The 71,626-nt window shown below is 36.3% G+C and overlaps 1 long non-coding RNA gene across 1 annotated transcript; it reads right to left on the bottom strand.

Moving 5' to 3' along the window:
• Nucleotides 1-11,260: 11,260 nt before the first annotated feature.
• Nucleotides 11,261-34,144, bottom strand: LOC148936440 (uncharacterized). The gene is made up of 5 exons (XR_016139566.1): nt 33,804-34,144; nt 21,138-27,406; nt 14,091-14,198; nt 13,754-13,920; nt 11,261-11,751 (listed from the first exon to the last, which is right to left on the bottom strand). It is a non-coding gene; the product is annotated as an uncharacterized LOC148936440 (long non-coding RNA).
• Nucleotides 34,145-71,626: the final 37,482 nt, after the last annotated feature.

Below are 71,626 nucleotides of genomic sequence, written 5' to 3'. Positions count from 1 at the left end.
ATATATAGAAGATGTTTAAAGTCTGGGGAAATTTTAATGATTTTATATCAGAGAAATATAGAAATAGTTAAAAATTTATTGGACAAATAAATCGAATAAAAATCCAAAATGCAAATGGGGAAAATTATCTCTCGGAAGTTAAATTGTTCTATTATGCAAAAGGTCCCACATTCGCTATCATAATCCAACCACAAATCTTATGACCAATTTAAAAAACTTTTCTTAATAAAAATTTAGTTAGATTATTTGTTATTTAAGTATTAAATAACTGGTAACTCGGTTATTTAATACCTGAAAATAATATCTATACAGATAAATAATAATTTAGAGAAAATATACAGAGTAAAAGATTCGCAATTGCCGTGCGAATGCATATGTAATAATTTAATAGTGTGTAACAATTTACTCAAAGCAGTTTGCTTTTTGTCTTCAACTGTCAGCCGCCTAGTTAGCACGTTTTACTATAACACAACATATAGCACAACAATAACTTCTATTAACTTCGCACGACATCTTAAACTTTTATACGCATGATACTACTTGCATGTTTTCGCTACTCACAACGAATCTCCGTAGAGCCTTAAATATCTTAACAACTTTAATACTTTGGCTAGTATGGTAATTTTAGCAAAGATGGCCCGAGGGACATGAATTATTTTCAGCTGCGCTGGTTACTTCGAGATAAGTACATTCCACGTGCCTCACGTATTTTTTTTATTGTTTCGACGCAAAGAAAGGTAGAGTAAACAAATTTAAATAGTAAATAAATTGTTATTGTATAACGACAATATATAATATAAAAATTGTATATTTAATAAATTAGATAAGTATATAGATGAAAATAAAAACAGATTAGAAAAAAAAGATCGGGCAATTAAAGTGAAAAAAAGCAAAACGGCGAAAATTCTATTAAAACAATTTTTCATTAGAACAGATTAAAAAAATATTTTTGCGTTGTTTACAGACTTTATTTATAAGTCTTTATTTATACAGTTTTTATTTATAAGATAGATATTATTTTGCTGAGCATCTGAATTGCGATGACGCAAATGTCAGTGTAATTCGCTCTTGAATATTTGTAGTCTGTATGGTAGGCGATATTTCTATCTCTCTCTCTCATGATAAGAAAGATATCATTATTTACGCGAATTTTATGATTTACGCTGTTATAAATCTCAGTCTGCTCGACTCGATTTCCTTTTGCGCCATTAATTTTTGTACGTATATCACACATTAAACCCATTCCGTGATGCATCGCTTTTAACGGATTAGGAGGATATCGATCATGATATTAAGTAGCTTTCACAGTAGAACGACCATTAGATTTGGACACATGTGCGTAACGAATCGCCGCAGTTTAGTGATGCGAATCAGTGACATTAGAATGGGAAGGACACTTGTAGGGGCATCGATAAAAGTTGCAGAGGGGTAGGCATCCTTCGTAACGTACGTTAACGGGACACACGCGGGTTCTCCTCCTGATTTATTCGTTCCAGTCATCCGATATGATAATGTGACAAAGTACACAGAACTGTCAGCAATTACCGCATCCGGGAGGAAATTGTTTGCGCATAGACAAGCGCAAAGATTACTATCTGCAAAGACGACTTCTGAAAGCTACGTGCTGTGTGCATATCGCATGTCGAGAGAATGTGATAAGGCACAGGTTTTGCAAAAGCATGACGTAATGGCGCGCATGACATAACGATAACAGTCTACTCACTCATTGCGCAATTAATAGGCGGTATTCATTAGTTAGTTTACGTTTGATATTGCAGATGTTCATGCAGCGTTTGAGGTTGCGCACAATCCGCACCGTGGTATGCCGTTAACAAAGGATTTATGGTACTGTGCTTATGCCGACTAAGAGCGCTGCACTTGGCATAATACCATGACCTGTCTAGATTTACTCAGTCTAGAGTAAATACGCACGTGGGTTCGCGGGCACGCGAAATGAAATCGGCAGCGAGAATGATTTTCCCAGTAATGCCCGTGGCATAATTCATTACAAGTTCGCAGTTAAATGCGCGCTCCAGTATTCCTCGATTATAATAATAATGATACACGAAGTCATGCAAATGGATGAGCGTAAAAAAAAAAAAAGAGGAAAAAAAATATACGCGCGTGTGTGCACAAACACATCGTATCACGTTAATTCGATAAAGCCGAAACGGCGAATTTATTCGTGTCCCGGCAAAAAAGGCGGTTAATGAAGACTAATTAAGCGTACGCACGAAAAAACGTTGGGGGAACGGGATATCCTTTCCGTTTCGTACATTTGTGGAATTATGTCCCGTGTACATGTGCGATGTTGCTTTAATAGGTTTCTAAATTATTAAAGGGACAGCCCTTTTGAGGCACGTAAAAATAGGGGGAGTTTATAGGACGAGAGTAAAAAGGGCCGAAAATTGAATTGTTAATTTCTAAAAATGATTCTCTGGGAATTATTTTTAATAATTTTGCGTTCTCTTTCAGCAGCATTTATATAATCTCTCAAATTGAGCCTCCACTTGATTGAAGTCTATTTGAAATTGAGTGAAAAATAAACTTCGTTATTTGTGTATTCCTAAAAATTAATTTGTCAATTTGTATTTGTCAGTCATTTATAATTTAGAAAATATTTATATAATATATCTTAATGTTATTGTCAAAGAAAAATATTATCTAAAAATATATTCTATATCTATTTTTTTAATATAATATTTTTAATATACATTTCTTTTCTGATATAACTATCTGAAAGTAAAAATAAAATCATCATAGTTGTTTTACAAATTAAAGTCTACCAAAAATAAAACAGTATCTTCATTTCTTATGATAATATTCAATTGCTAATCTTTAACCATACTCTTAATTAATCGATCGATTTGAAAAAAAATGCTAGAATGTTATTAACAAAGACATGCGAATTTGATATCATCAGATAATGTTTGTTCTTGTAAAGTTTAAAATATTTTTCAATATTTAATGTATTGTATAATGTATGTTGAAATATTTATGAGAATGTGAGGAGGTAGTTTTTTTTTAGAAAAAAACTTAATGGAAGAGCTGAATAGATAAATTAATACCGTATATTATATATTATATATTGCTATTAATAATATAAACATATTATGCGTAATAAGCGGAGTTGTTATTTCGCATTTATTATTCATATTTAAGTCTATCTCGCGATTGAATCAATGGTTTATCATCGCGATATAATATGTGCGTGTATTTCCTCTTATTAAATCTGCATTACGAGAAATGGACCTTGCCGCAGTACGATTATAATTTAAATATTCAAACATTACTCAGTGCTTTAATTGATCGATACTCGTTTGCTCAGACGTCATCCCGCAATTCACGGAGTAACTACACATTAGTACTGTCGATACGTTAGTTCGATTCGCCCAAAAATACACGAGATACGAGTCATTTCGGATTTAACGCCGCAAGAGGATTATAATTAAAACGAAGCATGCGATAAGTACAAATATACCGATGATATAAACTGTATGACGAAGAGAACATCATCGACTCGATGTTTGTCATTAACATAAATAATCACTCTCGCAAAAAGTGTGTGTCCGTGTGTATTTTATCTTCATCCGTCGATTTGCGGTGCACTCCGATGCGCGCACTTTTCTCTTGAGGCGAGAACAGCGATATAAAGAATAATCGGCTTACATTTTAATCGCTGCGCAAACGGACATGGCTGTCACAGCGGTCACGTGTCGGTCCCAGCGGCGCCGAATGCAAGTGGTTCCGCTTAATTAAGCTCGCCGATCCTTCCGAAAGCGTGAATCATTTGGCCTGTAAACGCGCCGATGTATCGGACGTAACATTTAACCATCTGTGGCCACTTCACCAACCGGCGAGCGTATACGAGGGTAACCAACCGATTCGGATTATTATACCTGTAGCGGCGTGCCGTTTTGTTGCCGGGAGGGGGGGAGTCAGACAATTCTCGTCGCGCTTACGAGCCATTGTGCGCGTTCATCGGACCCCCATCCTCCCCCCCTCTCGGCAGGTTGGCTTCCGTTTAGTCCCGGTCGATGCCATTCGCGGCTGTCATGCCTTATGACTTTTTATTACGTGTGCGTACCCCATCGTCTCTAGACACCTAATAATCCAGAACCGATGAACGCGACAGACCGCGCGCGTGGCGAAGAAGCCCGGATTTTTCCCGCTCAAACGTTTATTTCCCTTATTTCCGTCTCGTATTTTCTCTGATGCTTCCACCTCCGCATTTCACTTCCACATCGCCGTCTTCGCGGCACCCTCTCCCGTGACACGTGTGCACGTACGTCCGCAGCGGATGTGCAACATCCGCGTTCCGTCGGGTGACGGTGAATCTCTTTACAGTGCTCGGGAGCAGTATCGCGTTATCAGACGAATTATTCATCAAGGCTCGATTAAATAATTCTTTCTATGTTTCTTTTATTAAAATTACTCATCGCCATATTTATATGTTATAATACGCACAAAATATGCCGTATTATTTTGAGCGTAGACGATTTACGTTTAAAATTATTTTGACATTTTTTTTTTTTTTTTAAATATGCACGTTGCACAAAAAAATAGCGCTGCGAATTTACATACGAGAGATATATCACGATACACGTACGATAAATATCAGATTGATAAATATAATTGCAAGACAGAAATCGGTCAAATCGTGCGCATTAAATTATTATTAAACTATGAATGCAACTTTCCCGTTAATAAACGTCACTTCTGCGCTCGTAAAGTCAAATTATATTTAAAAGCAGGATTTCTCTACGCATGGTTTAAAAAAAAAATGACGTGGTAATGTAAAAAAATATTTGCTGTGCGTGCTCGGATCCACGGATGGAGAGTCGGGCAGGAAAATCGCGGCGAGAGAGCGCGATGCCGGAGAAGATAAGTATGTGCTGACATAGATATTTGAATAAAAATTTTGGAAGCAAACCGTGCGCACCGAATGCGCCAGCAGTTCGCCAGTACTTTTTAAATTCGTTCTACGACCGCCGTTCCTTTCTCTCTTTCTCTATGATCGTACCACCTGGGGTGTGTGCACGCGACGGGAAACTACCTCGACGGCAGTCGATGGCAGTCCGGCTTTTCTGCGCGCTTTTATCGCGGGAATTTATCGCGACGTTCGAATCCGAGAGCACGAGAACGATGAGATGAGAGGATACCTCACCGCTCCATTCTATAATTACGTCATCCCGTACAAGCGTCGCGACATTTGAAAAATCGATGATGCAACGTGCCGTACCTCTCGGTTGCGTTTTCCTCGTGATTTCTTTTCGCGTGCAACTATTCTTCTCGCCGATACTGTCGATAGCTGTACTTTTATTTGCATTCATCGTTATTGTATGTGTAAAAAAAGCGTGCGGTACGATGATCTTTTACCGCGAGGTTGCTGTTGTCATCCGCAGTAATTCTAGCGACGACGAGCGTTAACGTTTGGGGGCACCGGTTTTCAATTTCCTCTTTCCTTCTCTATCAAAGATACGAAGGAAATCTTAAGTCACGGGAATGTGAGAATACGGTAACGTTCACGAGTTTCTTCTCACCTCGTATGCTCAATCTTACGGCAAATATGGTTAGCCACATCAAACGAGTGGCTCGTAGTAACAAACTCTTCCGGATAGCATCAAAGTAATCAGACGAGGTAAGCTCCTCTTCTCGTCGTCATCGCGTGCGGGATATATATACGCTCTTTCACTACCCCCTAAGGGGGTACACGAGGACCTCGGGCAACGTGTGTGGAGTCCCATTGAGGCGACCACATCAAAAGCGCGCACTCGAGCTTTAGCGGCGATGTCGACCATTACCGAAGCTCGTTTTACGCAACTTTCTACCGAGGTAATCTTCGTGTCTCGGCTTCCGCCTTTTCCCGCCGTTACCATCGACCGAAGCGAAAATTGTCATCGTAGATCGTCGCTCTCTACACGTGGAAAAGTCACGTGCTGCCTGGTAGCCGTCTACGGAATTCTTTAGACACGACGACGACGACGACGACAACGACAACGATCTCGCGGTGCCTTTTCGTTTAGTCTGTTGAGAAAATATACCGCGCGTTTTCCGACTAGATTTTTCTACCTTCACAATCGAGAGCGCGAGGGGTGTTTACTTTGCTTTCTATTTACTTGAATTTCCATTATTTCTGCAGGAAATAAAAGAACTCCTTTCAAACTCCCTTTCCTAAATATTGTATAATACCATAGAGACATTAATAATTAAGTCATGATAAACTCTATATAAATAGATGTCCAAAAAAATATTCAAAATCTTTATTATAGTCTAATGATATTGATGCAAAGATATATCGCAAAAAAAAAAATATATATATATATATATATGTGTATACTTCACATATTTGTGAAAATGTATATTTACAGATGAGTCTGCCGTAACGACTCAGAGAATTCGTTTGGGTTATGCCGAAAAGTCCCTCGATAATTGCACCCGGTATTACGCAATGTTGCGCTCTGAAGCAGAAATATTGAAACAGAATTAATTGGATGGCGGCAGACCAATTAAAATTCTATACGTACGTCCCATGTGTGTATGTCTGTCGCCGAGTCTTCGAACGAATGGCATATAAATAAAGTATTTAAAATACAAAATGCCACTTTTGAATTATATAATAATTGTTGTATAAAGCGCATATATAAAGTATACCGACAACTTTTTATGGATGCACTTTGCTTCTGTACACGCCGCAGATTTTTAAATGCAGAGCCGTCGTTGTGCGCCGATGGCAGTGCCGTCAGTCTTTACATTTTTTTACGTATTTCGCAATGAAATATTCAAAAACTTTGAATATTCGCAATATTCAAACAGTCAAATATTTTATTGAAATATTTCTATCGTCGCTTCTGCACCCCCATTAAATATCTAAACGAAATTGAATCCCGAATCACTTTGGTCTCTCGCGCTCTTGGAGAAACAAACATTTCATTGTAAAGACAAATTTTAATATAAAAAAATATATTAAAATTATCCCGATCCTGAACGCTTATAACGCGTTCTCGACTATATAGCTGATCATATTGCGAAAACAAGTGGAGAACGTGGAGAAATCGGACCGATTAATCAAACCTTAATCGGCGATGTCGATTCTTCTTAAATATCCTATAAATTGTTAAACAATTATCGATTTTATTAGCCATCGCCCGAGTGATTTGTGGACGAGCGTGTACGCGCAATGCGAATTCGGCAAACATCAGAGCGTGCGAATGATTAACTAAGCTCGGCGAAGCGGCGGCGGCTGCGGCGCGGGGGTGTCATGCAAATAGGCATTATGTATTCCTAGTTCATTGGGGACCGATCATTAATATTTGCATCCTCGTATCCCCCCCCCCCCTCTCGCAACGCACCGCTTTCGCAAGCACGTATGTTGGAGCGGCGACGCGTGTGTGCGCGTAGGCGTAGGGTACACGCGCGCATACGTATGCTAGACAAACCCGTCCGAGAGGTCGGATGTAGATAATGGCCGGGCTCTCGGAAAACCCGTACCGAACTTCCGTATTCCGCTACGTAGCCGTACGAACCGCGATACGTGTGTTCATTTGCGAATATTTTCGGACCGGGCGAAAGCCGGGCGACCGACGCCGATGTTTCCGAGGGGATGGCGGGGTCGCCAAACGGCCGTTCGACCCTCTGTCTACTTGCATCTGCATGACGACACTGTGCACGGTTGCGGACACGATATCGGCACTTTCTACCCTCCCGTCCCTTCCCGCGTTCACGCGCGGAAGATTCTAGCCAGATTCGATTGGACGTCCATAGAAAGATAGCCGTCCGTGCACGTCGACTATCGGGCCACTCGAAAAATTTACCCCCCCGCCCACGCCGACAAATCGGAATCTCGCCCTTCGCCCGCGATAAATTTCGAAAAATCTCGGGATTCTACAGCACGTGGAACTTTCGAGTCTTCCTCCATCGAGAGAAGTTTTCAAGTCCAATCGCAATCTTTTCAGGAAATAGACGGCAGTGGGGAAACATTGTTAAAATAAACAGCGCTCGTTTACTTTGGTTTGGTCGTTGGATTTTTGTTGTTGCAATTTTGTTATTTTTCGAATAATTTGGCCCGGCGCTCTCGCAACGACCGGTGTCTATCGGCGCCGGTTTAAAACCGTTAGTTTTTCCAGCCGCAAGTTACAGATCGTCGAACGTTCACTGGACCGTGTGACTCTCCATTCGACTGCATCGATGATATTGGCTTTATCTTTCTTCTCTTCCACTCGAAGTCAATAATTGTCAGCGGAGTACCGATAGATATCCTCGGCTATACGACGAACGCATTTTATTCTGGCTTTTCTTTCTACCGTACAAGAGCGTTTTCTGTTACACACCCGTTCCACACTCGTTTGGCAAACGTTGCACAACCGGTATAATGGATTTTGATTGTAAATTGAAAACCCGACGATGCAAAAGATTATCATGCTGTTTCATTCATAGGCATGGGATACACACGGCATTGCGTGCGTTTACGAAAAAATGGCAATCAGTTATATTTTCATTTTGATTCATTTTGACAGGTACGATATGCCCTCGCGTTATTCGCATCAACACGGAAAGATAGACATAGATAGAAAGGGGGAGAGAGAGAGAGAGAGATAGAGAGCGAGAGATTTTTTAAAATTAATATTATATGCATAGTAATGGAATAGCGTGTAATTTGTGGCAGCATGTGGGAGTTCCGTGTGCAACTGCAAATGTTTGGGCTAATCCGCATATTATACAAAGTATTGCAAATCCGATTACGCGCGACGTAATGTTGCTGGTCGGCGTCACACATAACGAGAACGTCAGTTGCATTGGCAACGACCTCATTTCCAGATCTAATTCGGCATTTGCGACCACATGCATCATTCGCAAATCGGTTCGCATGCCTTTCAACGTGATCGAAAGCAAACGACAAACACTGCTGTCATTAAATCACTGTTGATAGCCCGGGTACATCTAATCGCGCCTGTTGTAATGAGCATGGGCACTTTTACTCTATTTTATGGAGAATAAAATATATATGATTAGGAATAAAGCAACCAATAAGTAAAAGGATTGCGAGCTATTGGAAGATAAAATAATTGTTTGGAAGAAATAAAATAAAGTTACAATTTTTGTTATCAAGACACATTACAAAGTAGTGCGATAAGTATAGAATCCCATTATAATTATAGATCCCATTATACTTATAATTTTAATATCTCTTTTTTATCTCTTAATTCCAGGCTTTTGTCATTGATATCAAAGATATTTCTATTCTTACCGAATTCATTAATTTATCTTCTTATATTCGCAATATTCTATAAACGCACATTTATCATTAAATGTGTGATAGGTAGAGGCCCATCCCACGACAAAATTCTCGAACTCGTTCATCGGTTACTACACCGGGAGGGGGGAGGAGACTGTATCGCGCTTCGTCATCGAGCAATTAACGTGCTCGCGCTTTTATTCGCGTTTATAACAAAAGCGGCGGGGCACGCATTTTTCAGACGCCGCCGTTGAAATCGTTAGCTGATCATTATCCGGCATCGGTATCGATTTCATTAATACTTGAACCGGAGAGTATCCGTAGCCGCGCGCTTCGAAACAACCGGCTGTCTCATTAAGCCCGCCGCCCCTTTTAATCTTTCCACTTTCATCCTATTTCCGCTCTCGAGGGTGGAGGACGGTAGCCGTGAATGCTATTGGCAAGGACGACGCGTCTACCCGAGTTACATACAGCGGGTTCACGACGACTTTAATCTCATCCGGCGCGAGCTCATTGCGGGGATGTGATCGTGAAACCACGCCGCGCGCTGCGTAGACCACCCCGCTTTTTATATCAGCCTTTTTATGGGATACTTGAATGACACGTTATGACCGCCGCGCGCTTTTCACAGTCGCACGGATATATACATTGCCGCAGCGGCCTTTGAAAAAGAAAGCCCGTAATACGTGACATATCGCACATGCACCGCATACATTTTAAATTACGCGTAACAGTGTTAATTTCAGCCCGAGCTATGCATTTTGCTTATGCAAAGCGTTCTTTGACGAGTTCTTTCCCGATATCGTTATTAATGCTACGCGCAGGATAGGTCCACGTTCGTGGTATAATTGAAAAGAATAAGGATGCAAAATATTATGATGCGCGGTAAAAAATTAAGTATATATATATATATATATATATATATATATATATATATTCTTAATGCAATTCTATCTAGTATTTAATTAAAATACATCGTTTCCTATGAAATATTCTCTGATTTATGTATTTACCTATAGATTCATAATTTTTTTCTAATTAAAATCCACTTTTAAATGATGCATATCGGAAAAAATATAATTATCCAAGAAAATAATTTGGATCCCATTATTCGCTTTATTTTTAATACGGAGTATTTTCGTCGAGTGATTTTCCCGTTTCCATTGACGATTCCCTTAATCGGCATGTCTTTGACATCTCACCGCGACCAATTCGCAAGGGCATCCGTTTTGGCGGTACGTAAAACCAAGTGATTTCCAAGCGTGTGTACAAGTCGTTCCGGCGTTCCTAATGTATCCGCTGAGTACACTGTTAATATTTAAACGCGTGCTCGGGCTCTGTAACCAACATCCACCCACTTCTCCACCCGACCGCTCCCCTCGGCTTGCCGAAATCCTTGAAGTTCTCTACTGTTGACAGACGCTGTCTCGTCGCGGCAGGTGCGCTCGAGGCGCGCAAACTACATCCGACGAGGCGGTCTCGGATATTTCGATACATTCGCGATTAATTAATGACGCCACCAGGTACCCGTATCGCCTCAAGTCGAACATCGAGTAACATTGCAGCGCGGTTGTTAAGCGTGAATTAGTCTTACGGTCGCGCGTTACGGTGCATTGAACCGATGACTTGCAATATAGAGACGATGGCAAGCTGCCTGCCAACGGCGTAAATGTTCACAAATTAGTCTGCAAGATTTACAACAATAATACAACATGTGTGTTTTATTTCGTGATTTTTATCACTTTTTTCTGAAATAAAAATCAACGAATAATTGAAAATTAATGTAAAGGATTATGAAATATATCATAATTCTCTGTACATATATTTCATATATATATATATATAAATTATTGCAAATATAATATCAATAAAAATCATCAATTGATTAAAAACAAAAATTGTACAAGTAATGGTTCTACTATTTTAAATCAATAATGATCTCAGTAGAAGAGTTTTTATTTTCCATAGAATATTTCCCAATCAACCGTAATTAACACTCTTGAAAAGTACTTTAATTGCAAGAAACAATCTCATTGTTGTTATAATTGTCCAATTATAACGACTGATTGACTTTTAGAATATACTTTTTTACATTAATTTTCTCTTTTTTTTTTACAGGAAATATAACGGAAAATACAATATTTTGCATGCATAACATTTATTTTAACACACATAATATAGTGCACAGAGGACGCACTATCTCATGAATTTTAAATATTAAATATTAATGTTATCAAATATGTATATTAAAGACACATAGCCGATATAATATTTGCATATTATTTAATTAAATTAAGATATGATATATTAGTAAGAATCAATTTTAAAAATTATTTCTGAACTTTTATTTGATTAATTTCATTTCTTATATCTGTACTATCTGTGCCCACTTAACTTGTCTTTTTCTAAATGTCTTCTATATTAAGACAAAATGTTTGATTATATAATGACTCTCCATGCTCCAGTAATCCTCGAATAGTTATCCACTCTGTTTTTAATTCCAATTCTCCCACATCCTGTAAAATTATTAGATTACAAAAAATTATTAAACTTTTAGAACTTTTAACATAAAATAAATTCGCCTTTTTTATATTAACATATATCATGTGTGCACATCCCTGATTCATAAATATTCTAAATTTACATCAAAATCTTGTTAAAGTTACAAAGGACTCCGCACAAAACCACGTGCTTTTAGAGCTCTGTGAAATTGGCTGAAATTTTATATTATAGTTCTTGACATACTGATCAAGTTTTTTTAGGCACAAAGCTTAAAAATGGCTAGTTTTTTGTTACAGCCGTTTGAAATGTTGTATTTTATCATTATTCTTGTAACGTTCCAAATCGGTTTTTTTATAATAAATCGAAAGATTTTAAATAATAATATGCGATTTATCTACACATTTGAGAAAGATTTATATGTATACGTTTGCCTATGCATATGTGTGTGTGTGTGTGTGTGTGTGTGTGTGTGTGTGTGTGTGTGTGTGTGTGTGTGTGTGTGTGTGTATTTATGTAAGGGGAGAGGGCTAAATAGTATGCTACTATTTAGCTTCAAAAGCATATGTTTTAAAATGTCGGAATAATAACAAATAACTAATTTTCACCACTTCTCAGAACACACACACACACACACACACACACACACACACACACACACAACGCGCGCGCGCGCATGCACACAATGCATGCAAATATATCTATATTTATAGCGTGCATATATGTGCTGGTGCGCGCGTGTGTGTGCGCGTGTGCGTGCGCGCTAAATAAGTTGGTGAAAATTAGTATGTGTTATTTGTTGTTACTTCAACATTTTAAAACATGTGCTTTTGGAGCTAAATAGTAGCATACTATTTAGCTCCATCTCTCTACACAATTACACACATATGCACAGGCAAACGCATATACACATATACTTATAAATCTTTCTCAAATATGTAGATAAATCGCATATTATTATCTAAAATCTCTCGATTTATTATAAAAAACCGATTTGGAACATTACAAGAATAATGATAAAATACAACATTTCAAACGGCTGTAACAAAAAAGCCATTTTGAAGCTTTGTGCCTAAGAAAACTTGATCAATATATCAAGATCTATAACATGCTAAAATTTCAGTCAATTTCACAGAGAGTCAAAATCACGTGGTTTTATGTCGGGTCCTTTAAGTAAACTAAATAAACCTTAAAGCTTTGTCATTCGTTTCAATTGTTAAAACAAAATTTGTGAAAATTTTTGTATCTTTAATTGTTTACTTTTGAAACGACTTAGAATTCGAATAGTTTTGCTAAGAAGAAATTAAGATTAAATTGTTCCATAAATTTATATAGAAATTAAAATTTAAACGTTATTTATTTATAAAATATTATTTATAAAATTACGTTATTTATCATAATTTATTGATACGTATCGTTTACTTCTATTATAAGAATCATATTTCTAAATCGAAGTAAGTCGTAAGAAATCGACATTGGGAACACAATTGTTTGAATGTACCGCCTACACATTGCTGATTAGTACATGTTACACCTGTGCCGTTGTGCATACACGTAATATTTAATACGCATGTGGTTCCGTGTGTCTCCAACAATGGAGCTCGGCAAACAGCTTTTCACGCTGGTTTCCTCTCACTCGGGCGCATTAAGCGCACGCGCGTAAATTTCGTGTACGCCCGATTGTTCGTATGTTAACACATGGCATGTGCAACGTGAGGACAGAGCCGGAATGTATGCATATAATACAGGCGTTGACAGTCAGTCATAGTCCGTTTCTGTGTGATTTCCGGAAGATGTATGTGATAATATTCAACAAAACCAAAAAGCTAAATTATACATATAATCTTGCGGAAAATTCGTAACGTTCTTCTTTCGATATGCGATACTGCATAGATGCATAGAAAAACGATAAATTCAGGCATACATTTGCAACTCACAAATTTAATGTGTTAATAGATTTTCAAATCATATGTATGTGTACGGCAGTACTTATTTATATAATTATAGAAATATAATTACTTTTCCAGCATTGCAAGCCTCCGTATATGAAATCCGGGATATTTTCCTCGGAGATTTAGTGCAATCAACATTATCAATATATACTTGCTAGTTCTCCAGAACATTCAGTATGATTCTTACAACCGTCTATTATTACATTACATGTAAGTATATCTCTTACTATTCTCCTAAAAAATATTGTATAATTATAACATCCATATATTTATTATAAAATATTTAACAAGTGATGTTTTATATGCAAAGATATATTTATTTATTAATTTAAAAATTTACACATATAATATATATTTCATAGTAGTTTTACTTCATGTAAACACAATTATAAACACTCTTATACCTCATTGTAAGTAATGTTACTTGTAATGTGTTTTGTTTCATTAACTCATTTTATTATTGTATTCGTGATAATTCATTCGTCTGGCTTGCATGATATAGAGATAGGAACCTGAAAAAGGAAAGTTAACGGATTATACAATATTACTTTATACGAAAATTGTTGATTTCGTTATTTTTTGCTAAATTACGACAACACATGTTGCAGTCATGTAGCTTTAGGGTATTGTTATATGAGAATGAAAAATGTTAATATAACAGAATAAAAGAGAAGTAATAGACGGGAAGCACCCATTTTATATCAGTTGTATACACTCTTCGCCGACTGACTCTGACTAGAAATTTTTCAACAAGAAACATCGGAAATGATGACGTATAAGATCGAAGAAACATATAGCAATATCAACTATTGTCGACGATATTGTTGAACGATATTCTCTCACGATTTCCTTTCGTCTCTAAATGATATCATATTATTTTTTTTTTATATCTTCTGCGATTAAATACATTATTATGTTTAAAAACTGATAAAATCACAATGGGACGTGTGTGTGTGTGTGTGTGTGTGTGTGTGTGTGTGCGCGCGCGCGCGCGTGTGTGTGTGTATGTGTGTGTGTGTGTAATAAGTAATATTCTTAAAATGAAATATAAATATTAAAATTTTGAGGGATTTATTGTAATCATTTTGTATTGATAAATTTTACAAATCTATTGTGTCAATAGCAAATGTTATTTTATTGAAAAATATTTTTAATTTATATTGGACAGTAATTTTCAAAAAATGTTTTGTGACATTATTAATCCAGATAGCCACTAAGTAATTTGTAATAAAAAGAAATATATTATTATGATATTTACAGATTTAATATAGATTTATCTTTGCATATCTCCGAAAAATAATTTTGGTTCTGTATTATATAAAAATTTATATTAAAACCAAATATAAAAATAAAAATTTATATTAAAACCAAATATAAAACCAAATATTTTTATGTCTAAAGCCACAAAATTTTGATTCAAAATATAACAATTTTGTATTTTTACTAGTTATAAATTAGATTAGTTATTTTTTTAATTGTAATTGATAATATAAGGTTTGGATAGCTTTTAATTTTTTTTAGGTTTTTTTATATTATTAAATTCATGAATAGATAAAAGGTCCCATTAAATTCTGACTATTAAATCAAGACTCAAAAGTTTTTTCTATAAACCTAAAAATGATTTTTTATAAAGTATGTCACGTAATAAATTCCGTAAAATTCTTATAAAACATAATTATAAATTATAATTTAACTATTACAAAAAAGAAATACTGATCTACTAAACGATATAACGTACCTATCATCTGTTACCATATTCCATGTATTCTGTGCCACAATCACAGACAGACACATTAATATTATGCAAGTAAACTTCATTTTGCAATAAAATATGCTAACAGATGTTCTAAACAAAAGAAACATTAGATTAATATTTTTCAAAGAATATAATAATTGTGACTTATCTGTGAAATTTATAAGAAATTAATTGTATTATTACATAGCACATAAAATAAAATGAGACTTTAATCTAAATTCGAATATCAAAGATTATAAAAATTTTTATTTTATTTAAAATATATAATTATATATAACAGTGGTTGTGATTTCTTTAAATACATTATCAATTTCAAATTAAAGTTTTAATGCTGTATCGTAAAATAAGAAATTATTAAAAGTTTTTTCTTACCTGCAATGTGCGGAAGTTAACATCTAAATGACAAAAAGCACAGTAGAACTATAATAGTTATTAATCATTTTACTAAAACAGTTACGTAAAACGATTGATAACTATTATATATTACAATAGATGTTACTTAAAACAGCTGGTTACATACAACTCTGCATATAATGATTCTAATCATTCTTAGCTTCATGTCGAACGTTATGACGTTAACAATGCATCAAACATTAGAATTTATTAACTTTATAAAACGTATTATTATGATAAAGTTATGATAAAATAATTAAAATACATTTATTTTTGCATATTTTTATTATTTTATCGTCAAATTATTTGTTTCAGCAAATTTTGAATTTGCGAATGAAAATTTTGAGTTTTATGGATATTATAAGTTGAACTAAAATTTTATAGTAATATCATATTACGTTAAAATATATATATATATATAATAATAACAGTCTGCACTATTATTTTATGTGCAACGTCGTAAACAATTTCTTCCTTTTATAAGCATTTCAAAATTTCAATTAAAAATATAAGATTTATAAAAAAAAAAAAAATAACAAATACCGTTATATAAATGTAGCACTAATCAAAATATATAGTGAAATAATCACTATTACCAACGTGCATATTTTCGAAAAATGTATTCAATAAAAATTATATGGTACAGACGTGATCGTCTTATTATGCTAACACTTTTTTTAGATAGAATAGTTTTGCGAAGACCCGAATGTCAACTTCATTTTTTTTAAATAGAATCATATTCATTAAATAGAATCATGTTATATGATATGATTTTTCCAATTATTCTGGATATAACAATATTAAGTACGGATATGAAAAAGTTAACAATTCACAAGATTTTTACACCTTATTCTGGCATATTCTGACATAAAATATAAAATATCTCATAAACTATTTACTTTTTGATTATCTTAATATTCTCAATACAGAATGAGACAAGTTGAATAAAGAAAATATTTGTTAAAAAAAAATACGTACTTGTATATTATTAATTTCATAAATCGTTTTAAAGTAATTATGTATCTTTTTCTAGATAAACTTTTCTCCTATTCTCATATTTCCGAAAATATTCAACATGATTATAGTTCAACAGTTACTTCATTCTCTATAATTCATAACATATCTTCGTAATTTTGATGTGCGTTATATGTTTAGATTTAATGTATTCATTGTTTAATGACTTTTCCAATGTATTCTACGTCTCTCACCGAGACGAGGGCGATCCATCATTTACTGCATCTCTACGTGAAATTAAACTATTGTATTACAATAACAATTCATCAATGTGCCAATTTCGAAATGCAAAATGCGCGCACGTATTGCGTGCGATACTATCCGCAATCGATCGAATTTCGGATTTTTCGACCGAACGCCGCTCGTTTTTCGAGCCGCACAGGCCAATTAAACATTAAAATATGACATAATTTCCAACGCACCGTGTTCATTACATTTATCGGGATAATTTTATATTTATTTTCGCCATACTTCTCGATTGTTTTTAGTCCACGATCGGGATTAAGGCAAACAGTTTGCGTTAATCGAACCGATGGTGTTTCTCTCTCTCTCTCTCTCTCTCTCTCTCTCTCTCTCTCTTTCTCTTTACGTTAACACATATTACGTATTAAACATTTCGATGTTCATAGAAAGGAACGTGCGTATGTATACGCACGCATATAGGCGTATATCACGAATGTATGTATATCGTGCCAATTTGTACGGTTGATTTTCCAAGTCAACGGGTAATCAAGAGGCGGCTAAGCCGCATCGTTTTCCAGGCGAAGATTGCTTTTTCATTCCATTTCGCGGCGGATTATCTTTTTTATTTCTCGCCGATTAACGGGCTCGCAATGTAAATTAATCCAATATCGCATATGAGATGTGGGACACATGTGCGGCCACGGCTAGATTGAATCTCCCCTGGTGGAAGCGAGCATCATGATGACGATATGTCGCGTATTGGAAAAATAGCTCTCGTGCTCGCAAATGTGAGTTAGTAGCCGACATGCGCGCGCGAGCCATCCATAAAAATCTAGCGCCGATCGTTCATCGGCGTTAGCCATGTTAGTCCCCCCGTATTGTCGACCATTCATACGTATAAATCTAACAATTAGGGAGAGATATGTGATGTGTCGAAGCGCGTTTTATGATACTCGTTACACTGGGCGATGTGTAAAAAAATGTGGCGCTTGATTTATAAAATATTCAGGCCGAAGCGTGTCGAAAGGGGGAAAAGCCGGTGTCGAAAAGGGAATACAATGGAGTAGTTGTTTAAACATTTCATGAAATATTGCTGCCACAGAATAACGATCATTAATTATGGTCTCTATTTCGTGCGAAATTGCTCGTAGATAATTCCGGATATCTGACACTAAACGTCGAAACTTTTGACAGCGACGGAACAGCTAAACTTTTCCGGGATAATACTACATCGAGGCGAATCGTATCCGTATATATACATAATATCGCAAAGCGAAAACGCAGTGTAGTCCATTAGCGACTGACGTTAATTGAGTTGCTTAAATTAATCCAATGAAATGAATTCTTTTTTGTTTCACAAAATATCAGAATCATATATTATTATTTTTTAAATTATTACATTATTTTACTATATCAATGCTGTATGAGCTTTAGTAAATTTACTTCTCTTTCATGATACCGTATTATTCTATTTCATGATATCATATTATCGGAAATGTAATTGAATCGTTTAAAGTGAATTAAATTCTAAAAAAAAAAAAAAAAAAAATAAATAAATTTAATCACAATCAGAATTTATTCTAGCTGTTTCTACATATTTAATGTTTTTTTACACGCGATTGTAATTTTATGTCAGCAACGCTATGTTAATCGCTTTACAGTATTTTGTTATTGTAGTTAAATGTTATTTAATTAATTGATAAACAATCGAAAATGTACATGTGTAGACTTATTATCTTGTATTAAGATTTATTAGTTTAAGATTAATTAATTTTGCTTTCATCACACAATCGAATCAAATAATTAAATTCAAAACAAATTGAGAGTGAATCTTAAATAAACAAGGATACGTACTTAATGTTTTATGATACCAAGTGAAAACCAAGTGAAAACCAATCAGTATAATTGAGTGTAAAATACAAAAGTGCCTCGTGTTAGATCATTCACATTTCAGGTCAGGAGTTTACAAGCGAACCAATAATTATGAGATGAAAGCATCCCCCCAATCCGTCCTAGAATAACCTCTTCCTCGATGTAGAGAGTAATTGGCCTCTAAAGGGCCCTACTTCTCGTCGTCTTCTCCCATCCAATTACTCATCACACGAAAATGTTGTGGGCTTACTTTCGATCAATTAATTTTGCCGGCCTTTCAACGCTGGCAAACATTTTCCCTGCTATTCCGTGTTGTTACAACATTATGGCGAAATTAGTAATATAACGTCTTGAGCGTATATACGTAAAGTAGGACAACGGGCGAGGTGAGGTGAGCATAATTTGATTACATATTTCGCTGCAAGTATAGAGTAATTCGAGAGCAACGTTGCAGCTAATGCTTATTTAAGGGAGAAATGATGTCAAAACGGTGCACAAAGAGAGAAGATATAAGCGCGAAGTGTAATCCTTTTTCATCTATCTTCTAAACGCGGAGATCTGCACAATTAATTAGAGCTGACGTGAAGAAAAAGCGGCTTGCTTAATCAAGCAGAATACTCCCTTTTTTTACGAAATTCTCTTGGTTTCTCATGCAGCAATAGTCAATGTTTACTCGATACACCGACATAATGTTTTTATTCGTTCTAATAGGAGATATAGAGATACACTTCACTTCGTCTTTTTTTTTCCTGGAAAACTTTATCTAAGACATAAGAAATTGTTAATTATATCAAATATCAATTACAAGAAGCACCTGTTATTTCTTATATTTTCTTTACTTTTTTTATCGCATCAAAAAAAAAAAAAATTTGTCCATCCGATGAAGCGATCTGAAATATCAGTGCTAATACAGAACTATAAATAAAGCGGAAAAGTAACACTTGCTAATATCGCTTTTCGGTTCGCGCAGATATTTCTTTTTTTGGGTATCTTTTGGCCTCTTTTTGATAGAGTGGCGCGCACGACCTCCGTTTTTTTTGAGGACGAGAGGGTTTTAGGGGTTTGAGAGTCGGGAAGGTCGCGTTGTACGGCTATAAGCCGTTTTGTTCACGGCGAAGGACATCAATATCGCTGCCGCGTCGTGCCAAGTATTCAGAATGCCCTTCAAGAATTTTAATGCGACGGAGAAGGAATTTATTGCGACATAGAATGCGCGGTAATGGCGGAAATACGTATAAAAGTCGGGAAAAGGGTGCGCATTGTCGCCGTCTAATGGCCTGCCTCGGGCGTCGCGTAGTGGCGACGTGTACACGCACTATCCACGCAGGACCGTCTTTCCGAAGGGCTTGATGTGCAGAGAGACCTTTGCATCTAGTACAGAATTTTAAAACGCAAGAAGAATCTGCCTCGGGCAGCTTTCAAGAAGGCCCGAGACAGCGGAGTATACCGCGCAAGATTGCGCTCGGCGCAATTCTGTGAATGTATCTGTGTGACGTTTCATATAGAATAAACATTTGCTTGATGAATATATAAAATGATTAAAAAATATAATTATATAATTTAACTCTCAAAATATTCTTTTTTCACACATGTATCTTTTCTAATATTAAAAATAATTTTGATATACATATTGTTGTGATGAGAAAAGAAGAACGTATCATTCAACTTTAATGCACAAAGGAAGTAATATAAAAATAATGAAAATTATGTATATTTTTTAATATATGGTTACGTGAAAATTAGAATTTAATATGTTAATTTAATGCATCAAAGATTTCACTTGTAATCAAACACAAATGTACAATTATATAATTATATTATTTAACGATTATTTATTAATACACTTTTAGTATTATGCGAAAAAGTTATTGATATTGTCTATTTAATAAAACAATATTACTTAAATATTATATTCAAGAAATGATAGCTGTACAAGTGTAATATAGGGGTAACAATATAGTGGTAGGTGATTAAGCCGCTGTATTGATTAGGGCGATACTAAATTAATTACTATCATTAGACTGAATTCCTGGTAACTGTATTATGTAACGTGTTATGTGAGAACTTTAAATAATATCTCGATAATATCGAGATATTATTAGTTGTAAATTATAATTACAAAATATAATTATATATAAGGTAGAAAAAGAGAATTTTTATGAAATTATTGTTCAAAAAATTATTATATGTATATCTGAAAAGTTGTAATTATATTACTGTGTACAATACATACGTGAAAATCCTAACAATTGTGTGAGCTGCAGCTTTCATTCGTCATTGCTTTGTAATAAAACCGCACGATGTCTCACAGTCTCTTGGTTGTGAAAAAGCTTGACCTGCATTCCGGGAAATATTTCCCTCAATGAGACTCGTTCCTCTTCCGCCATCTTCACTCATTACGCCGCTCAATTTTGTCTTCTTATAACTATTTCTTTGCGGTAATCCTGAATTAAAGTACATCATTAAAAGAGCTTAAAGTTCACTTGAATCTCTGAATATCGTAAAAATAATAATCGCGATTGATGCAACAAATTCCAGTTACAGCGCAAAAAATATGTACGAAAGGATTACGTATGAAAGGATTCTTTTTAAAGCTACGTCTATAATTTTCTCTATTGATTCTCAAATTTGCGAGTGCGTGCGTTCGCATTTTTTAAATTGCAGATGAGCGCAGTTTTTTTTAAATTAAAGAACGTTGTTTGCGTATCTTTGTACTACTGGGTAATTCTAGGTCGTACCATGAAAAAGTAAAAAATCCATTTTTGCTTTGAATCAGGATTAAACTTTTCAGAACGTGCCCTCGCATAATTAGTAATACAGAGGTTGAACATGTACTTTCGTCCACGGTAAACTTTTTCTTAATTAAAGTATATGAAAGTAGTACGTAAACATTCTTTGGATTTTACGCTTTGGATTTTTTTTTCTCTTTCGTTTTATTTTTAAATAATTACAAACAGTAAATGTTCGCACATATTATATTTCTTTTTCTTTTTATTAACATTCTACCTAATGTTTGTTAAAAGAATTGTCAAAAGAGTCTTCATAAATTATATGGGATTGATAACACACAAGAAAATATATTTTTTTAAATTAAATATTTTGTTTGACGTTGGTACATGGATGGATTTTTTTAATCATGGAAGGGGAGAATGTATCTGCGTATACAACGACTGAAATAACGATTGAAGTAATAACTGATAGTATATTAACATTTTAATTTATTAAATAAATGGTCATATATTTGTCAAGAAGAATAAATGACAAATTTTCCTGCGCCCATGAGTTTTTCCCAATAACTCATATAAGACTCGAACATATTCGTTTAAACACACAAAAACTTTTCATTGCACTTGTTATTTTTTTTATCAAATATAATATTTTTATGAACTATTTTTTATATGAAAACGTGATGCATCACATATATGATATATAGGTAGCATAGCGATATACCTTGCGAATGACTGCGAAGTTACATGTTTTCCCGAGTTAAATTCAATTTTTTATGTTATTCCTATCATGTGACGTAATTTTTATTAGCCCTATCAGATGCCTTGTTTCAAAAACTATAAGAAATGATGTCTATTTTACTTTTGCCAAGCATAGCAAAAACAGATCTTTTTTAACAGTTTTTTTTTTTTGTAAGAGAGATACATGTTAACTGAAGATTTTTATTTATCTAGATGAATTTTAATATTGATCTATGTCTCATGTTGCATTTACGTGCTAACTCATTTTGCTGTCAACGTTCGCGGTAATATGTGTCGATCCATATACATCATCCGGTATATAATTGTGAGAGCTCTGACAGTTAAAAATGTATAACAAAAGTTTTAATGCATTATTTGTATAATTATTATCTTTTAATATATTATTCACGAATGCACATCACAATCTATTAAATTTTTATCAAAAAGCGATGTGTGTGTGTGTGTGTGTGTGTGTGTGTGTGTGTGTGTGTGTGTGTGTGTGTGTATGTGTGTGTGTGTAAAGCATTTTTTTCTTTCGAAAGAAATATCCCGTCTGTTGTTCCGAAGATCTGCTATTAATGATCAAAATTGTTTTATAATGGATTTTAATAAATAATATTTTTTACGCCACTAATGTGATTAGGACAAACTTTTTAACGAATTCCATAAAGTAATCCAATCGTAATATAAGCACCGTATCGTATTACGTTATTATATAAAAAATGTTTTTTCATTTCTATCAACTTTGCAGATCTTTTTATAAAAACAGAAGAAAGAAAAAGAATATTACATATATACATTAATACTGATATAAAAATCATTTAGTTAATGTACGTATCGGTATAGTTTGGCATTTTATCTCGTTTGAACACATTAAGTAATATTAGAGTGACGTAGAAACTCATTATCGACGGCAATATCGACGATAAAGATTTCCTTGGCGCCGAACAAGCTTGCCGCAGAACAAACTTTAGTTCTATAAGCGCACAGACGAGCACAGTCAGCCTAAACTTCCTGATAGTACGCCATAAACGTCGCATTAATGCTAATGTTGATGGGCGCAAACGCAAGCGGAATAATTTTTATCAGTCATTCTTTTAGCAGTAAAAACTTTTCGCATTATTCCACAAAATCATTCCGATTCTCAACAAGAAATTTTTTGTTACTTTATCGGACATCTCGTCAAGGGTGATTTATATTTATTTATTATATATGAATTATATACGCTCTAGAGGATAAATCACAACAGTGATATCTGTCTCGCGTTTTGAGCATAGCAGAAGAGATTGATTTATTATTAACATTTTCCGGTTTCAAATAGAAAAAAATATATATTTTTTTTTAATACGTACGACTCTTCACGTTAGTTTTCGAAACGTTTTGCTATGTATCTTCACATATTTGTTATTCTCTTTGTTTTCTCCAAATAACGTGATTTAAATAACGATATGTGTAATAAAGAATGACTCGTGTTATCGTTAGCTGTGTTATCGTGTTATCAACTGACAAATACGGGCGCTATCGATATTTTTTTATATTTTTACACATAAAGCCGTACCTACACGAATAAAGGAAATTCGACATTTATATGACCGTGACAAATAGATGACGACTGCACAAAGGCAATGTGTAGATTTTACTTCTTCAACTTTCGCCCGCATTTTACTATACAGATATATGTGTTTTGCATGTACAATGCGGACTCTTCGATCTCCGCATAACGTCGAGTTAAAGACCCCTGAAGCAAAATTCTGTCTCGACTTTGATCTCGTGGATGCGCCTGTGTACATCCCGGCCACGTCCTTTGTACGAATAAACGTGTACGCTTGTGTGAGAGGAAAGCACGTTTCGACGTCGCCGGAAAATCATAATGGTGCATCCACATCCTAGAGAGATTTTGTGATACAACGAATTTTTTTTTATTTTTTTATCCGCTTTGTGATATATGCATAATTACTACACGTTTTTTAGAAAGCTTATAATGGCAATAGTAAACGCGCGAGTCATTGTGCTTATTACAAGTCTTAAATTAGAAGGAAAGAAGATAAGCATTATATAAAATACATTTAAATAATCATGTTCACGATTTACCGTAAAAAAGCAATGATTCAAATATATTGTCAGATTTTATTATTTCGAAGATAGTTTTTTATATACGACAATGAGCGCTTTTAGTATCGGAGTGAACGCACCTTAACGGGAGATGTAATACGATGTGGTGCGGTGCGTAACGTAAAACGTGAAAGCTTTGAAGTACGACGGAAGGGTCGGAGATATTGGAGTGATCGGTATGTGTTTCACGATGATATTCCCTTATTGACGAGCCAGAGAATTGTTGTGCCTTTTGACGCTCATGTCATTTCTACCAATTGCAATTATCGCGAGCGTCGCGCGTTCACGATCGCTCACAACCGTACAATAACCTTTTCCGCAATCGCCATTACGTCGGTCGAGCTTCCTAGGAGGTGAATATCTCGGCGTGCTCTCGGCCGCAGGGTTTTCTAGGGTTCCTGCCTAAGATCCCGATCCTTCCAACAAGAGGAGAAACGCTATCTCGATCATTTAATTACATTAGTTGGTGCACGCTATAAGCTCCGAGCGAAGTGATTAACTTATTACGGCTCGTCGCTGTTTCTGAAGCACTTTAATTTATTTAGTGCATCCACATGAGTAACAATATCTGCGGGGCAACAAGGTGCGGCGGTGCTGGCTCGAGTTTCGTGTCTGCGCCTCGCATGAATTCTGGACGTAATTTTGCGTGAGTTTAACCGCGCTGGGTCTAACATTATAAGCGAGCCAGTACGCTGGAACGCGCGACGTACCCAGGATAAATGAAACATTTCGTATATTTTCCTTGCGCACGCTTCGCGGACTCCCTTTGCGAGGTGCCCGCCACCTCTTCCCTCTAGCCGCCCGAGAGAGTCTCGTGCCAGCGCCAATAAGACTGAATAAGCGAATCAGACCGTAAATAGAATTCATCGCCGAGTGCCAGGAACGACTCGTCTACGTGCGCGCCTCGCCTCGGCGGGCGCGATCGATTTCAGGAATATATCGTATGATGGAGTTAGAAACGTATTGATAGAAGTAACCCCATTTTCCGAGACGAGAAGGAATTTCGCAGCCACGCAGTGTCGAAAAAATTTATCAGGATACGCCAATGTCTTGGATAACAATAACATGATGATTTAAGGCTTCGAGACTTTTAGGTTCGGAGCGACAGCTTTTAAGATTTCACGGATGTATAGCTGAGCACGCAAAGTTTTTCTAAATTTCTAGCTTGTTCCTATTTCGGGAAATGGAACGTGCAGCGCAAATGCATCTGGACGAAGTTTAAAGTATAATATGAAGCATAAGGAAATAGAGGAAGTCGTGTTTATTGTCATGGTTCGCTCGGAAAATGATAATGCGAATTTTCCACGGAAGGTACTTTGCGATCAAACTATACGCTTAAGCGATAATTTTATATAATAATCATTAGCGATGCGGTTCTTTACAAATTACCGGCTCTACTTGTACAGTCCTCCACACAGCAACGCTGTAATGCACGGCATTAGCGTAGCAAGACTGCTGTTTTTCCGCCCCAAATATAGCTGGCTTTGCCTCTGTCCCTTAGGGTTCACTTGTCTGACGGCAAAGTGGCATTTTACGCTTCGTATGGTATGTCTATGACCACGACCATCTAATATTTGGACATGCAAAGGGTTGATGGATTAATAACACCGCTATTATGTTTTTTAATGTAACTAATTAAAATCTTCCCATTTAATATGAGGGAAAGGTCAATTTTAAAAATTAACAGAGATTTACGTTTATTTTTTTTTTTTTTTCATAATCTTAATTCATGATTCGGATTGTGCAAAACTCAAATATTTTTACAAGCATTTTGTTCCAAATAAAGCCAAGACTAAAATGGAGATTAAAAAGAAAGTTCTTTCTCTCAACTTCCTATGTGTATTTCTATGACCAAAAGTGTTTTCGGCTTCATCATATGTTAGGAATGTTCGTGAATGCGTGAGTTACATGCCAATATATGTTATATCAATGACAATGCCATTCAATTGGATTACAAGCATTGACACGTGCGGCCGTCATATCGCCTGTAATTTCAATAAATTTTTCAAAAAGGGAGAGAAGAGAGAGAGAAAGAGAAACGAGCTCTGTATGCGCGTCGAACATCGAACAACGGCTGAAACGGAAAAACGGGTTCGTTGTCGGAGAGTTGACATGGAAAATATTTACGATTATTTCCCGGACATTAAAGCGAGTGGCTAGCAACGGACAGGAAGTGGCCCTTTGGCGATCGGCTTCATTTAGCGCGTCGCTGCTGAAAGCATCGCCAGCCATCGCGAGCAACGACATTCGCTCCTTTCACCAGCACGTCTGAAAGCAGCTTTATCTGTTGTGTATTTTCCACTGAATTAAGTTTCTTGCCTTCTGTTGCCCAAGTTTATATGTTTTGCGGAGAGATAGCGGCGCTCATCCCGGTCGACGTCGAGTCGGGGCTGGATGGAACTAGGAACGAGGCAGGCGGGCAGGAAGGGGCGGTGAAGAAGGGTTCGCAGGGAGGACTTCCTCGCAACGACGATGACGACGACGACGACAACGACGACGATGGCGGTGATGGTGGTGGTGGTGGTGGTGGTGGTGGTGGTGGTGGTGGTGGTGGTGGTCTGCGGTTGGGTGGTTTTTGTTTGCGCCACTGCGCAATATCCAGTCAGTGGCTTAACCGCTCCTTTGCCTCTTCTCCTTTTTCGTCTCCTTCTTCTGCCACTTCTTCTTCTTATCGCATTTCTTGCGCGCCCCTTCACCGTCCTCTCGTTTCACCGTGTCTCGTTTAACGCAGTATTCTCTTTATCTCACGTCGTTCCGGGCGGTGACGTTGTTCTCGGCCTGTCACCGGTGACTTACGCGCAGAGATCTCGTTCCGTTCTGTCACGTTTTCGCACTCCGTTTCGATGGCTCGATATTTTTACATTTTCTTGTTCGCCACGCGTACTACGCTTCCCTTTTGCGCGAATTATTCTCCTTTTGACATCTAAGAAAAAACTTGAGAGTGAAAAAGAAAGCGAGAGATTGATTGATATATACTATTAGCGCATAGCTATCATTACAATTAACACACACACACACACACACACACACACACACACACACACACACACACACACACACACACACACACACACACACACACATTTAATAATTACATAAATATAATTACATAAATATAATTACATAAATATATAATAATTACATAAATATTGCTAGCCTCTCTTAATTAATTATTATATGTTATTTTCACGCTCCCTCCTCTTAATATGTTGAGCCAATAATCTTCTAAAACATTTTAAATTTTGTTCCCTCTTTAGTTCACTTGGCAGATCATTATGAAAGAGACATTTTGAGAGAGAGAGAGAGAGAGAGAGAGAGAGAGAGAGAGAGAGAGAGAGACGCAAAATTGTCACAATGTACACATTACGTGGCTCGACTCTATATTGATTTTTCAATTAATTCAGATTTATTTTAGAATAACAGAGATACCTGAGATTATCTGGAGGAATAATTATATAATGCAAGTTTGCAATGTCACCTTCGTAACTTGCACTAATTAATGCATAAGCACGTCCCGATTATTCAGATGACTACGTACGTAGGATATTATTGCGAAATGCGAAAATGTATGTTCAGCTTATATGCATATACTTGACAAACAGTTCGGATTACTGCGAAAGCTCGAAGATTCGGATTACACATATTGCACCGTGTCTTTATACATTTCTCACAATTGTCTTAGTTACGCCGATGGTTGATGCATCGCGCATTAGCCACATCTGAGTGCATTATTGTTGTTATTTCACAGCGTAAATCACCGTTAATACCTTCGGCGCATCGCTCAGTAGATTATCTACCATTATATTCTCTTTCATAATTCAACGTATCGTCGATGTAATGTACGTACGTGTTCTCTGATAAAACACGTATATCTTACTTCGCTTTAACGAATCGAACCATACAGACGCTGAAAAATTATCTCAGTTTCATCGGCGAAAGTCACGTTCGCCGTGTGCACTTGTCTCTTTGTATTTTTTTTTTTTTTTTTTTTTTTTCTAATGCAACGCTGTGCAAGATATCGTGGCTTAGTCCGATTTACAGCAATACGGGGAGGGAAGGGGGGAGGGGGAGGAGGGGAGGTTGAGCGCACGGACGTTAGTTTATTTGTACCGATAACGGACCGTTCGGTCCGATTAATTTACTTCTCCTCCGTAATTCTCAGAGTTCTCTCTTTCTCCAATTCAACCTACCTCGCCTTCTCTTTATCTTTCCGCGGGAGGTGAGCAATCATCGAAAACTCGACGCCGCGGAACCACGGCGGCCGCCGCCAAGAAGTTCGTTTGTTATTCTTGGAAACAATTAACGTAAATGTCGATATTCAAAGCGTTTACACTTGAATTTAATTACTCCTTCGTCCTTCGTCCTTTCGTCGCGAGCGTCCTGCCTCGCCGGGCGCGCGATATCTCGTGCATTTTACATTCTGTACAATTTCGACGTAATATCCTTCGTTTCCGCGAGGGCGGCGTTTCGTCCCGGCTTTGAAGATCACTGACACGGGTCTAAACAAGAGATCGTTTTGTTCGCGCGCGGTCGCCCAACCGCGCGTTGTAAACCTACGAGTAGGTTTTCCCGGAGAACGAACCCTACTTTACGTACATTTTTTTTATCTTAACACGGTAGTCTTGTCTCCGCGTTGTAGATGTACGGATGCTAGATTACACCTATGCTCGCGAATGAAGAGACGTGGCAGAATGAAGAGAGGAGAGAGAGAGAGAGAGAGAGAGAGAGAGAGAGGGGGGGGAGAGAGGGAAAGAGAAAAAGAAGTGTTCTCTTGTACATCTTGTACATCGAGGTGCAAATGAAAGAACATGTTCGTCGTCGACATAATGATGATGTAAGCGCTTGACGATAAAGTAAAAATAAATAACTGTGCGATCAGATATAAAATACTTTTTTAATCTTCAATATATAGAGTTTTTCGCCAACATTTCGATATCGCTAGAATCCGAATGCATTCGCTTTTTTTTTAATAACGAAAATGAAGCTCGGAAGAATTTCTGGCAGCCAGAAAACTTTAATATGAATCCATCGTTATATTCAACCGTACGAGCGCGTATTTTTCATTGATAAAATTCGCTCGAAGTATATTTAGTCGTACCAATTATATTCACTTATAAATAAGATAAAAGTTCAATAATAAAATATGATTTATTCAGACACATATTTATCTTAAATTTTATTAATATCTTGTTAATCCTCTCTAAAAGAAAATTAGATTAAAATTATTAGATTAATATAAATTAAAAATTGAAAGAAAATTAATTAATTAAAAATTAATTAAAATTAAAAATTGATAAAAAAAAATAGATTGAGATATTAGAAAACAGAAGAAAGAAGTTAAATGATATTCTCTCATCCGCTATATATCATAAGAAAGAAACGTTGTTTATTTATTCTAATTTTAACTATTAATTTTTGAAAGTACGGCCTTCTCTTCTCTTCTACATATTTATACGCAATGCGGTACATCCGCCAGGATAATCGACCGAACACGCGGCTTCGACATAAGATGTTATCGATGGTACAATATGGACGATGCAACTCCGAAATTCAACGGGAAAACATCCGGCGGGTGCGATTAGGAACAGTGAACGTAAACTCAGATATAATTCTATGGTCGTGAAAGCAACGGACGGTCTGTTCCGCGAACGAAGGACCGGAGGTCGGTGTCGGTTCCCGGATGCGGACGCGGCTTTTGTACGAGTTGCGCGCAATATCCATCCGCGAGCTAAACCATCTTCTTCCGCACCTTTCTGCTTTTCGCACTGTTTTCCCGCTTTATCCCACGGGACGCTAGACAGTGACATTGTCCCCGGCACTGTCATCGCCGCTATCCGCACGCGGTGCAAACGTCCCTGGCATCTCGGCTTCACGCGCCAACCCCGACGCTCCCCCGACATTTTCTCCTCATTCCGCGCCGTTGCGGACTTCCAATTTTATCCCTTTCCGAGATATTAAGCCGCGGTACTTCCGCGGACTCTGATTCGCGCCTGCGACGAATAATGGCGGCTTTTGAACCATTTGCCTTTGCGACGGGATACAGCGCTAGGATTGTATATCTATATTCGCGAGTGATGCTATATACTATCTGCTGAATTCTGAATATGTGTGTACGCGTGTGTACGAGTAGTGTGCAATTATATGAATTGCAAATTCATCAGAAGTACAACCTTTGCGCGCACAGCGGAGAATATAATCTCGCTATTTCGGTATACGGCTAATTATTTTGCAAATACACGACGAAGTGCGAGCTCGTTTGATTTTGATTATTAATATGTAATTATCTTTTTAGAAATTATACGGCTCTCTTTAACATCAAATAATCAAGTTTTATCTCAGTTATTTTTTTCATGTGCACTGTATTTTTTAACATTATATTAAAAAAATAATTATAGATATGTATTTAATGTTGAGGAGCAAATATTGCTATGAGTGATAATCAATTGCAAAAAAAAAAATTTCGCATGAAAAAGGAAATGTTGTGAGGCTGCGTATCTCTTGCAGATCTATTTTTTGGGGCCATACATACGCGAATGCGCTAGAGTGGATATTCATCGAGTCACTCTCTATCGCACCCTCCTCCCCCCCCCATATAAAATTTAAATTTTGTGTAAAATATTTTACAATTTTTATTTTTAGGATCAGATATAAAAAAGAAAGGAGCGTAACGCAGCCGCGTACATTGATGTGCGAATTATTTGTATGCATGTATCTACAATTCAATATCCATTGGTGTCTCACACCGTGCGCGTTTGCGCCTATAAACTTCACGTGCATATAGGAGCCTGGAAAAATATCCCATGCGATTATTAATTGTGCGAGTCCAAAATTTCCCCTATATGTCCGTCCCCCAGTCTTATGTGAATTATTGATTACAGAAGAAATAGTATTGTGCTGCCAATATATGTATTGCATTTACATTGGAAGTGTCTACAGGATAAACGTGTAAATGATTATTACATATCAACTTAAGATTTTCTTCCTTTTTAACATAAAATGCGATACTTTTACTTAAAAAAATAAAGGAAATCTTTGTAATATTTATATTTTACATATATAAAACATCACCAATAAATAAGTATTTATCATATATGTATGTACATTTATATATGTATGTATGTATGTGTATATATATATATATATATATATATATATATAGGGTTCCTTGACTGCGGAACAGGAGAAACGCGACGATGCATCAAAGTTCGCAAATGTAGCGCGAAGTACAATATATTCCGCGTTAGTCACCTGAACGGTCCAAAGATGGATGGCTCTGCCAGAAATATAGATCGTTGAGATGTCAGGGGCAACCGGTAGAAGAGAATAGTCTTTATACGGATACTCAACATTCAATGGAAGGACGATAACAACGTTCTGTGACTTAACATCGCACTGCCTTGAAAAAAAAATTTTTGCTGCGAAATATATTTTTTGTATTATTTTTTGAAATTATGATATTCAAAATGACAATATACGTACAATAATTTTACTGTAATAATTTTTTTGTAAATAATGGATATTTATATTGCTATTTCAAACAATAATATTACAAAAACGTTATTTTAAGCAATATTATTAAATTACTCGAAATATATAAAATAAATAAATAAATACAAGAAAATATACATTTTTAAAATATATTAAATATATTAATTATAATTTTTTAATTCAATTTTTTTTCGTAGAAATAAGATAATGCGTTTAGATTTAGATAATGCATTTAGATCAAAATATTTCGAGCCATGTTTAATTCCTCCTGTGCGTACGGGGTTATTAAATTACAATCTCTGTCAGATTACAGAAGCAGTATTAGAACGATATATAGTTAACACCTTATGCTTTGAGCCTGTATCGTGATTCAACCGAATAGTGCGCGTAAATGAGCACGTGCGTTATCAGCCATATATTTGCGTTTATGGTAGGCGCCAAAATTATCGGGTCTTAATTAGGATCGTGACGGTATTCACATATCTCACACACATTCGCGTGAACATTGATACACAAATGCATCGTAAACATGTATAATGGTTGATATTGCTTCAAGGATAATTGTTGGAACGTACATCGAAATTCATCATGCCGCAAGCATTTCGAGACTTGTCTCTGCCTACCTTTTATTAATATCTATTGCCTCATAGTACGTATAATATTAGATTTAATAATACTAAAACATAAAAATATTTTAAATTTATAATCTCACACAATTTATTGTACGATGTAATTCTTGTTATGAAATTTCCAATAATAAAATTCCAATAATAAAATAATAAAAGTAATAAAATTTTTTAAAAATCTAATGAACTATTAAAAGAATAATAAATATCGTTATGCTATTACAAATTTTTTAATATTTTAATAATGCAAAATATATCTGTCAAAATATATCTATCATATATATGTATAAAATAACACATAATATATTAATAAATTTTATTTTATATTTCGCAATTTTATATACTTTTTTATTAGTAAAATTATAAAACAGTAAAAGAAAGAAGTGTATAATCATTATAAGAGGAGGAAAAATTATAATGATTAATATATCTATTAAATGTTTTTGGCATTTAGATAACGTCTAACATAAGACGTATAATAAAATGACATTATAGCAATTTATAATAATTCGATAGTAATTTTCAGGGAAAAATGCAATTTTTAATAAGATATTCTTGTTTATAGCAAATGATCTTTGTATTTTGAATAATTACATTTTACATTTGCATTCTTAACTCTTAATATTTAGCGAATAGTATATCATCATGAAACCTGCTCTTTGAATTTGTTGCTGGTACTTCAGTAATTTGTGCATTGATTAATTGCAATTGGTCCGCGCTTCCATTCTGCAGTATGAGAAAGGATTTGATATATCATAAATATGAGCTAAGTAAAGGTATTTATATGAGACTAGGAGCGCAACACAAACGGATTCGTTAAAGAACTACAAGAGTGTACTGTATATGCACTTGTGCCCTGCATAGTTAGACCCTCAGTTTCCTTATATTCACGGCAGAAACTTTCTGCAACGTGAGATATATGTACATCACACAAAGCTTTAGATGCATTAAATATATAGACACGATTGTGCGCTACGGAGTTACATTCCGAAACACCACGGAGCGCCAGCGAATTACCAACGCGACCGCAAATGTTAGCGATGAAATCCGGCGGCACTGCTATACACTCGACTATATCATAGATCTGCAAGAATCCGCAATGGAATATGAGGGAGGCGAGGGAAAGGGGGAAGAGGAGGGGTGGGGGGGGGGATGGAATAGCCGCCACGCGTTAGCTCGGATGTCCGGGCATAATTTTCTACTCACGAAAAATAATTAGAAGGGTTGCCCCGGAGAGCGCGTAGCCGCGTATGGATGGCCTTTTCCGTCTGGGCCGACCGGAGCTTGATTACTCCTAGGAATACTTGAGAGCGAAACGGCAATTTAAATTAGTGGACGTACACGGCTGCCCACGCGTACACGCGCACGCAGACACGAAACACGCGTACCTATACGAAACAAGAGAGCCATCCCTCTTTGCCGACCCGCTCGTTTTATCGCTCCTCCACGAGAGAAGCCTCGTTCCTTCCTCTGCCACAACTGAGTGAATCGGCCGCTTTCAGCGTAGCTCGTGCAAAATATGTAAGCGCGTAACAGAGAGAAAAAAAAGAAACTAATTAATCCTGGCCGTTTGTCGCATTTTGCATAATCGGTGACACGGCGCACCGGCAACGCTCGCCGCTCGCGCTCGCGTTTGTTTTCGACGCGCTCGCCCGACACTAATTTGCCATTTTGCGAGGCGGAAAAAAAATAATATCTGAGTTCAGCGCCCGCCAAATTATCTTCCTTCGACATACGTGAATGATTCCGCGGATGCGGATATCGGATTGCGGAGAAAAAACAATTTCCTTTAGATGGCACTATCATATATTTTTTATATTGATAACATTTCCTCGAGTGTTTCTAAACCTTTCCCTTTTTTTATTTCTAACGCATGTAATACAATCATACTGAATCTAAATATCAATCTAAATATTTTAAATTTTTATATTTTTTTCACATCATAATCAATTTATATAAAATTTCATTCTGATAAAATATAAATCTCAATATATATTCGGAAGATATATTTGAAAGAGAAAGAGAATAGAAAAGAATATAAATAAAAATATAGCATATGTTACACAATAACAAACATTTGCATATTTTCCTGTGTTCTCATATTTTATACATATTTCATTTATTTTATTTATTTTTAGTTTACGTAAATGCTTAAAATAAGTAGTATTATTTTTTGATGATCTATTTCGTGTTCATGTAAACATATAAGGAAATTTAAATAAAAATATTATAAAAAATCAATATCTTTTTTATAGTTTTATTTTATTTGTTTAATTTTTATTTTTTTCTTTATTCTCCCTTTATTCTCCTTTATTTTTCTCTTTATTTCTTCCTTTTTTATATTTATTTGAATAATTAACTCGATAAATTTTAATTTATATTGTTTTATGTAATTATTAATGTAATTAAAATTAATTAACAAAGTTATTATTAAAGTTATTATTAATATATCTAAAAATGTTCTTTTACTTTGTATATAAAGCATGTTAAAAAACAATATATAAGTTGAAAAGTATATAATACAATGATACAATGACCTCTGAATTCTTTTTCACACATATATTTTTTCTGTTCTGTACGTATAAAATGCAAGTGCATTCATATTTTCATAAACAATAAATCGATTAATAATTCAGAACTAAATATTCTCTCCAATTTGTTTTTAACGCGTTAAAAAAAATGACTCTATGGTAAATTTGTTTATAATATTACGTTTAATTGAATTAAATTATACACATATACATATGTAATTACAATTTTTCTCATAAAATTCAATATTTCAGTATAAGATGAAAATTTGTCGCTCACTAATCGATGCGCAACAATGAAATTATTGGCTACGATGATTATGTTGGTTCTTAATATACAAACATAAAATACATTTGTAGTAGTGATCAAAAGATAAATAATATATAATAAAAAATATTTGTACGCATCAAATTTTATATATTCATTCCTTTTATAAATATAAATATAAAGATTTATAAATATTTATATTATATTTATTTTGTATTGTATTTAAATTTTATAAAATAAATAAAAAAAAAAAAAATAAATAAATAAATTCATAAAGAATATAAATTTTATTTATATTGTATTTAAAAGTTGTTTTGAAAATTATATTATTATTTTGTTAAATTGTTTTAAGGTCTTTTAATAAATTAAAAAAAAAATTTTTTTATTATTTATTTAAAACATTTAAATAAACAATTGAGAATGTAGTGAACTATTTACCTCAGGATTGCCCAGGATATTTCCTAAATCTCCTTCTTTTCTCAGAATATTTAGATTGTCTTTACAGATTGCTTACATAACACGTGTGAGAATCACTCATGAATAATTACAATTGCGCACAGATTAATTGTCTGTAAAAATCTTTCGCATTTTCATTTAGATAAGACTTTGATTAAGATATTTAATTCCATCGATATAAGACTTTGATTAAGATATTTAATTCCATCGATATAAAGCAACATCCTTAAAAAAGAGATCAAATAAACTTAAATACAAAAAGTTTTTTAATCGGATTTCTTACATAATACTCTCGAATGATGTGTTACGCGACGAATCAATTGCAATTCATTTATATTGTTAAATCGACGATGAATAAATCGGCGATGAATACGTTTCGATTTTTAAATCCTCGGGATATTAAGTCCTCGTCAAAGTAGTGCGAGGATATAATCAACGGAACAAAATAAATATTTCTAATTCTACAAAATGAACACTAATAATGAGTGATGATTAATTTTTTGCTGCATTTACATTTTCCAAAATGCGTTTGATTTCGAGCGTACAGTACGACATTAAATTACATATTTTTTTTAAATGTTATACGCCACGAAACGTAGAATATTATATTATTAAACGACAAATAGATTGAATAATTCGATCGCATCATTTGCGTGTATTTTACTCCCTCCCTCCTTTCCTCCTTCCATCCCTTCCTCTCTCTCGTTCTCTCTCTCTCTCTCTCTCTCTCTCTCTCATAATTTGAAAATAATATTGGCAAATTACATTTAAGTAAAAAAAGAATACAATGTGCAACGCGAGATATATTTGTGCTATTAAAGCATTGTTATTTATTGTCTGTATTTTGTAATTATACGACGATAAGTTATTTTCATTTCCATCGCTTTAATACGAAATAAATTACGCGAAATATTTGTTAGTGATAATAGACATCATTCGATATTGTTCCAAATTGTCAATAGTAAAAATGATTTATTCTGGTCAAATAATAATCATTAATTCTTCATACAGAAAATATAGATACACGAAGATGTCATGAAATATTCAATGCTTTATGAAATAGAAATAATATATAAATAAAATATGATGAAGTACATACATGTACACAAGATAATCAACATACAGTATCTAGCTATCTTCTTAGAATGTATTAGAAATAAGGACAAAATTTTTTCTGTATCTTTTAAGGGTTTATTGAGACCTTTTATGTGATATATGGGATATTGCTGTATTTGCAAAGGAAAGGCTGGCTCCCCAATTCTTAAATAGAACTTTATGTTTTCGAATATACATTATATAAATAAAATTTATTATATTTATTCATAAGAATAAAATTCACTTTTTGCTTTGATCACAAAACTATTTACATAAATGTGCGTATTACCATCATTTTATGTCAAATTATCGCATTCTATAAGAAATGATATCAATATAACGTTAATAAAGATCGAGAGAATATTTTACTTTTAATTTTAATAAATTAAGGAAATGAAATTCAATCGTACGTGCGAAAAATGTAGCGATTTATCTTTTTTCTCGTTTTAATAAAATCTCGCAAAATTCGGTATATATGTAAATTAATTCATTATTTAATACTGGTATTCATATCTAATCCTGGAAGGATATAAACGAAGTGGACTTTAAATTTTATTTAAAGGCTATTCAAAAAAACGGGAAAGAAATAAAGAAATGCAAATGTTTTTAATTTGCTGAAAACCTTGCTCGTGTGTAGAATGTTTGACAAAACGCGCAAAAAATAATAACATTGTCCATTATCTCAAATCCAAAAATAACTCGTTATTCACTGATATGATGCATAACGATTGCAACACTACGCCGATATGTAAACTACAAATATATTCAAACTATAACTAGAGCGCAGACAGTAATTAATATTTAAAAAAATAATTATGGCACATATGAAATAATTGTGAACAATTAACTTCACAAGTATAACAAATGAAATAATAAATAATAAATTACTTACCCCATAGCTGCGCCGCATGTCTCCATGGTCGTTCGACACTTTCCAACCCTCATTTTCCTTCTTTCGTTGCTATTCCTTTATAGTATTCATAAATATTAATTGATGAAAACACAGTTAATTACAATCATGCATACTAATCATTAAAATAATCGCACGGCACTGTCAATGTTACTCATGACTTTATCATGTTGCGATAAAAGAATGACACGGAAAAAATACAATTGCAGAGATCCAGAATCCATTCAATGCGCATGACTTGCAAATTAGAGTAAAAGAGAAATCTCAAATGATCAAGAATTTTTACGATTTAAGATTTAAAAATTATTTTAATCTACAAATACTAGATTTATGCTACACAGTTGAGTAATATTAAAATGGAGCTTCCTTGGATATTCTTGATGTTATTTAAATTCCACAGATATTCCGTAATTTGATCTATTCCAAAGTTACATGTTAATTTTTTAAACATTCTTTTGTTATATTCTTATATTCTTTTATTTAACACATATAAATTACAAAAATATTAAATTAAAATAAATTTGTTATTAAAACTTTCTTCTTAAGTAAAGATTATAATAATACATCTTTATAAATATTCTACAATTATTTTCAATTTCCTATCTATCTCTCGCTGCACTCATGAATATCTTCTTTCTCCTATTTTTTCATTTCTCCAATCGACACGTTAATAAAATTGATGCCTCAGAATTGACAATTGACGCGAATATTATTCCAGTCCTTGAGAAATGTTGATCGAGCTTAATAAAACAATGCTAATGACAATTACGAACGTTCGAAGCCATCGAAGCTAATAGCATTCGTCGGGAAGACTCGCCGAAATTGCTGCGAGGGACCCGGAAATATTCCGCTCTGAAAGGGGTAATTCCACAGACTACTACCCCTGGCCCCGGTATAAGAGTTGTAAATTCGATCAAACCCAATCGTCACGCACTCCCTTCAGCAAATGACCCGTGCTATTACGCGCGACGGCGCGTAGCCCAACGCGCTCCATTCCATTTTAATAAAAGAGGAACGATTCAGATCCGTTCGATTCGGCGAGAGGGAAGGAGAGAGGGATAAATGAATTCTGCGCGTACCTTTCCTCGATCAAATGCTCCCGCGGAAATATGCTCGTCTCAAATCGCGAACGAAAAAGAAAAACGCGCGCGGGGGGGCCCGGCTCATCTCGCGGCTCGACGCATTCGGCCTGGACGCATCAGAGGATGCGCATGCGGAAATGCGGCGCGAAAAAGTAGGCGATAAAAAAGAGAAAAGTGCGTTGCGGGAAATTGCAGGGCTCGCGTGGAGGGTAAGGGGAAGTAGGAAAACTTGGGGAGGGGGGGGGAGGGGAGAAGGGAGGAAAGGATGTTATAAAAGTGCTCTCGCTCGCCTGTTGTGTTGGAAAGCAGTGAATGCGTCTAGACAGTTCCACTTCACGCAATGAAAACACCGCAAGCATCTCTGGGCTGATGTAAAGTTTCATTATTTACAGCCGCGCCGCCAGGCGCGTACCTCCTACGTATCTTAACGTTTCTTTTCCTCCGCCGTGGCTTCAGCCTTCTCTCGTTTGACCACCGACTCGCGCGTCTTTATAAGCGTGTCATTCTCTCGACGCTTTTGCCTCTCGCCATGTTTCTTCATTCACTCGCGATATTTAGGAAAAAGGGACTTAAAGTCTCTAGTCTCCAACTTACAGTTTCTTGCATCTAGCAGCTATCAAAATATTTATGAATTATATAGTCCCACGTACGTTTTTGTAGCTGGACCAGTGTCTTGCCAACATCGGTCACCAATTCCCGACTGTCGATCCAATATACTGGCTGTAACGAGTCGACATCGACATAATATTCAAATGATAAGATCGGCTCGACATTGAATTAAGCCGACACTGATTCAGCGACATTGGCCCAATGTTGCATGCCGACAGTCAGAATCGGGCAAAAGTCGGTAAATCTTGTCTTCAGAACATAATAAATAATGTTTCCATTTTTACTATACAATAAGTACTACAGATACTATTTAATTCTAATAACAGATCTCTTTTTAATTTAGTTCAACTTTTTACAGCAAAAATTTTAAGCGAAACTATTATAACTCATTAATATTTGAGCATTAATAATTGAGTATGCATAATTTGAAAATTATTTGTTTTTGGAGAAAATATTGTAGTAATAATCGATTTCCAAGTGATCCTCATCTTCTAATTTGAAATTTCAGAATATTAAAATCTTAATATTAAATTTTACAAAAAGATTAGCCTTCTCATGGTATTTTTTATAAAAGAATTTTGCCGAAAATCTATCAGAAAATTATCAAAATTAGAATCGAAGGCAAAATCGAAAATTCTTGGTAAGCTCTGTATGTAACTTTATTGGTTAAAAGCGCGAATTTTGTCGGCGCGAATGAATTCGGTTGTGGCTTCTGTCGGAAAACTTTCGGAAATCCCATCGCACATTGCGAACGATGGCGCAGGCATTTCGCGCGCGATTCGTCCTGACGAAAATCCCTCTGTAAGGACGATGTCGTTCCCTAAGTGCCGTGTGTTCGAAGACGAGCACATCCGTCCGCGCGCTCTCATGAAAATACGTGTAATTTGTAGGTTGAGAAAAGTTCGACTATTTGTCACCGCCTAGGTTGATGCATTTTTGTAATCTAAGTTTTTTGCATTCCGCGCCCCTCGTTGTCTCCTGTCGCATGACAACATTGTTGTTCGCGATGACACTTCGAAAGTGTGTCTGGCCAAACGTTTTGCGCACTGCGTAGAATCTTATACGCGATGTGATCGATCGGATTTTCGCCGTTCAGCGTCGCGCACATCTTGATATATTGCGTAACTTGATAACTTGCCAGTAGATCAAATTACGTTCCTCTTCGGATTTCCTTTGAAATTAAAAAAGAAAATGGATGGCACCTGCTGTGAGAGGTGAGAGATAAATTTTATTTTTTAAAATCGCACATGAGATGTAGTTATGCCTAATAAAAGAGTAGCGTAAAGTGGGATCTGTGTATTATTCGAAGGAGAAAGATTTATAAAATATTTACGGCACTTCCGTAAAATTATTCATTATCTATATGCGAAAATAAAAATATGCGAAAGCGATCAGATAATTTCCATTATCGTGGAATTTTATTATGCACAGCGCTGCGCATCTCCGCGATATGACTCCTTATCCTTTTCCTCCGCTTCGTTTTCATTCTTCCGGATTTACTTACCTACTATTGCCGTTCTGTCAGTTCCTTTTCAAATGCGAAAGCTGGTATTCCGGATTCCTTGTGTGTGTGCGCTGCAAGAACTGTCGCTGTGCATAGAAAGAGTTCAGAAATCTGCTGAGAATGAATATTCTTCAGGCAATGGACATTTTTCTCAGTCTTCTCACGAGCTTCCAGGCAATTTATTCAAAATATCCGAGTTTGTTACGTATTGATCTAACACATATGTAATATGATTCGAGATTAGAGATTTAAACACACGAGTAAAACTTATCGATAAGACGACAATTATTGTAGTGATAAGTAAAACGATTATTAATTAATCGATTTTAATATAATAATTTACAGTTAATTGTGTTAAATAATTGAAAAGAAATATTAATTATTTTTTTAATGCAATTTTTTATATAATTTTTTTTTATATAGTTGAAATATTCTAAATCACTCAATCATCACTTGGATAAAAAAGTCGAATTTCAGGAATAAGATTAATTTCTTAGTCAGGCAAGACGTTTCCAACCAAATGCATGTATCAATTATGTATGGCTGAGATGCACTTTGGTCAGAACGCACGGCTCGCAAAAATCGCCAGAGTACATGTACTCGTGATCATGAAAACGACACGTGTGCTTCGTGCAAACGCGAGTTTTTATTATTCACCGTGATACATCATGGAGTATCTTCTTGCTTTTTTTGCAATTTCTTTTTTCCTCTATAATCCTTGCATTACGCTTTGATAAAAACATCTCTTTTCTTGACTCCTATCAGCCATTTTCAGTCGCATTGCAGATTATATCGTAATAATTGCGTCTTTAATGCGATCTTACAATTAGTAATTTCACGTTATTTAGTTATAAATGACAGTTATGTGATAGGTAAAAATACAAAAAACGAAATGTGTAAGGATCTGTCATTGATAAAACAAGCATATATGTTACCTTTTTTTTCAATTTATATAATGGATTTTATGAATGTTATGGATTTATCATATTATATGTTATCTCATTTTAAGTCTATTTCTTCTTTTAAAGTATTGTTTGTCATGTCATCGTCTTGTCACATATATATCAAATAACCACCTATCTTCTACATTAATGTATATAGATTTAATTATCAAGAATATTTTATTGATTTTGAAATTCTAATTTTCTAAACATAAATATTGTACATATATCTTACATATTTATAATTACTTTATTATTTCTGAAAATTTCATTTTTTTATTTAAATCATATCTATATGTTTTTCTGATATATTTTCAACTTATATTGTTTTTATATATTGTAATACAAGAAGAACGTATAATTATAGCTTTAATATTAGAGAGAAATACAAATTTTTGTTTAATCGGCATGCAATGATATAACATATATATATATATAATACATAATATATTTAGATAGATAAAAAGATTATATGTGACATAAGATTGCTTTCAAAAGGAGAAAAGTCAAGTGGCATATATAGAGTAGCGGCGCGTACGATTTTGGTCATCGATCAGAATGATGATCGTAAGAGTACAGATGAATGGTCGTTGGCTCTTTGTCACCTACTTGACCCCGTTTCTCGCGCAACGTTCCTTGTAACGATTCCCGGCGACGTGCCACCAGCAACAGGAAAGACGTTTTATGGGAAAACGTTTTACGACCAGTTCGTCAAAAGTGTAAAAGAGAAAGACGTTCGGGGGTGAAGCCAAAGATGAAAGAAGAAGTTTGCGAAGATGGCTTTGGAACGAAAGCCATTCAATTTCTCGATTCTTCATGAGTTTCTTTCTTTTAATTCTTGTCAAGATTTCCTTTTGCAATGTTTTTGCCCCTCGGCCCTCTCAGTTGAGATACAAGATCCAATCGAGATATATCAAGATTTGTTGATAAAATAGCACATTTTCGTGTACACTTTTAACGTTCCCCGCTATTGTCGTTTCTCTTCGGAGGTATCTTCCAATACGAGAACAAAAGAACTTGGAGAATAACATACATTTTTGTAACTTCTAACGTCATTGTTCTTTCTGACGATGAAAACTATGAAAAATAAATTCTTTAATTGCGTACTCGATTGTGTATGCTTTTTCGACTACAATATGTAATAAATATGCTTTACATTTTAAATTTAATTAAAAGAAATTGTATATACATATTATGAAAATAACACAAATAAGCATATAATATTAGTATTAATATTAACTTTACAAACTACCAAAACAAGTTTAATTGTTAACAACAATTCGCCGCTATGCCAAATATATTTGCATTGCGGTATGCATATTGACATTAAATGGTCTTCATGAGTAATCATGCATAGTGCATGGTGGAAAAGCGGTAAAAAACCGGTGGAAATTTGCCGTTTGCGAAATTTATCCGAGTTGAAAGTTTACTTATGGTCCAAAGTAAAATTTACTAGCGTAAGTAACACCGCTGTGTAATAGAATCGCATGCACTTACGTGTGCAGCACGATGTAGTTTCTACATACATATACTTTTCACTTTACGTATATTACATTTTGTTATATTATGTTGGCCATATCGGGAATATTTACAACGTAGTTCCTCATAGCGTTTCTAACATTTACAACTTTGTGTTAAATTCATGCAATAGTACAACCGAACAGAATGCGAAAATAACATGGATGAATTACATTCTAACATAAACAACGATATTAATTTGTCATCAGCTAATAAGTTAAATAAATATGAGGATGCGCATAATTGAAACGATGTTTATTTCGATTACTAGATTGGCAATTAAAGTGAGTTTATTTCACTCGATGACATGTGACTTCTTGCTTTTATAAGCGATTTCGTTTCATCTCTGCTTTATAGAAAGTCCTCTTAGGCCAATTAGATGTCTTTCTCGAGAATTATATAAGTTTTCCCTCTCTTTTTATGTCAATCATCTAATGTTCCGCTATATCAATATCTGTATACACATATCAAGCTCTACTTGAAGTCGACGAGAGAATTACCCGCATCTTTTGTAACGTACGTTACAATATAAACGGTTCAATAGAGATACTCGTCTATATAATTGTGTACATCCCTATATACCTACGAACACATATTGGACGTATTATTACGGTACGCGCGTGGTATAAATAATAATCGTATTAATCGATATCACAACAATCGATTTCACATTTAATCACAATTATTCAGCGGGGGAACAATATTATCTATTGCAGCACAAAAACTAACGCTTATGTCTGTAAAATTTTAATGCAATTCGAAAAATCCTGCATAAATATTACCTACGGTAAATATATTTATTGGCGCAATTTTCACGCCGAGTCGTACATTACGCAAAAGCATTATTCTCAGCGAAACGCAGATATTATGTCACAACGTCATTGCTCTGCGGACCCGTATAATATACCTTACCACAAATCTTGCTTGTCACCTGTGTAGTCCGTCCGTATTCTACCGCACAGATGCAGATGCATAATGTTTGCAAATGATTCTTGCAAACGATCATGTCACACGCCATGTCAGATCCATTGCATGCGTTCCTTCTTAAAGCATTATAAATGGAAATAATATTGCTTACGAGCCGCAAAATGTGAACGATATAAGATATAAATCGCTTGTAATCAAATATCACAATAAAGAGAGTATGATGTAAATAAAGCGCCATTAAGTAAAGCGAATTATTAAACTAATAATCGCGATTGCATTATTATAAAAATTAATAACTCTATTTTTTGTGATTTATCGATAAATTTGCGATGTAACCAATGTAAGATAGATTTTAAGTGCAAAATTGCAAATTGAAAGAAACACGATTAATGAACTTCAATCAGACTCCTTTTAAGAGATAAACTCCATAATTAAAAAGAATTACTCGATATCCTCTGTATATTTTTACAACACTTTGACAGGTGGCCTCTCGCGGCTGTTTCAGCAGCAGCTTTTAAACTACCATCCCGAATCCTTGTTACTAAAATGCGGAAGTAATTCAACATCAAAGAGCAAAAGCGGACGCTCATTCGAGTTTCGCGTTTACGCGTTTAATTGAAGCAATCAGGCCGTCGCCGTGCGTTTCGCGCGGCGTGATATCGCGCGAATATCGAAGGTCGATCAAACGATTACGTCACGCCTCAGCGGAGATTCGCTCGCCGCGTGCACTCTTAATTTCGTCGCCGGGCCTTTTTCTCTTGTCGCTCTCCTCGAGGTAACCAGACACCGTCATAAAGGGCCCGCCGCACTGGGTTTGCCCCGACACCCCTAACACCCCGGCACACTTGCCGCTACCCCTTTGACAGCCGGCGATAACCCTCGTCCCGTTTCAGTGTCGCGATTCCAAAGGCATGCGAGAGTATTCCGCAGTATCGCACTACGTCGGGCGTTCGACCGTGCGAACAATCGACGTTTGCGACGGTGGTCGTATTACCGCAATCGAGCAGTCAAAGGACAAACGTTCATTTCGAGAATTGCGCGCGCGCACGCAAGAGAGGGACGGCATTTCGTCTCACGTCTCGCCGTGATTCACCTGGATGATCGCCGCGTTATCAGGAATCGCACGGCAAACAGCGAGTTCCTGGTTCCGTAACCGCGAGACAGACGCGAGAGCTACGGGAGCTCCTGGGAAATAGGAATCTGGCTGTGACGTATAAGAAGATGTGAGGTGCGGAAAATCTTTACCGTAAGACTCGCGTCTTTGTGGATCCGGACGGAAAACATAAGAACGATATAGCTACTAACAAAAAAAAAAAAAAAGGAAAGAAAAGAAAAGAAGGAAGAAATTATATTTTCGTTAGGAAGAAGATTATTTATTCTAATCGGCGTGCAACAGCAGTAGGAAGTTAAACGCTTTAGTAAACTCGTTCGAAGTTAATCGCGAACCGTTGTCGAGGCAAGAAGGAAAATGCATTGTCTCCCCGAGGTCTCTTGTAATTTGTAATTCCGGGAATGCCTCGACTGGCGTAAAGGCGCACGTAGAATTTGGAATTGTGTGAAAGAAAGGTCCAGACGGCAGGCTAGTTCTCGACTGGGGGGGGAGGGGGTGGAGGCGGGGACAACAGACACGGGGAAGTACCATCACGCACTTTCGCGTACGCATAATTCACTTTCACGAGTTAGCCGTCGCTGTAAGCACGGGAGGATATTAACATATGGATGGGGTTGCGCAGTGTGAAGCGCTTATCACACAATAGAGCCGGCCATTGTCATGCAGATTCCCCTCGGCTAATATAAAATGATCATCAGGCACATCGAGGGAATCCCCTAATGCTCTAACACCCTGGTCCAGTGGCTGAGCTGTTGCGTTCGTTCGCAAGTGCAGCCATGCGAGTGGCACATTGCACGCGCGTTACCTTTCTGGCACGGTGGACTGATGTCCGGCTGATTCACGTCAATAATTATAAGATTAGCCGATAAATTATGGCAAATGAAAAATTATTGAAGTCAGCTGAATAATTACTGGATAGCAGAAGTTGTCGAAGGAAAAAAAAATCTCTTTAGAAATGCAAATGCCCCTTTTTTGTACTCCAGTCCTTGTGTGTAAGTTTGTATAAAAAGTCAAATATTTATTAACTACGCAAACCGCACTCATTGCGCAGTTGAATGAATAAACTGTTTAAAAAAGCGACGCATCTACACAACGATATTAAATTTTTTGCTTTATTTAAAGAAAGTTTCAATTTATTATCGGAGCAATAGTTTGGATCATTGAATCGCTTTTGAACTTCTCTTTATTACCGTAATTGGACTAAGTCAGTAATTCCAAGTATTAAAAGCTAATAAAAGTAGTTACAAAGTGAAGTTTCGAGTGGTGGGTAATGCAAATATGAAAGTTAAAATTTTTAATTGGTATTTGATAAACTGCAGTAATATATATAGCTTCGCCTGGCTATTCAATATGAGCAATAAATGAATTTCCTTATCATTTTATAAGATTCGAGTATAAGTACAGTAAAGGAGCAAAACTACATTTTTTTTTTTTAGTTTTATCATCTTTTATACGTGAACTTTATTTTCAAGATCCGTGTCGCCGTAATAGTGTTTGGAAAATCCGAAATATGTCAGTTGCGTCACTTTACAACGTATTACATGGCACTCGAATTCGATTTGTCTCGACACTAGCAATCGTTTCCTCCTGACGGAGAGACGTTAATTTAATCGGCATTCTGAAACGAGTAGCTGCATGGCAGGTTAGGGGACGAAAAAGGAGAGATGAGGCGAGCACGAGAGACACTTGAATCTGCAAAGGAAATTAACAATGTTTTCCTCTCACTCACTTCTTCGAGGATCACTTGTCATCGAGTAGTCTTCAGCGTGGTGGGGCATTCCACTTTAACTTTGCATCTCGTCTTCATTACTACACTCGTGAGGCTAAAAAAGACGGTTTAATGCGCTGAAAAACATCGATCGCATCTCATCTACGTTGCAAAATTTCAGTCTCTAATATCGGCGGTTACTAGAATAGCCGTATTATTTCATCGTTGACGCAGCTTTATTAAATTCATCGAGCGTTTGCTTCGAGGGTTCTTATTAAGTCACTGTTTATTAAAGTCTCATTATAAGAATTAAAAATACTTAAAAATATCTCTCGGAGAAATTCTTTTTATATTGCCGATAATTTAAAGAAAGATCTTCCATTATTAATTTTTAATTTCTATGTAAGTGACCTTTTGATCTTTCAATCAAGAATTAATTTTGTTTGTAATACTTTGCTTTATTTGACTATAATTGTCTTATTAAAATGAGAGAATTTTATTCCTTTTTCGATATAATTTATACATATATATAGATATATGAAGAGTTAAAAGTATATTTGTTAAATCACATATTAAAAAATCCCATCACTTATAATATTTTGCTTTATTCAATTGCGATTGTCTCTTTAAAATGCCGCGTTTCCATTTTTTTCTCGTATAATTAGTTTTATACAAAGAAATGATGGAGTTCGCTAAATCCAGCGGCTGCGGTGCCATCCGGTTTCGTTAAGCGCGTCGACGGTCGGATAACGGCAAAAATATGCGGCAGCGTATGCGCGCTGTGACAACACGCGACATTATACTTTTATGGCAGGTCGTGATTATGTATCAACCGGACAGATTTATACGTTATGTATGGCATTATCGATTTTCTCACGCTGCGGAATGTTCTGCGCTGAGCCCTGTGGGAAATATGCAGCACCGAAGTTAAATAGCGTACGCGGCAATAGATGTTAATCCAGACTAGCACACACATACGCGCACACACATACATACACCTTACATACAAATGCCATCCACAAAGGCCTATGTTTCAAAATGTATTTAAAAATTGCTTTAAAAATTTTGTTAGCGCATCTGTCGTAATGAAGCTGTTATACCGTTCTACAATACTTTCATCTCCATTGCTACCTTTCTCCCTTAACCTTTCTCGAAAATATTATAGAGTAGAGCAAAAAATTTGAAATTGCCGATTCCACTCAATGTAATCGTACAAAATATAAAATATAATCGTATAAAAATTTTGGTTTCAAAATGTTCATTTATACACACATAGATTAAATTTCTATTTCTCATTTATTTAAAAAAAATATGACATAATATAATTCAGTTAATAATATACACGGCATTAGCCATTCTTTTTTTCAAAGTGTTAAAAAATTATATACACTCATGAAAACACGTCCTTAATGACATCCGTAGAATGGATTTCGTTGCAAATCCTCGTCGCAGATGCGTATGATAAATGGAATGTACGCACATGGAATCGAAACGATTACCGCAGGCGCTTGTTAAGATTGCGCATAAATTGTGCAACCGATAATGCGTCAATATAAAATTATTTTATACGGTTGATTATGCGCCGTTATAAAAAGTAAATTACCAGAACCGCGATTGAATCGCGGATATGGAGAGAGCGTAAAGAATATTAAATTTTTCATTTTAATGCGGCGGCGGGCAATTTCTAAATTATAAATAAATATGATATACGTTGACACAACAATCGATTATTGTATCTACAATATAATTAATTCATAATCCTATTTACGGTACGGTAGGGAACGTACAACTTGTTAAATCACCATTTTTTATAACAATGTAATAATGTTAATAGAAACAAGACAGACGGAGAGATTTATCGTAAGAATTTATCGTAAAATTTCACAGCGTAAATAATTGCGAAATGTTAATAAAATTCTGCCCGATAGGGCGTACGATTTCTAGAGTAATACTGATCATAGAGAACACCGGTACTGCACTTCATGCTGTATATATAGATAGGCTATGTGAGATATCCGATACGAAACGGGCAGCGGCTAATAAATCATTTCGCCTGCAGTTATCGCCGCAGCATCCTCTCCTTTCCCCCAGGGGAATGAATGGACCTTGTTCGATTCTCGTCGAGAAATAATGCTAAAAGTTCATTCATTATCATCAGCCAGATAAGGACAACGAATTATAGACTTCTGATAGTATTCCCTGGAGGAGACTCAAGTAGTCGAATACTTCGGACTCATTTTCATTCAGAATAAATTTTGAAATATATATATATAATATATATTATTATATATTATCGTAATTAGGTCGATAAGGTATCATTTACATCTGGTTCCCGGATTTGGTCCCCGTTAAATCTATCGTTTTAACAAGCATTATGGTACCGTTTATTATCAGATAATTCTGACCAAGCGTACATTATTCGTTTGAACTAATTGTGGGATAGAGTTTTAAGGGACTAATTAATATTATTTACGTTTATAATGTGTACAATGTATACATGATATGCAAATTATGTATACTTTAAATATATATATATATATATATATATATATATATATATATATATATCTACGTTATATACGACGTTTATTTCTCTATATCGTCTGATCATAGGATATTATGTGATTATATTGTACATTTGTTAATAAATGTCATAAAATCTGTGGTATGCGCAACTTGTTATACGCGGGAATACAATTACATAAGTATCTATCGCAATGAGAAGCATATATGATATCAAAAAAGGATAATTAATGACGTTCCGTTTGCTGTTTAATGTAATATTATTATGTCACCATAATTATATTATACAGTATAACGGAAAATTTAATTTTCAATGTTCAATTACAATTTCATTAGGCATTTGAATATTGCGTACAGTATCTTGTGATATTTTTATTATAACATCCCCATATGTTTCTAATTCTAAAATATTATTTTAAATATTATGTTTAAGATTAAATTCTACATTCGATATTATATTAAATTTAACGTTTTTAATTTTTTTATTTTTTGCATTATCCATTTTTCCAAGAGAAGAACAATCAATGTAAAGACAAAGAAGCTTTTTATATCGGTGAATAGGAGTTAATAAAGACATGAAGAATTTACGGCGATTCAGATCAGTTCATGTGGACATTAAATTAAAATATAAATCGCAACATTGCACGAGAAGTGACAGTTTTATTCGCGACAAAATCGTTCAGTTATAGGATGAATGAGTCGTATAAAGTATCAAAATTATAGTCAGCTTACAGAGGTGTAAAACAAAATTTTTGCGTTTAATATTGTTAATCTGTATAAAGTAAAATATAAATATATATTTCAAATGAATCTCAACATAGAATGCATATGTAAAGGCATATATTGAATACAATAAGAATAAATCAATAAAAAAAAAATAGTATTTATTATTATGATAATATAATAAAATATATTAATTACGATTAAATTATTTTTGTATCATCATATTGTATGACTATATTTTTAAACGTATCGATAGTAAATTAGCAAATGATGCTACAAATCAAAATCCATCTTGGAATAATTTACTATCGCTTCCAGTTATCGAAGCTATAAATTTCATCGTGGCTGACACCGTGGTAAAAATGCATGAAAGCAGCTGTTTGATCTTAATCAATGCTTCTAAGAATCGTTACCGGGCAAGAAGCAAACAATACAAACTGCTCACGTGTCGCAGTCGCAAACGCGGCCTTATCGTGTCATATAAATGCGCAATTCCGCGCGTGGTTTTACTTACACCCACACGAAGCAGCTCATTTCGACGAATCTCACCGTGGAAATAATCTCACGGCCGTCATCAACGGCGCTTCTCTTTTCAACGCGGATCCACCGCGTAAACGACCGCGTAGCCGCGAATAGCATTTTATAGCGAGTGTTTACTCGCCGCAACGGCCAGGCAGAGGGATCTTTGAAATATTCGAGAGGACGAAAGAGGAAAAGAGAGAAGGCTCAAAGCGAGCGAGAGTCTAAAGAACAAGAAGCAGAAAGGAAGAAAGACGGAACTGCGTCGGAACGCGAAGAAAAAACATAGATAGAGAGAAAGAGTTAAGATGAGAAATACATATATACACGCGCGCGCGCGCGCGCGCGCGCGTGTGTGTGTGTGTGTGTGTGTGTGTACGCGCGCACGCGCACGCGCGTATATATGTATTTCTACAAGGATGTATGAAGAGAGGTAAGATAAGATAAACCCTTCGTTTTGCGCGCGCGCGCGCGCGCGTATCTAAAGAAACATCCCAGATCCGGAGTTTAGAAATTGCCCGAGGCTTGAACCGCCGTCGCCGACGCCGTCGCCGACGCCGTCGCCCGTCGCCGTCGCGCTCGCTCGTTCCAGCAATAAGCGCGAAACTCGAAGAAAAAGGAAGTATCAAACTGCGAGTAACTCAGGCGGGGTAGGGGATAAGAGAACGTGCATACTGTACGGAGCTGGTAGTTGCCGCTACGTGAATGCGTCCCGTCTATTCTTCCGATGATGAGGGGAAATGTAGAGGGTGGTGTGTGTGTGTGTGTGTGTGTGTGTGTGTGTGTGTGTGTGTGTGTGTGTGTGTGTGTGTGTGTGTGTGTGTGTGTGTGTGTACATATACCGGTACGTGTTTCGGAGAGAGAAACGTCTCCTGCTCCCTAGGAAGGTACGGCGCGGTCGTTCGGGAATTCCTAACAACGCCGAGTTTGGATGGGAAACGAACGAGTAAGAAGTTCTTACTCGCGAAGTTCCTATATTACCGCAACGTCCCGCCGCTCCACCTCGACGTTTGGCCTCTTAACCGCGCGTTTAGTCTCGTGTCGGGATATGTCACGATCTCGTATTATAATAAAAGGAAGCGAACGAGTAAGAATGAGTTCGCGATCGACTGGGCTGTTAAGTCAAATATATCGAACCATCGATTAATTTTTAACGAAGGTAACAACGGAAAAGATTGCGAAAGTTGCCGGAAGAGCGATCGCGTATCGAAGAAATAATTGCGCGAACTTTAGCGGGATAACTCAACCGGCCCTAGTTTTCAAAAGTTACGGGCGTCACGAATATTTAATCGTCAGTCGATCTTGGCGCCTGCGTGAGCGCGCACGTGAGCGCGCAAATTATCGTAATTACCCAATTAAGATCGACGAAACTTCCTCTTCCTTCTGGCCGATAATCCTTGCTCGACCGACCTGTTCGTCGACTACTGAGATTCTGTATTCTTGAGGCTTCGCCGTCTTCATCGATTTTTCTCACTCACTCTCGCGGATCCATCGACCGGGTCGGGTATTCCAGGCCACTCCACAGTCTCTCTCTCTCTCTCTCTCCCTCTCTCTCCCCTCTCCCTTCTTCATCTGATTCTGACAACTCCTTTTACTCTCCCATTTCTCCCGGCTGATGGCTCCTACGCCCAGGTGGACATGATTTTCTAGCTCCCCCTCGGCTATACCGAGCTCCAACGGCATGCCGATTCCGTTCATAAAAAATTCCCTCTTTTCGTGTCTACCTTTCATCTCTGCTCTCGGGGAATCTCTCGGATTACCGCGTACAGTGCATCTGCCTCCCAGCGTCGTGGAAATATACTTTAATTTACTGGCTGTCAAAGCGTGCCAGCTCCTACGGTGCTCTCTTATCAGCAAGCCCACCCCCCTCCACCCCGTGTCGGCTACCCTCTTAGCCGATGCTTCGCCGCCGTCGCACAGTCTGCGCGACGAATTTTCTGCATTTTCCTCCGAAAGAACCGCTCTTTCTCTATTTCTCCTCTCCTTCCGCACAGGGATCCTCCCACGAGGCTCGCTCGCTCGCTCGCTCGCTCGCTCACTCGCTCTATCGCGCTTCCGTGTCCTCCCGCTAGCGGGAGAGCTAGAGCATCTAACCCGACCCGCCGCTACGGTAATCTATTTACGTCAAGGATATTAAGCCGGCTATATCGCTGGAGACTAGCCCCGATCCTCCTCGGGTTTAACGACGCCACTAGATTTAATTCTTAAGTGTAACGATTGGTCGATGCATTACGAGCCACGATAAAATTGCAGCAGACCACGGGGTGGCTCCTGATCTACTTTTAAATGCGGCGATATCACGGCGATTCGTAAATTGAATTTGTATGGCAAATTTATGAAATGCTTAACGTCAAGAAGGGCAGACTAGAAAATTAGATTTTTTTTTTTTTACGAACACGATCTCTCATTTCGCACGTTTCTTAATGATATAAATACGTTAATACCTCGTCACATTTATATTAAAACCTTTTCTTTTTTCATTTTGCTAAAAGGAATCGAGATTAAATTATATACGTCAAAATCTGTAGCTTCTTTCATATTCCTTTCAATCTCTACTTACAAGGTAGTAAAATTGCACGGAGAGCTGCATATTTAATATTTTCTTTTTAACATTATAACTGAATTTCTTTTACAGTCCATGTCTCTCCATCGTTGCTGGTTACGTAGTAGTAAGTGCTGGCGCGCGCAAGATGGAAGAATATGCGACATTATTATTACTACGTCTACGCGTAAAAAGCTCGCGGCGCGTAAGGCGCTAATTCAAAAAGCGTGTTTCTTATTTCTCCCGGTGGCAGCGGTAAAAACGGCGAAACGTAATGACCCCCGCGTCTCTACTTGAAGATATAACGGCGGACAGTAAGACGACAGAAAGGTATGCGACTATAAAGGGTCTCGGGAAACGAGCTTGCGTCCGGAGTAAAAGGAGTCTGAAAGGCTCGCTACTGATTTTACAAAGGAGACGCAAAGCGTCTCCCGAGTCTTCGGATGGCGATCAGTATTCAGGTGGAGACTGCAGGGTCATGTGACGAGCTGGACATACACAAGATTTGCCGGAGATTCTTCACGGTACAGGATATGCCTCGCCTGGCAAACTGACCCTACGTGCTCTGGCTCCTTTATACGTCATTCCCATTTCCGATTCGTTCCTTCATGAGAATTTCGATCGTCTCTGGCGTACGCGGCAGCGCAATTTATTCCGATCGAATTCGCGAAGCTAGCTCCGAGATCCTTAGAGATCTTTAAATTTCTAGAGAGCTCTCTATCGATTAAAGTAATTGGTTCGCGATCGCATGGTAAATTAACTTAGACGGCACGTGTCTTGCATGTGTTGGATCACATTTTATTTTCGGTATATTATATATTCTTAAAAAAGTATAATAAAGTCCGAAAAAGGTCCTTAAAAATGGAAAGATTTTATGACACGTTTAACATTTTAAAATTTGGTCCGTTTTTTATTTCAAATTTTTTTATAGAAATGGCAGCCCTATAAAAAAATATTAAACATTTTTATGTTATAAAGTTAAACATTATATTATATGGTAAATACATTTTTTATATTTTTTTATAGTTAATCATATTAAATTTCATTTAAATTAAATGGAAAATTTTTTAAACAAAAAAATTTTTTAACTTATTTATTTATTTATTAATTCATTTATGCAAATGATTTAAATTAATTTTATCGATTATTCGTTTTATTTTTCAAATTATACTTTTCAGAGATATTTGTAATACTTGTAATACATGTATTTACATCACTTTTACTGTATAGATATCAGTATTTATTGTAAGCCCTACTATATATTCCTAGTTTCTTCTTTCTTTCGCAAACGATATGTCAACCAAAGACAGATATATCAATTTTTTATTATTCATTGCGTTTCGAAATATAATTTTTTTAAATACCTGTATCTATTTACCGCACATTGAAATGCAATGATTCTAATACTTTTCTTAAGAAGATTGTCCCATTTCCGATAATCCATTTGCCTCCTCTTAAAGTGATTGATCATAGTAGTAGTGATTGATCATACGTAGTTTCGGCTACCACGGTTATTCACTATGGTCCTTGTAATGTTACACTGATGTTCCGATATCGATCGTAAGGTGTGGCTTCGAAATGGGTGAACGGACGTTGCATAAAGCGAGCAATGACGTAATCGACGTCAGTCAACATCGAGAGCGTCTCTTTAGATCAATCCTAACGGATTTCGTCTTCGGAATCAAGATCAATCCGCGTCGGTAGTATTAGGCTTCGGATGATGCCTTGATGAATCATACTCATCCCTTTCCGTGAACGTGCATTCCCAAGTGTGACTAAACCGCCAACGGAGATTAAGAAATGTTATTGTCAGCGCGAAGACCAGCGTAGCTTTTCATGCCAGATTGGTATCGCGACAGCTCTCGGAGCGAGAGCCAAGAAGAGAGCTGGAATGGAGGAGAGAACGACTGACTCTGAGTGACAGTCGAGGAGGGGTAGCCAGACTAAAGGGATACAACCGCGAAGAGCCCCTTTTTCGTGGCCACTCAAGCTCCCCTTCCGTTCCATTATACTGCGCGCTTCCCTCCAGAAAAACCAAAGATGCGACAATTTGGCCTCGCGCGACTCCGGGGATGACTGATGTCCGCTCTTTTCATATCTTTCAGGCAGTCACGGAGGAAAAAGTCGACATCTCCAGATCGTTCGTGAGCGAAAGGAGCAAGCGGAAGTGTCGGCTCTTATAAACCTTACCAGGGTTGATCTACTGCATGATAAATTGATACTGCACGAAAAAGAATTGCTGCTTTCTTTTCGAACGATGTGAAGAATATCCTTAATTATATAATATAATAAATAGAAGTATAATATCCTACACTAACAAAAAACAAAATAATTAAAATAATTAAAATATACTGAAATATATTGGAGAGCGTGCAATCATTCTAAATTGATGTAATACAACATTTTAATCATACAAAAGTAAATTTATTAAATAGGTAGGACTGTACATTCACTTGTCAGTAAAAGAGATCCTATCTGTCAAATGTGTTCTACCAAATGCGTTCTGAAACAAAAAGTCGATTCGAATAAATTCCCTTTCCCACGTCGCAGGGCCATGTGGGATCAAAAAAGGGAGCGCAGCGAAAAATGACATGGGGTGCAACGGTGTTTTAATGGTCCCCCCGTTCTCGTATAATCTTGAATAAATTCGCCGGTGTTGTTTCGACGAAATATCCACAGTCTCAAGGCCGCGAATTTGTGGAGTCCGTGCGGTAGGTTAACGCGCACGCGAGTGTAAAGTGGCTTTCGGAGTAAGCTACGGTGTTAACGATGACCGAGGTAAGAGAGGAGAACCGGCCGGTGAGAGCAGGATCGGCTTGCTTTAGTATTCCGAATGCTTCATATACATACATACGGCAAGTCGCACCGAGTATCAGCGCGCAGTCCGCTCTGTAAGCAGCTTAGCCGGTCTTAAGCGGCTTCGTGGCCCTCCGGGCGGACCGAGAGATGCCAATTTTTGGTCTCCCGCACCCACAATCCCTTTCCTCCCTCCGACCTCGCCGACCTATTTCGATTGTCCGTTCGTACGCGCAGGTGAGAGAATATCGAACATCACTCCGCCGGACATGAAGCTTAAAAAGTCACCGCCAGCCCTATCTGGCGTGTCTTTTGCATCTCGACGCGCTCGAGAGTCATCGATAATAATTTTGCTACCCCGATCCTCTCGTCCGATAAGCATGCACGGTATCTTTCCAGTTTTCAGATCGTCAAGAATCGGATTTGGAGCGAAACATGACGTGAGACGTTTAACGGCGCGTTGATGGGGGCGATAATGCCAAAGACAAGGTCCGCAGGAGCGTTTAGGCACTGCACCCGGTTTGTCGGAAATTTCAATCTTGTTTCTCGGATGAATCACGGCTCATCTTGCCGCAACGTGCATTCCCGAGCGACAGGCATATCAAACACGAAACTCCCCTTCCGTATCTCTTTGTTAGGCTAATAATCACCGGGACAGATCTGGGCCCTGTGACGGAGCGTCCCGCGGAGTGGGTCCCAGGTAGGATCATCCTGGCTCTACCAGATCCTTATCCCAGTAGACTAGCTAGAACAGGGCCGGATTCGCTCTGGGTCAGTTTAAGATCACCGCGGGGACCTCGATGGCGAACGTGGTAATGAGGAAAATCGTAGCACTCGCTGGCGTTAAATCAAGACCACGTTGTTCTCACGTCAAGCCTCGGGCTTTAACCAGGTATACGAGCCGTTCGGCCGCAACCCGAGACGCACCGGCACTGCACTGTGCGAAAGAGCAAGAGAGAGGTCATAAGAACGTAAAATATTTTATAGTCGGTAAAACATCGCGATGTGCTGCTGGTTGAACTGTAAGTCTTACGATCGACAGTTTAGCGATGGAACGTCGACTGAAGATCCATCGTTCTTACTTCCGTAGAGTTGAGAAAATATACGGGTAATCGCCGGGACCATCCGTTAAATTTATAGATAGGGCTGTGTGGGCCGAATTTACTTTATGCCCTAAATGGGGAAGACTATGTTGAATTTACACCGCCCCGTTTCGAATGGGTGTCCGCTGTAAATTTATTCTCGACGGGTTATTTTCTACAGTCCATTAGATACGAGGCGGCCGTGAGTTATGTATGACGCATTCGGGAGATATTTAAAGTATTAATTTACGATAAAATTATGCCTCGAACGTAGGTAGAGGAAATACGCCTCGTTGTAAATAGCTTTAATTAGATATCATGATTACATTAGGGACTATTAAGGAACGCGGCTGGAAAATGGAAACGGTGCATTTTAATATTCATAATAGCTGCAAAAGATGAACACAAAAAAGTACATTTCTGGTCGATAAGTAATGAATATAAGAAGTAGATGTTACTAAATGATCCATTTATATTACAAATGATTTTTATTACGCTAATACGCCAATACGTCATAATTCATCCGTTAAATGCAAAGTAGAGATAGTTATCTGAGTGAGCATTATACAAATTTCGCTGCCTTTCGTAGCCTTCATTTCTCTCTCCGGGATACACCTCGCCTTACGTTCATGTTTATACCACGTACTTCCCTAGGTCCATGTATCCTTCTAGTTGCTTCTGAAGTTATATGTAGTGCCCTGGAAATGATGAAGTGTCGCGCTACGAATACTATGAAAGTTGCATACAAAATGCATTATACGACCTGCTTCGTATCCGGCTTAGTAGATTCTAGCGCAACAGAATACATCCAGGAGTAAAAGAAGTACTGATTGCGTCACGATGCAGGCGAATATAATTATTTTTACAAACGTGAAAATAAAAATGTAATTTGTCACGTAAAATAGCTGTTAATATTTATCAAGAACCATTCTCACTTTAAACTAATTAATAAAAAAAAATAATAATAATCTTCACGTGTCGGTTTCTTATTAATGCGTATTTAGATTTTTGCTTGACTTAAAATTTTTCACTTGCAGAATCAATAATCTATAACTCACAGTCATTTAAAAGTATTAGCCTGACAGACTCATATCTTGCTTTTTTGATAAATGATAAACAAAACATTTAAAGAGTAGATAGTGTTACATGTAAAGAAATAGAACTTAAAAAAATATTGAAAATCCGGATAACGTGGGTGACTCGCGATAAATGATGTGACACGAGCGACTGAGCGGGATATGCTTCGTCAAGTCTTAAGTGGGGCGCGAACGATTCCTGCATACGGTCCTGTCCGAGCCAAAAGTGCCCGATACGTCCCCGACCGTGACGCCCCACGGACACGCTATAGGACGTCCGAGATAGTTTTATAGAACAAGTTCTATTCACCGCAAGAGTCTCTCCGCAGAGTAACTGCAGCAGCAACAACGGCGGTGATCCTTGCGAGTCTCCATAGGGAACGACGCATTTCCTGACTACCCGTTCGTTCCACTTGGCGGCGATGCGTTCATAGGTGCATCATACCTACATTCGTACACGTGTTCCCTATTGTGCATTTGTGTATCTACAGGCGAACTCGTGACCGGCATTTGCAAGGCGATTACGCAAAGCGCCACGTAACTGTTAACAGCAGTATCCACTCTGCCAATTAGTATTACATAAAGCAGGTGGCCCCCCCCTCATATCCCTCTCGCATATCGAGGATTACCGATGAACTTTGTCGATGGGAGAGTATAACTTTGCTAATTAAAATGGGAACGGCATTTACACGTGCGCGGTTGACTGAACGTCACGGTATTACTCGCTATGACGCGTCCAATTACACATTATACACCGATATAAATTGTCATTTCTATTAACTTTTGCTCTAACCGTTACATTCTGCAAATCTACTACTGCGGTGCTTCCGCTAGGCCATTATTTTATTGCCGATCGATATGCATTTATATTTATTTTTACGTTGACGTATGTAATTTAGCGTAAAATCGATCTATCAAATATTCCCGATTGTGCCACGCCACGTGTGCTCCCAGGCATGAATAAGTCAACGTGCAATTGCGAGACATCGGGAAATCGATTAGGCGAAGTGACAGAAGCCAATTGGCCAAAAGGCCGAGTCGTTGACCGGCTGATAAAGCGCACGGGTGGTTTGCGGAACTGCTGATTAAACTGCTTGTTTGTTCATTAAAACACAGACCGTAAGTCCTCCCGTGGCGCCGCCACCAGTTACCAATAAATACTCCTTCTGACTGCTTACTTATCTCGCCCGATGTTATCTCCAAATCAGATTCGGCGGTGGTGGTCGGACAGAGAGAACCCGGCCCGAGAAACCAAACTGCACCGCGTTCGCGTTTCTTCTTTTTCCCTTCGTGTTCGTTTCGCTGCGCTACAACTGTATAATTGCTACCGCCGACATCATTTAACTCGACATTTATTTATCTCCCTCTTTCTCGTCCACTTTCTTTCTCTTCTGTTGCCTCGTGCCTAGAATTCGGGATAGGATTATTTCAATTACTGCAAAAATGCCTGACACTAGAATGCCGCGAAAAGACGGGTAGGAACGTAGATGAGGCTCAAGGCTATCAACTCTTTGTTAATTAAAACGCCGGGGAAACGGAGGAGAGGGGGGAGGGGGAATTCGTCGGGGGAGTAGCGTACGTCAAATATTTCACGTGAAAAGCTTCAAGTAGGAAAGTGTTCATTGCCGAGTTACTTTTTACACGCTTTTCTCTCTGCCATAGCTTTCTCGGTGCGCTGTTGAGCTGTCGTTCGACGAACGCACGCTTCTTCTTCTTCTTCTTCTTCTTCTCTCTCTCTCTCTCTTTCTCTCTCTCTCTCTCTCTCTCTCTCTCTCTCTCTCTCTCAGAGAGATATTCGCGCGCGCTGCTGATTGTTGTTATCCATGGTAAGAAAGGCCTCGACGAACGTCTCGGTTAATTAAGATCTTGTAAAAAGCCACGCCTATGAATTCAAGATAAAGATAAACACTGCTTCTTGGTAGACGCATACTACTGCCTTATCTCTCTCGAGAAGATATCTTCTGGTCAGATTTAAAAGAATTCGGTCGAGCAATCCGGAACGAACATGTTCAAGGGAACGCGCGTGTTTCTCATTCTTTCGATAGTAACATTAACGTATAATTACAATTCTGTTACGTGAACATCAATCTGATATTTTTCTTCTATCTCTAATATATATAAATATATGTTTTGCAATATATATATGTGTGTGTGTGTGTGTGTGTGTGTGTGTGTGTGTGTGTGTGTGTGTGTGTGTGTGTGTGTGTGTGTGTGTGTGTGTGTGTGTGTGTGTGTGTGTGTGTGTGGTTTTATATTACACGTATTTATATTACACGTATGTGTGTATGTGTGAGGCTGCGCTTCCCTAGGGTTGCCCACTTATAGGAAACATAATAGCGCTCTATTCCGGGACCGGGTTTTCTTATCTGATGTACCCTGACCGCCTACCCCTGGGACAGACACTTATATGGTACACGTAGTAGAGCGGCGGAGTATCGACCGGGCATTTTCCTTATTGGTTCGCTTCCCCCCGGCTTTCGTCGGGGAAAATCCAAAAAGGATTCGATGGAATCGCCTCAGTATTGAGGACCCTGACCTGCGCTAAGAAAACAATTCCGATCGTCTTTCCGAATACATTCGGAGACTCCCTTTACTCACACGATGGCACGCTGGCGAGAAATGATACCGGCGCCGTTACTTTGCCACAGTCCCGAAAGTACGGATCGGGGAATATCGATTCGAATGCGTGCGAGAGGGGTATGGTCCTTTCTCTCGCGGTGGAGTTAACAGCGTGATGAATTTCCGACCAATAACGATAATACTTCAAAGCGTATAGATTTCTTGCCCGCGACAGCAACGAATATGGAGAAAAGCAAATATTTATACGATCTTTATAGGCTGCAGAAGCGTAGTTTCTCAGAATAAACAATTATTTTTCAATATTTCGAATCAATTAAAAACACTCTTGAACAATATAGACGCGAGATCAGAACAAATTTTTTTTTTTTTATATCCGTCGAGAAAAAATAAGCATTGATATAAAAACAAAAGTGGATGTAACATATTAAAAAAAAAATTGATTAAATGCTGGAAAAGGAAGAAAGAGAAAAAGAAATTTGCACCCGCGAGTATTTTTAATAATCAATATATAAGATGATAATTAATTATCGTTTTGTCTGTTTCATAAATAAAAGCAGCGAAGCGGAACGTAATGATTCATCGCTTACAGTGATCCAAATATATCTGCTCTGAAATTCTCTGGAGTGCAAAGGACATTCTTCTTCCTTCGTTATTCGTTCGAATCGGTATTGAATGAGCGTAAAATTAGAATAATTAAGGGCGTCTCTCGATCAGTATTTCGCATTAACGTAATTAGCAAATATCGAGGAAAGAGGAGAAAATAGCAACTGCTTGTTCGTCATTTCCTCTCGTATTCAATTCACGATCAGCGGTACAGGAAGACTTAACATGTAATACCGCTTTAATTTTTGTACACTTTATTTCGAACGCCATATTTAATTAATTAGCAAGTTGTCGCGTTTCTGTATACGTTTGTGCACCAACAAAAACATTTTCTATATATATTTTTAGCTTTTTAAATCCATCTTTTTTATCGTGTAAGTCAAGTTAGTTGACGTATTGTTATTTAAGTTAACAGAACAGTTATAAAATATAAAGTTTAAAAATATATATATATTTTTATTTACAATAGAAAAAAATGCTTTTAAATAATTTTTAAAAAATTCTGTCTTGTGTCATATTAAACATCTTTATTCAATAAATTTTATTTTAAAAATTTCACCAAAATACATTTTAAAAAACGTATAGTTATTAATAATAAATTAATAATAAACATTTCAAAAATGTAGACTAGCGCATTCTTTTTTAAGTACTGAATAATCGTAACATTTTATGATAATTTATTATTTGGATCCGCGGTCGCGGCAATAATTCAAGCCGTGTCATATGTTTACACGTTAGAGGCATCTGCGAGCGCCGACTGCAATAAATGCGGCGCATTATTTTTCGGGTGGAAATCCACTTTGCGGACTCGCCGAGTGCATTGTGCCGTTCACAGTTCGCTTTCGTCCGCCTAGGAATACAAGTTGCGCCGGCGCAATTAGAGGGTATTATTAAAACGAAAAATTAATTTTCTGTCGGCCGGAATGTCTGCCAGAAAAGTCGCGCCAGTAAATTGTTTCGCATTCTCGGCCACGGCCCTTAGTGTGTTAATCGAATTACCCAAGTTTCAGCGAGAAACTCGGCCGGTAATGCGGTAATGAATTAGACGGCCGCTAATTCCGTCGCTATTGTTTCGCATTATACGAGGGCTTATGCGGCAACGCATCGTATTTTCGATCGGCGAAGCACGTATTCAATATATAAGAACGCGAACTGCGAATCGCACGTACAACCGTTTGTTATTGCAGCATTGTTCGTTCTCGGAGAAATTGTTACTTTTTTAGTTCGTCGATATATGACGAGAGCGGTTATTGCAAATATTATATTTACAGGTGACGCACAAAGTTACACTTTTGGGGTAACGGGCAATTGTCACGTTCAGCACAACTGTTACAGCCAACAATGAGAATAATGAAAATCTAGAAGTATTAATTACATCTATGAAACTAAACAAGTAAAAACGCGTCCACGTTCAAAATCAGGGATATAAATCTGAAAATATCAAACTCTTAAATTTTTCTCTTCCTTTCTTGGGGTACAACATTGTTGTTTTAAAAACTGGAATGTCTCTTATAAGTCATATTTTTCTACAAATGATCAATTAATTAAAAATAGTTTTGGACTATTTTCTATCTTGTATTACAACAGTTTTACATAGACATGTTGAAAATGTTGAAAATTAATGAATTAAAAGCAGCACAATTATCATTATGCTGAATAACTAAGAGAATTTTCATATTCTCGCTAGAACCATTTAGTTATAGATAATATCGATTTATGGATTCGACACAGAAACCCGGAAACTCACAATAAGTCATTGTTTCTAAGCGGCTATAGATACGTAACTTCTTAACTCCTAAATGTCATCCATGCGGAATGATCGCGATTATCACATTATGTAACTGCTAAACTTTTCAAACATCGGTTCCATAGGATCCCAGTTACTCCGTTAGATATATATTGAGTTGTCTAAAAATAGGTTTCTATTAAAATTGCAATTAAAACATTAAAGTTTAAATTTTCGCACACGTTTGAATTTATTTGATTTCAATAATATCAATTCAAATACAAACGATAATATTATTTCATACAGCAAAAATAACAATAGTAACAAAGATAAAAGTACGGCCCCCCCCTCCCCCCCCCCTCTCTCTCTCTCTCCCTCCCCATTGAAACATACAGTTTGCATTGTTCTTTTGAAAAAAACCTCTGATCGAAAAATTCTATGAGGATTTTTTTTATCTTGTTGACGCTCTCTTCTGCGAGCGTCATATCGTCCGCCGAAGAATCCCCATGTCAAAGCCAAACGGCCATCGTATCGCTATCGGCGTCCTTAATGCGCAAAGTTAGGGAGTGGACCTGCGCGCCGGCGTTCCCTATCTCTGCCAAATGAACGAATTTGCCGGAGTTAGCCGCGATAATAAACTTTTTTGTCCCCCGAGGCCGGTACCGAAAGTAATGTGGGGACAAACAATAACGGTGGGAAACTCGTAGACAGTGCAGATTCAAGCTGCCGATTTGGCACGAAGGACAATGGGAAGATAGAAACAATATCCGTCCATTCCGGATGAAACTTGACGTACAACTCTATTCATTATCTATAACGGATTCGAGATTTTCTTTAAAGCCTTATTCTAATTGATATTACAATCGATTTATACGAGTAATACATATAATTTATTATAAAAAAAAAAATTATTCTAGAAAATAATTTATTGTTTTATAAAAATTAATATAAATATCAAGCAAATGTGTACCAAATTTTGCAGACAGTACGATAAGTATGATATGTCTGAATAAAATGTCTAATCAAATATCAAAGCGGAAAAATTAATGCCGAGTGGCAATTTATACGTTTAAATTAGTAGAATATAACTTTCTTTCAATTTTTTTCGTGCAACTTACAATTCGTTTTTTCTCATTGGTCTTTTCTTCATTATTAACATTTTAACTCAGAAATGATTGTTAAGAAAATAACCTGTTTAAATGGATCTATAACAAATCTTGCATAGTTTTCATTTAATTTTTATTTTTTTTAATATATTTTTGTATGTAATATATTTTTGTATGTAATATATTTTAATATATCTTAATCGCAAATTGATAAATTTAAAATGACAACATTAACAAACAAATCATATAACATCTAATTCTGTATTTTAAGTTCAGCATGAAGATCAGAATACAAGTTATTTTAAAAATTACTTTCAAGTTTTAATCCTTGCCCTAAACTTCATACTTACTTTGAGGAAAGAAGTTTAGTGAAGCAGAAGGAAAACTCCTTCAAGATAGGTCTTGCTTCAGTTTCTTGCTTGGTGACTGAAGATAGAGAATAAGAAATTATTAAAGGAAATCGATTTATCTGCTTGAACATATATTTCGAAGTTGATTTTGATAAATGCGATATTGAAGGAGAGACGAAGATTTTCGGGGAAAAAAAAATACATTCAAAATGATGTCTATTACAAGCCGCGTAATTAGGTTTTTAATTTAAGTATATAATTTGGTTTACAATTTTGGAGACATTGAACAAGCCATTTTCAATTAAAAAAAATGAAGATTGTATTAGTATTTATTAATTCTGAGGTAGTATATTTTTATATTTAATATTAAAAAAGGGGATTCTATGCTTTATTTTTTTGGTATACAATATTATCACAGACTTAAAGAGAATCAAGCATATCATTTAACATCAAAATATAAATGCAAAATATAAATATATGGAGAGAGAGAGAGAGAGAGAGAGAGAAGAAGGCAAAAAGAAATTAAAATCTTAGAATATAAATGTCAATAATTTATAATTTAAATGAAAAGAATACGTTATTTTTATTGTGTTATTAATTTTATCTGAGATGGATGTTTCCTCCCTCCTTCCATTTTATATTTCCTCAGAACGCTTGAAATGATTGCATTTATTTTCAATGTAAAGAAATTAATTGATTAATTGACATATAAAAATATAAAAATATATTTTTAAGAAAAAATGCAGAAATAAATGTTTTTTCTTTTCAAATATATATTAAAAAAAAAATTAATTTTGCAGTCAACGTATAAATGTTCAAGTTCAGATATAACGACTGGAAAAAAAGCAGATTTACTCCGGATTTCAGCATGAAAAAAGAAAAAAAGAAATCAGCAGTGCACAACTGTTTCTAGAAATGCACGTATAGATCGATCTCGCACAGATGCGTTCGGGAAACCGCGCGTAGCGGCGAACAGGGTTGTTAAAACAGCGTCGGGGGACAGATCCGTGGCGATACGAGCGGATTCGACCGTTGTCGATCGGCAGGAACAACGGGGTGAAACGGGGAATGACACGTAGCCCGAACGCATGGCCCGGGTCCGGGACGGATTTCATATTGAACCTCGGTTGGTTCATCGCCACGGGCACGTGAGGCAGACAGACAGACAGACAGACAGACAGACAGACAGGCAGGCAGGCAGGCAGGATAAAGCGACAGACAAGATAAGTTAACCGGGCGGTCGCGAAACGCACTCTTTTGTGTTTGCTCCTAAGGTCGGCTGACTCCATTGCCAGAAGGACAACGGGACGATCCGGCAAACGGCTTCTGGTCTCTTTGTCGGACGCCCCGCGCCACGGACCATGGTCCCCCAGCCCTTTTACCAAGCCCTTTGTCGGCGGTACAACGTTTAATTACTACGCGCGCCTCGGGAGGCAGGAGGCAAAAAGGGGTAGATCAGCGACGGCGTTATAAAAATGGGTAGCGTACTGCTGAATTAGCAAGTTGCTTGTAAAACATCAAAAGTCGTGCTCCCACGTGCTCTCGTTTTCTCCCGCTTTCCCATCCTCTCTCCTTCTTCATACCTTCTCCCCGCTTCTCTATTACACTTTATTTTTTTATATGATGTAGATACAAGATAATGCGAGAGACAAAGAGGCACGAGCACGAACAAGTTAGCATGCAGATCCTTGTAACGAGGAAAAGTGTGTGCCGTAAAAGGTTCCCCAGTGTCAAAGACGGAGATGATTGCGATACACATGACAAAGCGACAGACGTCTCACGTCTGATAATGGCGGAGCGGATCGAATTAAGTAGCTTCGTGTTCTTCTTATGTCATACTGATAAAATGAACCTTCCCCTAGGCAAATAGACAAATTTACTAAATTGCTTATAAATATTTTAGTACGTATGGCATATATATATATATATATATATAAAATACATATAAATGAGCTGGAATAGCCATTAATCATCTTCAATGAATCTTTTATCATTCGAGTTAATTTCACATTTGCAATTGTCGCGCGGTGTGTTTTAGGAGTAGCATCGTTAATTAACGCGGGATGCATTCGATTGATAGAATAATGAATGATAATATTATAATATGTGGAATTTGTGGATGATAATAGTTGCATAATTTCGAGTTGATGATTGAAATCATTAGACCACTCATTAGCACAATCCTTTTCATAATTAATAATACGATATGGTAAATAACTACATGTGTAGACTATAATATATATATTTTATGTGTCTGTCTGTCTGTGTGTGTGTGTGTGTGTGTGTGTGTGTGTGTGTGTGTGTGTGTGTGTGTGTGTGTGTGTGTGTGTGTGTGTGTGTGTGTGTGTACATATATATAAAATTACTATTACGATTACGAGCAGATTTGACGAAGATATTCTTCTTTCTATTAAAGAAAGTAGATTAACGATAATCTCAACTATAAGATACGTAGGATATAATCTTATATTAAACGATAGCTTAAGAGTGCGGGACCACTGATCCAATTATAAATTATTACATCTTATAGTATATGTACTTTTAATGTTTCGTGAAATTGCATTTCTTTATGACTACAGAAAGGAGGTTAATATTACATTTATATAATCGTTGTCAAACAGTTTTCACCCGATTATTAACAAAAATATGCTCTTTGCTCTGTACTTTTTTTTTTAAGACATTTTATACATCGACCTTTTTGTATTTATTTTAATGGAATATATAAATCCAAAATGGAAATTATATTAAAAATTATTATATAAATTTATATATTCAACATTTTTTTTTTCTAAATTTTGTGATTAAAATATTTACTTAATTATTCTCATCGAAATGTTAATTTTCTTGTTATCGTTTGAGCGCAAATATCAAGACTTTTATAGATGATGTAGATTGGACCAAGTTTCAGAAATTGGGATTGCAAGGTATTTTAGGAAACGACTAATGTCGCTAGTACTTCCGGTCGGTGCAATATTGTCAGTAAGCAGTCCGGAACTGACGGCAACATAAACATTGGTAAGTCCGCCGGCGCCAAAGCGTAACTGGTCAATGCCAAATTAGCTCTCGTACTAAACACCGAGTTTGCGCAGCCTAACGTTAAGGTGCACGAGCACACTAAACGGGGCGCAATCACAGACCGAAGTTTACTTTGTTCCCTGTGCGCCAGACAGGTTAATGGCTACCGAATTAGATACTGTCATGTAAAGTTCTGAGCAGTAACGTCCATGTAGATATCGATTCATTGTTTAATTATAATGTTATTTGAATTTACGAAACATTTAAAAAAGAATATTTCGATAGATCCATATATTATCCGTAATGAAGACAAATACAAAAAAACGATATCTATTAATTATGTCTTATGTATCAAATATTACTGTTTCGTTCGGTTAATTATAAAAATTGCATATAATTTATAAAAACATCTACAAATTAAATAAAAATATTCGATATAATATATTTCACATATATTCACGATACTTTTCATTACCTTACGTATAAGAAAATGAAAATGTTTTCTCTCATCTCATCTCTCTTGGCACATATTTCTTCATCTTTCGTACCTACAGTTGCGTTACATCTATTTGATTTTGCGCTTCCAGAACAATATTTTGACAAGATCTCTTGCCTGTCTTCGCAACGAGCAACGCACATATTTCCTTTCCCGTGCAAAAAGTTAACGCATTAAGTCTACCGCGAAAACCCAAGGGAAAGAAGTAATGCTAATTAGATTGTGCGGGTATCATCAATTCATCGTTAGAGACGGAAATTTCCCGCCGAAGTAATTACTCGCTGCCGAGGAATTATGTGCCGTTGTTCCGACCTAGTGGAAGTTGACTCGCGGAAGTTCGTAATGTGCAGGATGTCGTAGTCTCGGTGTCCTCTATCGCTCTCTGCAGATAGATATCTGGGCTGTTGAAAGGGTGAATACGTATCCTCGAATTTACAGGCTGCTATGTACGATAATAATAATGCACGGATATGTGCAAAATATTCCCGCTCTGTTACAATATGTAATAACATTTTCCGATATTTCAATTGAAGATTAAACTGTTATTTTAAAATATCCAATTTTAATATTATCTCGTAAAATATTTGCATCGTGTATATATTTGTAATATAAAAATTTATGTTGGAAATTTTATGGTATATGAACAAACAAATACATGTGTACAAATATATATTTAAAATTTCAAACATAAATTATATACAAGTAATATAATATGTATATGTATATGTGTAAAATATGAATGTATAAAAGAGTCAAAATTTAATAATTTGAGGATATCATACTTTAACATTGATATTTTCTTAATTTTATAGCAATTACCTTAATATCGGATGTAAAATTATCAAAGATATTTACTTAATAATTTTATAAATATTAAAGAAAAACTGTCAATTTAATTCTTCTTTTTTTACAAACCATTCGTTTTCTGTGATCTATACTCGTTTGCTCATACACCATAGAATTAATACATTAATTTATTAGAACGATTCGCGAGACAATCGCTAATTGAAGAGAGCACGTGTAGCTTTAACGTAGCTTCATTCTAAAAAGTTTTACTGAGTGTGTCTTAATGGTTGCTGTTAACAACTTAAGTCATTAATTTGGAATTGCTTCAGGACAAAGGGAACCCTATAATTAATGAATCTTTCTCAAAGAAACTTTAAATCGAATGATTCTCAGAATACCCCGTTTATCGATAATTAATCGCCTAGTTGTAAACTGGTTTTAATAAAGATCCAAAATAAGATATTTAAATTCTTTTTCCAATAATGTAAAAGTTAAAGATTCATCTGTGATAATTATTAATGAAGTTATTAAGCTTAAATTTCACAGCTATCTTTCGCGAATATATGTATATATTATTTATATCGCTTATGTGTATGAAAGCATAAAATGTCGCATGTATATTACGCGCAGCGCAAATACGCGAAATTATTTTGCTCTAATTAAACGACGCGATGCAATTCGGCCGCAGCTTGCGCGCCGAGAAATTCGTTGGATAAGTTTAGCCGTGCAAGCATTTCCGGCGGAGTTATCTTTCGGAAATATAATATTTCATTACACAAATGTCGGCCGTTCTTCTTTGCTTTCGATCGCAATGGCCATGAGATAATTTCACCGTCTTCGCCATGCGTTTCTACTGCTGAATCGAGATCCGATATTTCGAAACAGATTAACCGTTTGGCAAAAGATTAAAAAAAAAAAAAGAAGAAACTGTCTCCCTCCTTTCTCTCTCTATTTTGGAAGCTTTTGCTAACATTAATAAACAATTCATCGAAAATTGGTTTGTCGTGGTTATTCCTCTACTGTAATTTTAAATAAAAATGTGGATTTAATCCAAGAAAAATGCAGAGTGCTTATATGCGCTCTCTGCGTCGGTGTAAAATTTATATATAACGTATAATTTGTGCTATATCAAATTTGTAAAAAATAGAAGGCAGTATTGTACGTAATTCATTATCTTAAAAATAACATTATACGGTACGGTATAGGCCTTGATTAAAAAATACATACTTTTGATGAAATTCTAATAACGCGAATTGAATAATAAATTTTAATACAGAAATACAATATATATATATATATATATATATATATATATATATATAAAATTGTATTCTTTCTATGTCTGTATTTTCACTCTTGCACTTTTTCATTTGTTAATATAATTTATATTCCTTCTCTTTTAATATCCAAGGTAAAATATGAATATTATTATTTTATTTGCTTAAATAAATGTTAAAATATTGTAATTTTGTAAATTACAATATTTAACATGAAATGGAGTTAATAATAATTTGAACATTAATTATACCTTATTAATTAACGTATAATAATTATATCACCATCTACAGACACGTTGTCATTTTCTACCGAGGCTTGCCATATATACCGTGTAAACGCAAGATGGAGGGATGGAAGCTTTCTGCTCGCTGGTTCGTAAAGTGTAAAACGTGATACGACCAAGATGCCATGGTTGTATAAAAACTATATAATATTCTCGGTTAATTTTTAAAGTACCACTTACTCCGAAGATGAGCAGAAGGCTGCAGAAAGTTTCGTTGCCTCGCACAGCACGTCTCTTTTTTTTTTTAATAATGTTATAAAAAACTTCGCGTGGTATTCTCGGGTCAGGAGCACACCACCTGAAAATTAGAACTCCTCTCTTAACGATGTTCTCATATAATGATTCACTTATTTAAGTTTCAACACTCAGCACGTCTAAATGGCCCCGCGAAACTTGGGCGCCTAACGCGACGTTTTCAGAGATGTAGTTTCATTAACGGAGATTGCGAGAAGTTATTACACATCAAAATCGACGTGTATTCACGTGTAGTAGCAAAGATATAACTTTCACGTCATATCATTTGGTTATATAACTAGGAACATATTAGAAATTACGATGCCTCCGATACTTCAAACAACATATACACGTTCCGTATAACTAGAAGAGGAAGATCTTCGTATCCTTTGTATTTGTGCTCCATCTCGTCATCGAGCGTCTTATTGGCACTCGCGTTAGGCGAGTTACGGAAAAGCGATACGCGAAATCCATCGGACGGATGCTACCGGCGCGAGATCAGATATACGCGCTGAGAAGAATCTCGCACCGGCGAAAGAAGCCGAGATTTCACGTCTAACGTGAATACCAACGTATCCACGGTATATTTGTGTACACACACACACCCACACCCACACACCCACCCACCCCACACACCACACCACACCACACACA

Source organism: Pogonomyrmex barbatus, unplaced genomic scaffold (genome assembly GCF_055798465.1).
Source record: "Pogonomyrmex barbatus isolate J1 unplaced genomic scaffold, ASM5579846v1 scaffold22, whole genome shotgun sequence".
Taxonomy (NCBI): Eukaryota; Metazoa; Arthropoda; class Insecta; order Hymenoptera; family Formicidae; genus Pogonomyrmex; species Pogonomyrmex barbatus.
This window is presented reverse-complemented; position numbering and strand designations above follow the sequence as displayed.